Raw genomic sequence first — 60948 nt, 5'->3', positions numbered from 1 at the left:
GGTTACCCTTCTTCCCTCCCCACCAGCTGGTACCAGTGAAGAGCTACCTGGTGCCTCGCTGGGCAGCCAGTCTAATCTTCCTCACTCTGCTGGTGCCGGTGAGATGAGAAAAGGATCTTCAGGCACAGAACAAAGAACAGGCCTAGGACTCCCGTTTCCCAGGCTTGCACTGCACAAGTGCAGGGCCCAGTGGCCCTCCCACTGACAGTGTGCACAGCCTGTGTCCACATGCGGGGCTCTGCCAGACTGCTGGCCGGGCTGCTGCCCCATCTGTCAGAGGTGGAGTGGATCTGCTTCTACACAGCAGACCTGGGGACCTTCCTGGCCTAGGTGATCCCACACCCTACGTGAGGCACAAACAGGAAACTAGACTCCTTAGGGTCAGGTTCAGAAAACTCACAGCTGGCACTGGGAGGCAGCTGGAATGAGAGACAGGCCCTCCCTAAGTGCATTGTACTTTGCAGCTTTTCTTATAAATCATGTGAGATTGGGTTATTATCCTGATTTTCCACATGGGAAAACTGAGGCCCAGAGAGGTTAAAACGTTTCTCTAAAGTCACAGTGATAGAACCTGGATTCAAGCCCAGGGCTGTGGGGTTCCGGAGACCAGGTTCTTTCCACTGTCTCTTGAGCTCCACTCTGCTCCTAAGGCTACCATCAACCTCTTCCCAGGCAAAGACCACAGACTTCCCTGGCCAGTGTGATGTGAGCAGTGGCTTCAGAACTCAGTTCTCATCCATGTTCCGTCACTTTCTTACCCGTATGGGACATGTAACTGTAGGCCAGTCATGTCCTCTTTCTCAATCTCATTTTTCCAATTCTGTAAAATGGGCATAATACTGTTTTCCAGGCGTCCCCAAACTATGGCCTGCGGGTGGCATGTGGCCCCGAGGCCATTTATCCGGCCCCCGCCACACTTCCGGAAGGGGCACCTCTTTCATTGGTGGTCAGTGAGAGGAGCACTGTATGTGGCGGCCCTCCAATGGTCTGAGGGACAGTGAACTGGCCCCCTGTGTAAAAAGTTTGGGGACCCCTGGAGGGTGCTTTAGGGATTAGCTATGCTAATGAATGCAGCCTGCCTGAGACAATAGGTAGGCCTTTTGGCTTGTCAAAATGAATGAAACTGACAGCTGATATCCTGTAACTTTAATTTAATACAAATTCATAACTCACAAAATGGGCAACAATTAAAATAAAAATACCGCTGGGAGTGGCCCAGATCCTGGTAGATGAAGGGTGGGGTGAGACTGAGGATTCCTCCTGCCCAGGGAGGCCCCTGTGGGCAGCAGTTGTGAGGTGAGAGCCCCCCAAGTCTGGCTCCTTTGGGATAGGTGTGGTCAGAGGCTCCGAGTTCAGAATCTGGGCCCCAGGACTAGAAGGAAAAGCCAAGACTGGAGAGATCTGTCAGCCCTCAGGCCCACCCTCTGGGCTCCTGCCCCTGGGCAGGTACAGAGCCACGGAGCAGGAAACCTAGAGGCTCTGCTGCTTCCAAGCCAAGGTCTGGGGGTAGACTCCACTGACAAAAACCAAGGATGGGCTTGTTCAACATCCATTTTAACTTCCTTCCAGTGGGCCTTTTTGTGTGGCTGGGGCTGGAAAGAAAACTACATTTCCCAGACTCCCTTGCAGCCAGGGTTCTAGATATGATTCACAGTTCCCAAACAGAATCCCTCATAGAAACCTGGGTTTGGGAACTGAATTGAGTGAGAGAGGCCTCAGGACACCTATTTGCTGGCACAAAGAGTAGCAGAGGGGGCACAATTCTGCAGTCGGCAGCTCCCTGAAGCAGTGGCTTCCTGCACAGGGGAGCAGTATTCCCGGTCAGGGGAGACGTGATGAATCTGGCAGCTGGGAGCTGTTCCTGGAAATTCAGCAAAGAGTCTGCTCCTCCGGCCTTCCAATGATTCTGCAAAGCCATCAGGGACCCAGTAATAAATCCTGTCTAATTAGACTAGCTAAAGCAGCTCTTGTTTCCCACAACGGGATCTTCACGGAGATGGATGCCAAGCCTGATGAGAGGTCCCAGCCAACAGCCCATTCCGGTACTCAGGTCTTGATGAAAACAACTGCTCCCCGCAGCCTCCCCCACAGTCTAGCCTCTCACAGAGGTCTGGCCAGATCCTCATCACTCATTGTTCTGCATCAGCCTCGGGGTGCCATCGTCTTGCCTTTAGACATGCAGGCAGGAAGGTGGTGGCACAGTGGCTTTAACATAAGCCCAGGAATGGGCTCAATCACTGGGTGCCTCCCACAGGCCACAGCACTGTGTCTACCTGCAGAGAAGTGGAAAAAGCAGGAGCCATAAGGCTCTTGGTCTGGAGGTGGAAGGGGAGGTGGTTCTCCAGCCACACTATGTCCAGCTACTGCCTGTGTCCACTATGGGCTGGGGCCCAGGGTAAAACTATCTGTCACAGGCTTGGTCAGGGATAGTCGTAGGCCTGGGAGCCTAAGAGGATTCTGGGTATCTTTCGAGCTGCCAACTGCTGGCAGCAACACTCTGACATATCCTGAGGTTAGGGCACATGGGCAGGAGGGCGACGCAGGAAGACAGTCCCCTGCCCCTGAGAGGATGGGGTGAGGGCTGGACAGGGGCTGCCCTGAGGAGAAGCCGTGTCACATTCTTGGACCAAAGATGCATCCCCATCAAGGTCAGAGCTACAGAACATCAATGCTGGAAGAGGGTTTAGGAATCATGGAGCACAACCTCCATTTACAGACAAGGAAAGGAGGCCAAAGGGTAAACAACTGGCCCGAGAGCAGGCTGGCCGAGCTAGGCCAGGCCTAACCCCCGGCTCCTGGGCAGGCTCTTGCTGAAGGCCACAGCCCCGGTGCCTGTGGTTTTCTACTGCTGCATTAGATACGGACGGTGTTAATCCGCAAGGGCTGCACATTCTTGCCATTGGCATGGCTCTGCCCGGGGCTGAAGTAGGAGCAGAGCTTGCCAGGAAACTTCTCGCGGAAGGTGTAGAGCCAGGACATGTCGTCAGCGTTATAGAAGATGAGCAGGCCTTGGTCGTAGTCCAGGAAGACGCCCACCTTGTCAAGCTTGTCTCGGACGTTGAGCCGCGTCCAGGGCTCTGTGCAGGCGCTGTACTGGTTGCCATCGTGCATGACGATGCAATAGAAGCCACGGCTGGGCTGGATCTGGATGCTGCCCTTGCGGCTCGCGGCCTCGTGTGCCAGCCCGATCACCCACTGGGTCTTCTCCGCCACCACCACTTCCCAGTAGTGGACGCCACTGCTGAAGGCCTCGGAGCCCAGCACCGACACCTCCACGTCGAAGCGCTTCGGCGAGTCCTGCAGCGGCTGTGGGTGCAGGTTACCATAGGCCACGATGGTGCAGTCGTCGGACAGAATCAGGCGCTGGTGGGCAGTGCCCGGGTCTAGGGTCAGGGCAGCTGGCACTGCAGGGGATAGAGGAGGGAGACATGAGAGAAGACTGTGGACCCACTCTGTGGGTCCACCTGAGGGTCGGGTTCTGGGTGGTCCCCAGGAGGCTGTGTGATACTGAATACAAGCTTTTCTGGGCCTCAGCTTCCTTTTCTGTAAAATGGAAGGGTGAAGGCTAGGTCCTTTCACATTTCTACTTGGCTCGGGGAGCAGGAGCTATGGCTGCTTGCGTACTGCTGACCCCTGGGGCAGGGCATATGGTGGGCACTCCACAAAACTGGCTGAATAAACCAGAAGGAGGCCCAGGATTAGAGAAGTTCAGAGCTGGGAGGGAGCTTCCAGTTTATCCAAAGGCTGGATAATTCCCCTAATGGATAATTTGGAAATTTGTGGGGCGTGTTTGGATTGTTTCAGCGATGGGATATAGGGATGTTAAATGTCCTGAACGAGACTCATGGCTAATTCAGGCAGTTAGAAGAATAGTATAAGGATGCTAATTCTGCTTCTCAGGCCACATCCTGCAAAAGGGGCCCCAAGCAAATTGGTGATTTGGCTCCTCTGATTTTGCCAATTGGATTAAAAAAAAAATAGGTCAGGAACGCCCTGAAATGGAACTAACAATACATGAGCATAAATTTAAAGGACTTTTAGATACTGGAGCTGATGTATCTGTTATTGCTAAGCTACATTGGCCTCCTTCCTGGCCCACTCATGCAGCAGCCACAGAATTATAAGGTATAGGGCAGAGTAAATCCCCTCAACAAAGTTCTAGTTTTCTACATTGGGAAGATTAAGAAGGTTATTCTGGATTTTTTAAGTCTTATGTTCTCCCTGGATGGCCAGTTAATTTGTGGAGTAGAGATGTTTTGAAAAATATGGGAGCATTGCTTGTCAGTCCTAATGGTTTAGTCAGTATTCAGATGCTTGATCAGGGATTTTTGCCCACCAAGGGACTAGGAAAAGAACAGTGAGGAATTCTCACCCCCATAGAAGTGGCACCCAATACCAAAAGGTGTGGATAAGGATATCAAAATTTAGCATAGGGGCCTTGGTAGCTCCTGGTACCTCAATAATGCATTGTGCAGACCCAAGTACTTGGAAATCAGATAATCCTGTATGGGTAGACCAATAGCCCCTTTCTCAAGAGAAACTTAGGGCAGCTGCTCAATGGTACAAGAGCAGCTACAGCTTGGGCACATTGAACCATCTAATAGCCCATGAAATACACTTCCATATTTTGATCTGTTGCCTCCTGGATTATCAAGGGGCATAGGTGACCCTTACAGCTTATACGTTTTGAGCCTCAAAATTATTGTTGTTCCTTTTTTCAAAGGATCAACAACAATGGCTCTGGGAAACTTCCACTAAATGGTAAATCGCTCTTGCAAATCAATGGACAACTTTATACTGAAACTGTCAACTTAAAATCAGCTCAAAGTCTAGAATTATACGCCATTATCATGGCTTTTCAGCATTTGCCATATTCCCCCTTTAATCTATATACAGACAGCAAATATTTACTTATGGTGTTTCCACTATAAAGACTGCTGTCTTAAGGACAAATGCAGATGAACTATTTCAGCAGTTCCTCCTTCTTCAAAGACTTGTATGTCAACATAGAGCTCCATGTTTTGTTTTGTTTTTTAAGTTTTTATTTATTCATTTTTAGAGAGGAGAGAGAGAGGTAGAGAGAAGAGGGGAGTAGCTGGAAGCATCAACTCCCATATGTGCCTTGACCAGGCAAGCCCAGGGTTTCGAACCGGCGACCTCAGCATTTCCAGGTCGATGCTTTATCCACTGCGCCACCACAGGTCAGGCCAAGCTCCATGTTTTATAGGACATACTCGAACTCACTCCATGCTCCCTGGAGTTTTGGCACAAGGGAATGCCCCTTTTTTCTTTCTCTCTTTTTTTTTTTTTGTATTTTTCTGAAGTTGGAAATGGGGAGGCAGTCAGACAGACTCCCGCATATGCCCGACTGGGATCCACCAGGCTTGCCTACCAGAGTGGGATGCTCTGCCCATCTGGGGTGTTGCTCTGTTGCAACCAGAGCCATTCTAGTGCCTGAGGCAGAGGCCACAGAGCCATCCTCAGCGCCTGGGCCAACTTTGCTCCAATGGAGCCTTGGCTGCGGGAGGGGAAGAGAGAGACAGAGAGGAAGGAGAAGGGGAGGGGTGGAGAAGCAGATGGGCGCTTCTCCTGTGTGCCCTGGCTGGGAATCGAACCCGGGACTCCTGCACGCCAGGCCAACGCTCTACCACTGAGCCAACTGGCCAGGGCCTAGGAATGCCCTTGTTGATCAAGCTGCCCAAAAGAAAATTATTTGGAGCAACCATGACAGATCGAGCAATTCAGTCTCATACTATTCATCACCAGAACGCTGCAGCCCTGTGTAAACAGTTTCAACTTTCTCGAGAAGCAGCATGGCAGATTGGGAAATCCTGTCCAAGGGGTCCTATACTACAATCTGCCCCTTCATTTGGAGTTAACCCTCAAGGACTCCTACCAGGACAACTTTGGCAAATGGATGTTACTCATATACCTTTATTTGGCAAACAGTCCTATGTCCACGTTACAGTGGATACATATTCTGGATTTATAGTAACCTCTGTCAGAACAGGAGAGGCTGCTAAGCATGTTATAGCTCACTGTTTGTATGCATTGTTCTATTATTGGATTTCCTAAACTGGTTAAACTGACAATGCTCTTGCATATGGAGCAAAAGCATTTACTGTATTTTGTCAAACCTTTCAAATTATGTGTATTTCTTACAATCTTTAAAGTCAAGGTATTATTAAAGTATACTCAGCAAATATTTTAAGGTCAATTAAAAAAATTTAAAAGGGGGGAGTCATATTCTGGAACTTCTACGGGTCTACCATATCATGCTTTTTACTTAAAAAAAATTTAAATTTCTTTTGAATGCTGATGAACAAATCTTTTTCTCCTGCAAACTACTACCTTCTTTATTTGATCCAGCTAATAACACTGTTTTGTCTTTTTCCAAATAGCTCCAGATGAATGGAAAAGATTTATATAGGCAGATGGGGATCCCCAAACCCCTCAGCAAGATCTTCTGAGCATAGCTTTTAAGATACCAAGAGGCAGAAAAAGCCCAATAGAGATCAGGGGAACTACCAGCTTTTAGGATATGCCCTTAAAGGCTCCAATGCCCCAAAGGGGTCTCATAGGATGCCATCTGGGTCCTGCTTCAATAGTAGAAAGGAAGGTCATTGAGCTAAAGCCTGCCAGACTTACATGCCTCTGCTGTGAGGAAACAGGGACACTGGAAGGTAGGCTTCCCCCTCACTCCTCTAAGGGAGGGTTCAGTCTCTTCCAGCCCTGCTCCAGCCACCTATGACCTAACCTTACCCAGAATGCTGGGGTTTGCCACTGAAGGCTGAAGGTGCCCAGGGCCGTCGGCCCCATCTACAACACTATAGATGAGCCTAGGGTATTTCTTCCAAGAAGCAGGTAAACTGATCTCATTTGCACAAGGGCCACTTAACTATGTCTTGCCTGAATAGTCAGGTTTTTTATTCTTCCCTCCAAGATCTCTGTTGTGGGTGTTGATAGTCCTATTTTCTGCTGCTTTGTTTAATATATAGTGTTTCCTTTATTCCTCCTACCTCAATGTCCCACTTATATTTCAGGCTGGGACCTACTCCTAATTTAGAGCTCTCTTTCCCCCTTTTGCCAACTTCTATTATGAATCTACCTTTGCCACCCAGGTTAGTGTATCCCAAGGTTCTCTTTACCTAGCCATAGTCGCAGAGCTCCAGGGAAAAGCAACCTGGTCTCATCTCTCCAGGCAGAGGAGAACAGAAGCTCCATCTCCACATATACTGCAGATGGCTTTTCCAGTCTACCTGAATCATTACCAGCTAGAAGCAGCGGTCATTGGGACTTGTCCGTGAGCTGCAAAGTATAGAATTGTGACAACAATTCCAGTGCCATGCGAACTTTTCCTGGATGTGGACTTTTCCTGGACTCCTGCTCCTTGGGACAGCTCCTAACAGACTGAACTGGGGTTGGGTTGCATTTATCAGGGACTTGGATGGTGTTGGGGCCAACTTGGACTTGGTGAACTTGTTAAGGACACTACTCTTTTATGGATTCTTGCTGTATTGGCCAAGAGTTTGCTTAAAGGCTGTAATCACTGTAAAAAAAAAAAAAGAAAACTGGATAAAGAAGATGTGGCACATATACACCATGGTATACTATTCAGCCATAAGAAATGATGACATCGGATCACTTACAACAAAATGGTGGGATCTTGATAACATTATACGGAGTGAAATAAGTAAATCAGAAAAAAACAAGAACTGCAGGGTTCCACACATTGGTGGGACATAAAAACAGGGGGCAGGGACAGGGAAGGAGGGGGAGGGAGAGGGAGAGGGGGAGGGGGAGGGGCACAAAGAAAACTAGATAGAAGGTGACAGAGGACAATCTGACTTTGGGTGATGGGTATTCAACATAACTGAATGACAAGATAACCTGGACATGTTTTCTTTGAATATATGTACCCTGATTTATTAATGTCACCCCATTAAAATTAATAAAATTTTATTTATTAAAAAAAGAATAAAATGGCAATAACTACATATCAATAATAAAAAATAAAAAAAATGTCCTGAATCAGAGGCACAGGGCAGTCCCAGGCCATCCCACTAATAATTTTCAAATGTACCACCAGATAACACCTTGTATACTGTTTTAACAAACATTGGGTATTTTGAAATGCAACTTTCATGTAAACTGAGGAAAGACTAAATTTGCTTTGTTTGGAACTTCACTGAGCATTGTTCCCATTTTTGGAAACTTCACCTCTTAGAACAATGCCGCTGACTGACATAAGCTCGCTGCTCCGGGCTCCTCTGAGGCAGAACGGTGTTCTACCCCCCACCACCTCAGTTTGTTTCCCGTGTGGGTGTGACTGAGCGTCTACGCAGTGACACACACAGTATTTTATTATAAATAATTTCCTTCTGCTTTTCCTTTATCTTATAGTCAGAATATATATCTATGTGTATACATATATATTATATAAATATTTGACATTAAAAGGTCATTCTATTTTTGAGACATTACAAATTATTTGTTATGATAAGTGGATGAGTCTGAAAAAGCTGAAAACCACTGATTCTAGGCTATTGCTCCCATTTGGCAGACGGGGAAACTGAAATCCAGAGAGGAGCCATGACTCATCCCAGGCGACTTGGCAAACACTGGCGGAGCCGGGGCGAATCGGGCCACGAGCACTCCAGCCCCAGCCCTCTCTTCCATCTCCCCCTCAGTTCCTGTTCCCCGCCCCACTCAGGCCCCAGGCCTGCGCTCAGACTGTTCCCTCTGCCACCTCCCCTCTGCTTGTTGTAGTCATCCCCAGAGGCTCAGTTCCAAGGCTGAGCCCATGGGACGCCTTCCTGGTTACCCAGCATGTATGCTCACTCTCTCCTCTGAGATTCTTTACCTTTGTTCGTGCCCTCTCCTGATAGAGGGTACCACCTTCTGTGCCCACATCTCCCCAGGAGGGCAAGGACTGTGTACTGCCTGCTAGCCTCTCCTTTGTGTGCCCAGTGCATGCGGGGAGAGTTCTGGAGAGGCTCGCCGAGTGACACTGACCGGCTTGTTTTACTCGCGGGCAGGCAGCACAGGCCGGGTCGCCTGGCTCTGGGCCGGCCACGCTGGCTTAGCAGGCCAGGCTCTCGAAGTCTCATGAACTCTTGTCTGTTTACTTTCTCCCCTGAGGAGGCTGATGCCCCATTGAAAGAAGAGGGGTCCTGGAAGCAACCTTCCGTAGCGTGGTTGACCATTCCCAGGACAGAGCAAGACAAAGGGGAGGAAAGGTGGGAAGCAGGAATCCTGTCACCACTTCCTTGGAGCAAAGGAAGGACTTCATTTGGTTTTCTGGCACTTTCCTTATCAGTGAAGCAGGGACATGGTTACACTTGGCGGGAGGACTACCCCTAGATCACCTCTGTTGGCTGTGTACACACACAGAAGTAAAAAGTCTCCATGATGGGGACTGTCCCTGACAGGGAGCAACAGACAGCCCCTGAACTGTGCTTCTGCCCACACATCCACTGACCTCTGGACACATCAGGCTCCTTCCATGAGCTGTCAGGAGGAAAGTTAGTTTTTGCATTTTATGCTTTTCTTTCCCAGTCTTAGCACTCAGAGGGCTGCCGGAAGCAATTAGCCCTGTGGCTTGGGGGGGGGGGGGCGGTTGATGGGAACAATTCTCTGTCCGGGGACAGTGATGGGGGGAAGCCACGAGAAGGAAGACACTAAAGCAGAGTCCAAACATGCTACCCTGTCATCTGACTAGTCACAGTGCAGCTGGTCAGAACCAGAGGCTCCTGCCACATGAAAGGTAGGAATGCCCAGTGGGGTCAGCAGGTAAGAAGAGGTGGAGAGGGGTGTGTGGGGCGGGCAGGGAGAGAAGAATCACACCAAACACAGATGGGGCCACTCCTACAGGCTGTGAATATGGCCATACTCAGGTGTGTCTACAGCATACGGTCAGAGCAGGCACAATGCCGAGGTGTGGGCAGGGTGGTTCTGAGTGCCCCTCAGGACACTGGGCATTAAATCTGAGGTGCCCGGGATGATTTGAGGAGACCAGCAACAGGCAGAAATTGTGGCTCGGGGTAGAAGGACCAGTGAAGAGACTAGGACACAGGCAGGAGGGCTCAGTCCTAGAATGAGGAGGCTGCTCAAGGAGGCAGCCAAATGGGCTGTCACTGGCTCTGAGATTGGTCCAACAGAGGTGAGCCTACGGGAAGGAGAAAATCCTGCACTGGGTGCCAGGTCCAGGGCATAGAAAGCCCATGGATTGGATGAGGGCAGGGCCCACCACCCACCACTCATAGGCAGTGGAGGTGGGACTAGGGGTGGGGCAGGACCCACCATCTCAGGGGCGGGGCTAAGACAGGTTCTTCTTAGATAGAGGGTTGGCTTGACTCTTAACAGACTTTTATATCCCAAACGGTAGGCTGAGGGCCACCTCTAGGGCCTCCCACCTCATCATAAGCAGAGAGTCCTGTCTTCTGGGTCTCCTTCTCACCATCCCTGAGAATAGGGGTGGCAGGAGTTAACAGCCTTTAGATTAGAGAGACATAGCTCTGGCCTGTTGGCTCAGTGGTAGAGTGCTGGCCCAGTGTGTGGATGTCCTGGGTTTGATTCCTGGCCAGGGCACACAGGAGAAGTGCCCATCTGCTTCTCCACCCCTCCCGCCTCCTCTCTGTCTCTTCCCCTGCTACAGCATTGGTTTGGTTGGAGTGAGTTGGCCCCAGGTGCTGAGGATGGCTCCATGGCCTCCACCTCAGGCAAGAAGAGCTCGGATGCTGAACAACGGAGCAAGGGCCCCAGATGGGCAGAGCATCGCCCCCCAGTGGGCTTTCTGGTGGATCCCGATCGGAGTGCATTGGGAGTCTGTATCTGCTTCCCCTTCTTTCACTGAATAAAAAAAGATTAGAGAGATGCAGAAGAGGATATGGCAATACCTTTTCTCCCTTTTGTAAGTCAGGCAATTCGTTCACCCATCCTCTATGCTCAGAAGAGGTGGCAGACCCAGGAAAACAAATCCGGTCCCCGGTGCCTGACCTGTGGTGGCACAGTAGGTAAGTGTTGACCTGGAATGCTGAGGTACCGGTTTGAAACCCCGGGCTTGCCTGTTCAAGGCACATATGAGAAGCAACTATCCCATGAATTGATGCTTCCCGCTCTTCCCCTTCTTTCTCACGCTCTCCTTTCTCTAAAAAAGTCCAGTCCCTGGGGTCAAAGCTCCTTCCTAGGTCCCAAAACACTGTTTTATAAAAACAAAAAGCAGGCAACTCGCCTGGCCTCCAGGTGGGTTCTTGGTCCATTTAAGCTTCTCCGAGACCTTGAGGTCAAAAGGCATTCGGGAAGGAGCATGGACTGTGGAGGCCCAGGAAACTCCTCTGGGCTGGCATTAACCCCACACTCCAGCAGTCCGAGCAGCAGAGAGACCCTGAAGTCCAGGACCATCGCTCGGTGGTGAGTGGCTGGGGCCTCCGGTGCTCAAGGCCAGTGTGCTTGAGCCTGCGCAGGCCTGACAGGGCAGGAGGCACTGTCCGCTCCTTCCCATGGCCAGGCCTTTAAAGAATCCGGTCCCTCAGGCCGCCCACCGCTCAGGCACTCAGCTGCACAGGGCTGCCATTCGAAACCAGTTTCACATTCACTAGCTGATGGGAATTCCACAGCATCCCCAGGAACATAAATTCTGTACCCGTTTTTCAAAAGAGGAGCCTGAAGCTCCAAGGAGACGTCTCTATGCTCAGTGACTTGCTCAGGTTGGCCCCGGGGTGGAAGCAGCACTGGAACATGGGTCACGGTTCTTGCCCTTATGACCCTGGAAAGCTTGCGCAGCAAGAACGAGGAACCAGTGGATAGTCATGGAAATAATGGTAAGCAGATATCAAGTGCTTACTAAATTCCAGGTTATTAATCACAAAGAAATGATTTTTTTTTTTTTTTTTTTTTTTGTATTTCTCTGAAGCTGGAAACGGGGAGAGACAGTCAGACAGACTCCTGCATGCGCCTGACTGGGATCCACCCGGCATGCCCACCAGGGGCGATGCTCTGCCCACCAGGGGGCGATGCTCTGCCCCTCCGGGGCGTAGCTCTGGCCGCTGGGAGGGGAAGAGAGAGACAGAGAGGAAGGGAGGGGGGTGGAGAAGCAAATGGGCGCTTCTCCTGTGTGCCCTGGCCGGGAATTGAATCCGGGTCCCCCGCACGCCAGGCCGACACTCTACCGCTGAGCCAACCGGCCAGGGCCAGAAATGATTTTAGTTAACTCTCACACCCACCCTGGGTGATAAGTCACACTTTCCCGATGTCTGATTTACAGATGAAACAGGCTGGGATGGCGCCCAGCTAGGGACACAGTGACCATGCTGGACTCCAAAATGGCTGGATTCAGAGAAGCAGGCAGAGCAGAGCACAGGCCAGGAGAGGGAGGGGTAGGAAAAAGGGGAGTGGTGTCTGGTGTCCTTGGGACAATGGCTGGGGAAGAAGTTGATGCCTGGGAGCTGGGACAGTCAGGCCAGGCTGTGGGAGGAGGGTTTCTAATGTCCGCTGAGGGGTGGCACACGGCGGTGTGTGGTAGTAGAGTGGAGGTTCCAGAGCAGGGGGTAAGGGGTGGTGGGGGGAGTGACAGGTGCTAGATGGAGTTCTCAGGTGAGCCAATAGGAAACCTGAGCTGTACGGGGGGGGGGGGGGGGGGGCAAGCAGAAACCTGGTAGAATCTACGGGCCAGGTCCCTAGGGGCGCCTGCCCCTCCCATCTGGATATAAAGGGCCTTGGTGCTGGCAGGGCATCCAGAATGACTTCACAGGTCCTACAGACAAAGGAAGGGTCTGGCTAACCAGGTCACTGTTCTCTGACTCCCCAGGGGCCTCTGTCCTTGGCAGGATGCGCGGGCACACATTACTCTGCTCCCTCAGCCCCCCTTCCTCGGGCAGCTGTCCCTGGGGCGGTGGTTCTCAACTGGGGCGATTTGTCTCGCAGGGGACCTTGGGCAGTCTGGAGACATTTGTGGTTGCCACAACTGGGGCAGGGGATGGTATGGCATCTACATAGTTGGATATAGACCAGAAATGCTGCTGAACACCCTACCATGCACAGGAAAGCCCCTTGAAACAAGGAACTATCCTGCCCAAAATGTCAATAGTGCTGAGGTTGAGAAATCCTGTTCAGGGTGCAAGCAGCGAGATCCCGTATGTATGTGCTCTCTCGTGAGGAAGGCGAGAGGGAAGACTAGCATCCCTATTTCACAGAGGAGGAAGCAGGCTCAAAGGAAGTAGCTTGGACAAGAATGTGTGGCAAGTTCCTTTAGTCAACAAATATTTATGCTAGGTTCTACTCTAATTGCAGAACTAAGACTAGGATTCATTTTTTTTTAAATTCATTCATCAACTGTGCTTGCTGCTGGAAATATGTAGTGATGAATTAGATCCTGACCCCTTCGAGCTCACAGTCTAGTGAAAGGGACAGCCACACAGACGTTGATGAAATAGTGAGACCAGGAAAGCCCAGGGCTACCTGAAAAAATTCAGGAAGGCCTCACAGAGGAGGTGCTTATAAACTAAGATGTGAAGGAGGGAGGAGCTGGCCATCAAAGGCAGATGTGTGTAGAGCAGGGGTCCCCAAACTATGGCCCATGGGCCACATGTGGCCCCCTGAGGCCATTTATCCGGCCCGCCGCACTTCTGGAAGGGGCACTTCTTTCATTGGTGGTCAGTGAGAGGAGCACAGGATGCATCCTGGAGTACTGTATGTGGCAGTGCCGCAAAGCATGGCATCGCTCACATACAGTACTACTTACGGTGAAGTCACGACTCCAGAGCGCGTCATATCACTTGTTACAGCTAGCAGTGACAAATATGGAACCAGACATTGACCATCTCATTAGCCAAAAGCAGGCCTATAGTTCCCATTGAAATACTGGTCAGCTTGTTGATTTTAATTTACTTGTTCTTTATTTTAAATATTGTATTTGTTCCCGTTTTGTTTTTTTACTTTAAAATATGATATGTGCAGTGTGCATAGAAATTTGTTCAGTTTTTTTTTTAGAGTCTGGCCCTCCAACGGTCTGAGGAACAGTGAACTGGCCCCCTGTGTAAAAAGTTTGGGGACCCCTGGTGTAGAGGGTTCCATACAAAAGGAACGGTATGTGTAAAAGTATCGAGGAGGGAGAATATGGCTCATAGAGCCTTGCTGGTCAGGCTGAGATGCCCAGATTGCATCTGTGAGCCGTGACAGGGATGCAACAGGTGGCAGCTGAGACAAATAAAGCTCTGAGGCCATCCGCCTGAGGGGCTTCCCCGGGGCAGTGGCTGGGGAGGGAACAGGACCCTGGGACGTGTTTCTTCTCTCCTTGCGTTATGCTGCTTCACCCACGAGTGGCCCTCTCTCTGCTGGGTCCCACTGTGGAGGGCCCTCCGAGGGTAGGAGCACACAGAGACCCCAGCTCCAGGCAGACGACCCAGAATCCCCCCAATACTGACCCCTTTGTGAACGAGGGCACAGAGCACCAGGAGGTGTCCCCTCACTTCTGTGAAATCAGTAATGATGTATCCAGTGAGACCTTCATCACCTACAGGGAGCCCCATCTCTGTCTGGAGTTTGTGTGCTCAGTGATTGGTCTCAGTCCCTCTCCATCCCTAACCGGAAGGTGCAATTGTGAACATCCTGGGATCATTCGTGCCTTGCACTTCCCTTGCATTCACCTATGCAGTCCACCTTCGCTTACACAATCCACCTTCACCTACGCGTCCACCTTCACCTACGCGATCCACCTTTGCCTACGCCAGGGGTCCCCAAACTTTTTACACAGGGGGCCAGTTCACTGTCCCTCAGACCATTGGAGGGCCGCCACATACAGTGCTCCTCTCACTGACCACCAATGAAAGAGGTGCCCCTTCTGGAAGTGCGGCAGGGGGCCGGATAAATGGCCTCAGGGGGCTACATGTGGCCCGTGGGCCGTAGTTTGGGGATGCCTGGCGGTCCACCTTCGCCTACGCAGTTCGACACCAGGGGTTGTCTGGAGACACCTCCAGGCCCCACCCTTCCCTTAGTGGGAAAGCCCTCAGCGTTCAGTGATCATTATCTGTTTAGTGACATTCAACATCCCCTGGCTGCTCCCCTGCTCCATCCAGACCATCCTGTTGCCGCCTCTGGGCTCCCGCAGCACTGTGTAAGTTCCTTGTCATACACAGTCCTTGTCTTGCTGGACTATTAGTCTATTTGCCCATTTGTCTCCCCTGACTCTTGAAAGTGCCTCAAGGGACTTTCAGTGTTTATAGATCAAAAGAATAAATCTAGACTGGTGGACAGAGCTCTGACTGCTGTGTGACCCTAGGAAATCAGTGAACCTCTCTGAGCCTCAGTCTCCCCAGCAGCCTTCCGTGGTTGTTATGAGGCCAGAGAATGGCTGATTAGCTTGGTGGGTAAGAACATAGGCTCTGGGGTTTGACAGATCTGGATTTAAATTCTGACCGTACCATTTATAGGTCGTGACCACGGACAAGAACTTAACAGCTCTGTGCCTCATTTGAAAAATGAGGATAGTAATGCCTTCCTCTTGGGGAGAATTCCCCTCTAAATCCATGCCTTGCCTCTAAAGGATATCCTGCCTGACTCAAAAACACACAAGATTCCATGCTGTCAAAAGGCTGGAACCTGCTGCCCTTGTGGTTGTGTGATTTTGGGAAGGCATTGATTTCCCAGCCCCAGGATCTACTAACTCTGCTAGAAAACTTTTCAGACCTTTTCCTCTCTTGGCAAACCTCTCATTACCTCCTCTTTCCCATCCTCATCTCCGATGATGACCTTGCTTTCTACCCTGCTCGGAAGGTGAAGTCATCGGCAGAGAATTCCCACGAGCCCCCACTGCGCGTCTGCTTGGTGCCCGCTATTCTACCTTCCCCGGGCTCCTAGCAGATCCGCTCCTTGGCTGTCACTCTCTCTCAGCAACTCTCTCTCTCCTTCATCTTCAATTCTGCCTTCTCCTGGGTCCTGCCCGCCATCCCACATATATGCTGTTATTTCTTCTGTCTTAAACAGCTGCTGCCACACTCTCTCTCCTCCCCTTAAATAAAACTCCTTGAAAGCACTGTCTTTACGCACTGTCTGTACGTCCTCTACCCCTATGTTCTCTTGGACGATCTCCAATCAGGACTTTGCCCCTCCTGCTCCACCAAAATAGCTCTTGTTAAAGTCACCAAGGACCTCCATGTTATTAGACTTGGAGAACAGTCAGTTTAGGGTTCTCCCAGACGTGGCGTCGCAGCCTTTGCCACCACTGGCCACTCCTGGAATAACTTTCTCTGCTTGGCCTCCAGGGCACACCATGGTTCCTTCCCACCTCTCTGGTGGCTCCTTCTTGGTCTCCTTAGCTGAGTCCCCTACCTGTCCCTGAGTGCCCCAGAGCTCCAAATGTGACAGAGTGGCCTCTCTCTCTCTTCCATCTACTCTCGCTTCCTAGGTGATCTCCTCCAGGTTCATTCAATACTGTCCACATGCTGATGATACCAGCCCTAGACCTTTCCCCTGTACCACAGACTTGTCATTCCAACTGCCTTCTCCACATCAGTGCTGACGCATTGAACTGGCATCACAAACCTCATGCTCACAACTCCAGCCTTTCAGTCACCTCTGCCAACATCGTCGCAGGCTTCTTTGTCTTCTTTCTCTCACATGTGGGATCCAATCCATTAGCAAATCCGGTTGGCTCTCCCTTCAAAGTGTATCCTAAATCTGATCACTCCTCACTATCACCACTGTCACCACCCTGTCCAAGCTGCCAACAGCTCTCATCTGGTCCACTGTAGCAGTCTCCAAACCACCTTCCATTCTCCACCCCTTACCTCCTTCAGTCTATGCTCCACCTTGCAGACAGAGGGATCCTTTAAAAACTAGCCAGGCCATATCACTTCCCCACCCTAAACCCTCCAATGGCTCCCACTGCCTTGCAGGCCCTCATGGCCAAGCTACTGGCCACTGATCCATCCCTGACCTCCTCACATCAACTTCCTCTTTCATGTATTCCATTTCAGCTACACTAGCCTCTTTACTGTTCTTTGAACACGCCATGCCTGCTTCTGCCTCAGGGCCTTTGCACTTGTTATTCCTATTGCCAGGAACACTCTTTCCTTGGATGAGTACATAGCTCACTTTCCTTCAGGTCTTTACTCCCTAAGTGTGGTCTTCTAACTGGGTCCCCTATCTTGCCAAACACCTCCTGTTCTCCAGAGCCCGTGCTAGGCACCTACACAACCACTTAGCTCAGTGAATCCTCGCATAACCCCAGGAGGTAGGTTCTGTTAGTGTACCCATTCTCCAGATAAAGAGACTGAGGCCCTGGGCCGTGCACTCATTCATTCTGTGAGTATAGTATATATACACCCTTTTCATCCCTCTGCCCTGCCCCCTTGCTGTGTTTAACGAAGGGGGTGGGGCTGGGATGTGCCCTATCTAGTGTCAGCCCATGACAATCCTTGCTTCTTCCCAGGCTCCCTTATTGAGAGGCAGGCAGGGCCTTACCTGGGTGGATGTCCTGGAACAGGGACTTCCAGATGGTGTACTGCAGAGGGCCTGTGTATTTGGAGGTCGGAAAGTCTTCATATGTCAGATTGGTCTCATGGATTTTCCCTTTGAGCCTGGAAGAAGAGCATGAGAATAGGTTGCATTGGGGGTTGGATTCCTGTCCCAACACTGGGGCCCTTCAGCCACCTTCAGGGTAACTGACATAGGGTGAAATCATGTGTGTGAAGTCTCTGCACCCAGATTCAGGTGCCTGCTTGTACCACTTTTGACCTCTCTAGCCATCAGCCTCAGTTTACTCATCTTTAAAATGGGTACTATAATACCTCCACTTTCAAGGTTGTAAGGATTATATGGCATAACATATATAAAATGCTTAGAGCAGTGCTTGGCTCATGGCCAACACCAAATACGTGATGTTAGCTATCAGTATTGATCATCAACAAACCAATAATTATGTGTTACTATTAGTAAAAGTAGCTATGGGATCAGAGAGACCTAGGGTTGAATCGGGCTCCCCATATATGATGAGGAGCCCTAGCCCACTGATCTAGCTCCTCTGTGCCTCAGTTTCTACATGTGTGAAATGGGGATGACAGTGGTAACTACCTTCAAAGGGGCTACTTGTTATATATAATATCCATATTATTATAAATAATATATAAATCTGTAATATAACATACATATTATAACACAAGTAATATATACTATATTATGTACATATAAATACATAAAGCCTTTGGCACAGGCGCTGGCACACAACAAATATCCTATACATTTGATAGAATGAATGAATAAAGATGCAAATGAATGAATTCTCTCCTAACCACCCAGTCTGCCTCTATTCCCACTATTCTGCATGGGCTAGAGAGAAGGGTTGCCCATCTGGGGAAGGTCCCTGACAGGGGGACCTTTACTCACCAGGTCCCCTGGCACTCACCTCTCTGACAGTGAGGCCACCCCAGCCAGGAAGGTGTGGCGGTCGGTTTCGGCCAGCCGCTCCTGCAGGATCTGGGCCCCCTCCTGCACCTTGCGCAGCTGCTGGCTGTAGCGCTGGACCTTCTGCTCGATGTCGGTCAGTGTGCGCGCCGTGTCAGCCTCCAGTTCCTCCAGCATGGCCTTCTGCCGCTCGCGCAGCAGCCGGTGCAGCCGCTCAAAGGCCTCGCCGATGGTGGTGCGTAGGCTTTTGGTGGAAGACTGTGGGGACAGTTACGTTAGGGAGAGCAGATGGGGCATCTCTGGGTGATAGGAGGAAACTGGGAGCCTTGGCATGGAGAGAGGACAGGACGCAAAAGGGCATGCTTGGTGGGGGGTGTGGCAAATGCAAAAGCATGGTGGTATGAAATCACTGGCATGGCCAGCACAGCAAATGGTTCTGTGTGCCCTGTCAGGAAACTGATGAGACGGGCCAGGTGAGACAATGAGGCATGAACTAAAGGATCAGCAAAGGGACATGGCTTGAAAGACATTTAGGGTATCAGAGACATCTTCGGCCTTGGTGATTGGCTCGCTGGCTGCAGGTGAGAAAGGTGTGAGGATGATGGCCTGGCTTAGGGGTCAGGGGGATAGGAAGCTGAGGGACAGGGCAGGAAGGAAGCTGGGGGTAGGGTAGGGGGCAGGGAGATGTTGAGTTCAATCTGGATACAATGAAGTCTTTGTTTTTGGAAAAAGCACTCATGGGCTCAAGCTAAAGGACAAGGAGATGGCAGATATCAGAAACTTGGTAAACTATGTGCTGGGCAAACCTTGGTGGTCACTCACCCTGTCCTGCCATCCCTGAGACCCTGTGGCCAAGGAACGAGAGCTGGAGCTTAAGGCCATTACCAGGAGGCAAATACGGACTTTTCTGGTCCTCTCTGCCCCTACGGGCATGCCAGGCCCAGGAGGCGGCTGAGTGGTGAAGGGCACAGGCTTTTGTGCCTGGCAATCTGAGTAAGGATCCTGGCTTTCAGTGTTTAGTATGGCAACCTCAGTTACCTAGTATCTGTGACTCTTAGTTGTCTTATCTGTGAAAAAGGTAACAACTGCACTGCAGGGTTATGGTAGAAGATTAAATGAGGGGATGTTCACAAAATGCATGGCATTGTTCAAGGTGCAGACAAAGGGCCCGGTTATTAAAAAGGCATCGGTTCTAACAGACATATCTTAGAAGTCTTCACTGAGAGACGGCGTCTGAGCTGTAGCCTGAAAGATGAGCAGAAGGTCAGTTGTGGGTGAGGGGGACAGGAAGAGGGAACAGCACGAGTCAGGATGACACACACAGGGCACAGAGTGCGGCCAGGCTGCAGCAGTGTGTGGGGCCTGCCTCTGCAATTTTACTTCGTGGGATTCTGGCTGGGAGTTCACAGAGTCAGGGACCCTGCTGTGTGCAGTGCCCACGGCTCTGTGGGAGGCTCGACAAAGGCTCAATTAGGGCCAGTCGTCCCCCCCCCCCCAACCCTGTCTCAGCTGCGGCCGCCGGCAGGAAGAACTGCTGGCAGAGGGCCAGCCTCCCTGCGCATGCCCACCCAGAGCGCCAGGCAGACAAAGGGGTAGAGGGGAGTATGGGGACGAACAGCCAGGCTGCCTGTGGCCTCCCTCACCCAGGGAGGGCAGAGGCTTCTGCAGTGGCAGGCCGCAGATGGAGAAGATGGGGCCTGCCCTTCTTGCACCATCTGCCGCTGTCCTCCAAAGGTCCCCAAATCTCATGGCCACCTGTTCTAGTTCCTCCTCGACCATTCTTCCGCAGTGTTTGGCCCACTGGCCACCCCTTATTAATTGAAAGTTCTGATTTGCCTCCCACCTCTGTGGCTTCTCCATCTCTGCCTCTCATGTTCCTCAGGGCTTGGCACGCCAGTTCCTCCCATTCTCATCCTACACGTCCTCCCTCGTCTCGGGCTCTCCGCGCTTTGAAGATGGCTCCCACATCCTTGTCAGTGGCCTTGCAGATCTCCTGATACCACGATTCATCTTTCCACCTGCCTCCTCCACACACACCCCTGGGACCCATATGCCCTCCTACTCATCGGTCCAAAGTCAATTCTGTGTCTTGGCCAACAAACTCACTGCCAGAGTGTACCCTTCTAATGCGTACACTGGGTCACAGCCAATCCTGCATTTAGGAACCTTTCTCGGCTCCTTGATGACTAGTGAAATGCTAAATCCCTTAGCTTGGCATTCAGAGTCCTCAATTCGTCCCAGCTTACTTACCTCTCTAGTGCCATCACATTGCGATTCTACCTGCCTAGAACAGACACGCCAACAAATCATTTATACGACTGACAAACTCCGGCTTATCCTACAATACTCAGTCAAACGCTATCTCCTTTGTGACACCTTCCCTAACATTTTCAGGCTGTTAGTTAAATGTTCACAGAACATTTTGTAAATACTTTTTAATAACCTGCCCCACATTTTATGCGGCTCCCACCTAGTAAATCAACCCTTCCATCCATGGGAATGATGTCTGCTTTAGCTGTGCCCCCACAAGCCGAGGCCTGGCATAAGGCTGGTGGCAGTCAAGACTGGCCTGAGAGGTAAAGGAGGGAAGGGTCTTGCTCAAGACTACTCTGCAAAGGAGGGTGCAGATGCCACGTTATTTTTAGGATGGGAACCCAGTGTCCCCAGGACGAGAGGATAAGGAGGAAAAGTGGGAGAGGCGAGAAGAGGGCCACTCAGAAGTGGAACATTTGAGTGCCAGCCACCCCAGGTAACCCAAGTGTGTTTCCTGGGCTACCTGGCTTGCTGACCACAAAGCCAGAGACCTTGCTGAGGACATCCCAGCATGAGGCTGGAATATGCACTAAGCTTACACAGAATTGATCATTAAGCTCCCAGTTGTCCACTTACTACTACCTCTGGGGCTTTAGGTCAGTGGTCAACCTCTCTGTGTCTCATTTTCCTTGCTGATAAAATTAAGATAACAACAGTTCCTACTTCAAAAGGTGTCCTCCCCTCCCCACTCCTTTGTTCTACAACTATTTACTGTATGGGAGGCCCTGTGCTAGGTCAGGGGAGTCCTGCTGTCACAGAGGTGACTGACATTCTGTGGGGCTCAGCAAGGCAATGAATGGGAACCAATTTCTAGCAGAGAAAGGTTTAGCTTAATGGGTATGTCCCGGTTACTTTTAGTTCTTTTTACAGCAAAGCCACCCCTGCCTCACCCCGTCCCTTTGGCGCTGTGGCTGGGAAGCAGCCCCCACCCCAGCCCGCCACATCCCTGGGAACACACTGGGAACTGGGGCCACTTCAGAGAAAGACCCTGCCAAGAATGCATCACTCGGTCAGGGCCAACCAAGGAAAACACTGGGCCTGGGGAGAGAGGTCAGACAGGCCCTCAGGCTGGGCCATTGGAGGAGCAGGCGCCACAGGAAAGCCTAGTCAGGCACCAGGTGAAATATGACCTCTAAAGCATCCATAGGCATTTCTTGTATAAACACCCCAGTCCAGACAGGAAGCAGGGCTGGGGAACTGGAGGGGAAGGTGGCCCCACAGGACCCCCCAGAGGTAGACAGATGGACAGGAAATCAAGGGGAGGAAGAGGTCAGTGGAGAAAAACAATGGGGGAGGGGAGTGGAGAAAAGAAGAGAATGCTGGGGAGAAGAAACACACCAGAATGCCCCCCCCCCCAGGCTTCATTTGCTTCTCATTATCTGAGAGATAATGAGATTCAAGATAATGGTGATTCCTGTTGAATCACCAGGCAGATGGGGAAACTGAGGCTGTGAGAAGCAAACAAGCTGGAGTCCTGTAACTGTTTCTCAACTGTTGCCGTAGAGGTTCCTACCCAGAGGCCCTCTGGAATGTTCTCTGAAGAAATGTTTGAGACCCCACAGCAGGTTGTCAAACTGGGGCACACATCTCCATCTCCTATGGCCTCTCTGGGCCTCCAGTGTGACCTCCCGAGGCCCAGAGCAATTCCTAAGGCTCTGCTCCAGCTGCTGGGGCAGCGGCAACCCTGCTAACAGAGTCAAGCCAGACTGATCTCACCCGACAGCTTAGCAGCTGGGTCCCCAGTTCTTGGACCCAGAAAGACTAGGCAGAAATCAAAGCAAGCCTTGCCCAGTTAATGAGCCATCTGTGAGGGGAAGTTAGAGGGAGCTCCTTAGAGGTGTGCTAGGATCCAGAACTTCAGGGCTGGAAGGAGCCTGATAGTCCCCACAGCACAATAGCAACTCTGGGACCCAAAAAGATACAGTGAGTTGGTGGCTCCCTCAGAATTCATAGCCCTCCTCTCAGGTCAGAAAAAAAGGCGTTTCTCTTTAAACCACTGTAGCCTGAGACTGCAGGGTTTGACTCTATTTTTCAGAGTCCATAATCCCAATGGCTTAACTTAAGAGGGGAGATGATCCCAGGGGTGGTCCACAAATCAACAAGAGAGTTTCCAGGGCAGATGCTCAAGGCAGGCTCCTTAGGCAAGGGACGTGTGTAATGCCAAAGGAAAAGAGACCGTGCAGGGAGCCAGGGTTTTCCCCGAGGGTCCCTGGTCCCACCTCAACTTCCACCCACAGCAGGAAGGGAAGAAGAGAATGGCACCCATCCGTAACGTAGGCACTAACCAAAGCCTTGAGTGAGTCCCATCCGATATACCTTAGCGGAAGCCTCATCCTCGGCTCCACCGCCATAGCCCCGCCCCTCCACGTGGAGTGTGGTCCCTCGAAGCCCCGCCCCCAAGGCAGGTTCGAATATCTGTCCTGATCCTTCCCTGATGGCCCCGCCCACTCGTGCTCAGGCCAGGCTCACCTTGGTCTCCGCCAGCTGTCGCTTGAGCAGCTGCAGCGCCTCTGTGTGCTCCCTCTCGCTGTCCTGAAGGGTCTGAAGTTGCTCTTTCAGCTCCCTCTGGAAAAAAAAAAAATACCCCAATTTACAGAGCTTGCCCATTTCTGTGATGTAAACCCTTCCACCAAAGTCGGTTTCAAGCTATCAATGTAAGGTCACAGGACACAGAGCTGTGAAGAGGTTTACACAGTCAGCTAGCTCTCAGCACCCGGAGCAAGCTAACTCGGGCACACCACTACTCGGGTCCTTTCCTATAGGTTTGTTTTTCACATGGAAGAGAAATACACCTTCCTCTAATTTCAGCTCCTTTAGTCAGGTCTGTGTTACTAACAGATGAGGGTCATTCCTAATGGATTCCTGTGCATCGGAGTCGTTGAAGCAGATGGACCTCGTTCACCTGAGTGCAGAATAACTGCTCCTCAGGCCTTCCCTAACCACCCTGGGCCTGTCCGGCGGGGGACTCAGTCTGGCAGAGACACAGATGTCTGAGGAGGTGGGCTGGGCACTACAATCCTCCCCCATGGTGGTCCTCATGGGTCCACAAATAACCCAACCACCCAGACTGCTCTTCACTCTCTGAGAAAACTGCCCTGGAGGCTGCGTTCCCAACGTTACTCGGGATGCCAAAGGACTTGGACAAATTCCTTCCTGCTTTCAGTGTTGGGAACAAGGACAGCAGGCCTGTCCCTTCCTGGGAGCAATGGAACGCTCATTTGTCTATTCCACAAACACATGCTGAGAGACCTTCTTGGGCCCACATGGTGCTGCGTCAGCAATAGGGAGAGGGATGAGAGACAAGCTTCAACCCATGATGCCAAGGGAGGGGCGCAGGTGAGTTGAGGGGAAGACAGGAACACCGACATTAACATCGCAGTGAATGCTGGAAGTATTAGGGGACCCCCAACCTGCTCCTCCTCCCATGTACCCATCTCAGTGAAGGGCACCCCACCCTTTACAGCCAGTGAAGCCAGAAATCTGGGCGTCATCCTTGATACTGTTCACCCACCAATCCAGTCAAGTTTGCCTTGGAATTTGTTCTCTCCTCTCTATACCTGCTGCCATCACCCCCTCGCCCAGCCCCCCACCATTCGTTTTTTCACTTCTTTTCTGTAGCCCTAGGCTCCTCCCTGCCCCCTCCAAGTGCCCCACAGAGCAGCTGGAGTGATTGTTGCAAAGGATGGATGTGTCCAGGTTTCTCCCCCCACATCCTCTGCAATATTCCAGCGTTGTCTGGGAAGAATGGCACAAAATATCTGAACAAAGCATTCAAGGTCCATCAGTAACAGCCCAAAATGTCTTCTTCAGCCTTCTTTCTTGGTCTAGATGTGCACTGTGCAATATGGAAGTCACTAGCCACATGTGGCTATTTAAATTAAAATTAAAAAAATGAAATAAAATGGAAAATTCTGTTACCCAATAGCACTGGGGTACACATTTCAAGTGCTTAATAGCCACATGTGACTAGTGGCTATTGTATCAGACAGCACAGATGCACAAAACTTCCATTATTCTAGAAAGTGTTATTGCACCGTGCTGCTCTAGCTGCACTAAACACCTTGCATGCTGTCCTGCCGGCCTTTGCACCTGCTATTTCCTCTGCCTGGAATGCCCATCCACATTTTTCTCCACTTGTTAAACTCATACTCAGTGGAGATTAAATGCCACCTCCACTGAGAATCCGTCTCAACTGTCCTTACTGCTTTCAGACACTCCTGTATGAGCAGTGCCCTTCTGGTGCACATTATGGCACACACAGCATATTAACTGCAAAATTACCTGTCCATCTCCTCCCTAAGGCTGTGGGCTCTTGAGGGTAGGGGCTGTGTCTGATAGATTTTCACACTCTCAGTACCTAGGACAGGGCCAGGCACAGAGTGACTTGGTATAAATCTGCTCAGGGAAGGCGCTGGGCAGGTCCAAGCTCCCCTCTGAAAGAATGTAGTGGGGGGAGAGGGCCCCAAGCAGGCAGCATCCCCACAGGCCTACAGAGCCTGAGGAAACAGCTAACTTAGAAAAACCAAACACTGGCACTCACAGGGCAGGCCTAGGAGGCAGCCTGAGCTCTGCCCTCATCCCCTACCTTCCCACATCTCCTTCCAGGCTTTGGATTGACTTGGTTAGGAGGCTGGGCTGGCTCTGCCACACACTAGCTGTGTGACCTTGGGAATGTACCCTAACTTCTCTGTGACCCAGTTCTTCATCTGCGAAATGGGGATAATCATACCTTCTAGGGTTGGGAAGGTGAAATGAGATAATAGTAAGAAGCCTCATAGGGCAGAGCTTGGCATATACTGAGTGCTCAGGAGATGGAGTTGTCACCATGTCCCACATGAGGCTTCTGAGTCACTTCACATCCTCACCCCTTGCTGTTGTCCAGGTCCCCCCCTGCCTCCGCAGGCAGCCAGAGCAGGAAAGGGACCCAGAGACCATTTGGTCCAACCCCCTGGATTTTAAGAACAGGACATCAAGGTCCAAGAGAAGGAACTGAGGGGCCCACAGCCACACGGATTGACATAGGAGAACCAACCAGATAGTTTACTCCTGGCAGAGGTCAGACAGGAAACATGAAGCTATTGATAAAATCCTAAGTGACAGAGCTAACTGGGAGGAAGGGCATTGGCAATGCCAGAGCTCCGGGCCAGAAAGGCGGGAGGTGGCGTGATTTGGGCTTGAATTTCACAGGCATCATGTCACCTAATTCTCACAACAAGCTCACGAGGCTAGTGCCTTATCGCCTCCATCTCACAGGGGGAAATGGAGGCTCAGAGAGGTCAGGCAGCTGGCCTAAGGTTACACAGCTAGTAAGGGGCTCCAAGTGACTTCAAATCCATGCTGGAAACCCTCGGCTGTTCTGTCTCCCAATCAGTTCAATACAGCTATCTCATGTCTGGTCAGCCACAGTCAGGCCTTGGGCCAGCCACTCTGGGGGCTATGGACACAGTCCTTGCCCTTGATGAGTCTGCATTTAGTTGGGAAGGCAGAAACGTGAATATGAAGACTACAGGGGAGCTTTGCGCAGTAGCAGTATCATAGCCAATGAGGTTTATCCAAGGTGCAATTATTGCTAATTGAAGACTACAGGGGAGAAGAGAACATGGAGGGACTGCCTAGGAACCGATCCAGCCGGCTCTCACCACCCGACTGTGTTTGTGACACCCTTCCTCCACCTCAGTTTCCCAATCTGTAAAGTGCAGCTAATAACAGCGCAGGCTCCGTGGTATTGTGAGGATTAGATGACTTAATTCATGAGCTGACATGATGCCCAAGATATGCTCTGTCACTCTTAGCTGCTGTCATTATCGTCATAATAATCACAATTATATCTGAAATAGGAACTCAGACCTGGGGAGCTTCCAGGAGAGAGTTTATTTCTGACAGAAGGATCAGGAAGACAGATGGGCAGGGTTCCTTCAAGTCTCCAGGGCAGGTCCGAGCATTTCCAGCAGTAAGAACTAGTCAGGCAGGGGCACACCTGATGTGTGCAGGAAGTGGGGGCAGTAGGGGATGGTGGGAGTCAAGCATGTGGTAGGGGGAGGAGCTACAAGCTTGGGTGAGGGTGGGAGGTGGAGAAGGCCCTGAAGGTCAGCCTGGGGAACTGAACTCTGCAGGGGCCCACCAAGAGCTGGGGCAGGGTAGGAGGGGACAGGAGGATGACTCCCAGCAGGCAGAGCCTCTGGAGAAGGGGCAGAGTCAGAGCTGGTACAGACTGGAGCACTCGATTATGCAGATACGTAGCTGAGGGGCTCTGGAGCTCCCACAGGTTTGGAGAGGCCAGGACTGGGCCAGCAGCTGTGGGGAGGACTCAGAGCCAGGGCACACATGTCCTCAAGGTCGACCACCCCTCTCCCAGACCAGAGGACAAAGCTGTCACAGGAAGCCATTTTAACTGCAGGGGCCCTTCTCAGCCCCTTGCTGATCAGTGCAGCCCAGTGGAGATAACATAAACTCTGGTGTCCGAAAAGTCTGGGTTCAAATCTCAGCTGCACTTCTTCCCTTCCCCAGGGCCCATTTCTGTCAAAGAGGCATAAGAGTCACTCAAGGGGTTGTGATAAGGATTGAATGAGATGGTACCCATGAAAGGGACCAGTGTGGTGCTGGCACATGGTAGGTGCTCAAGGCTCTCTCTCTCAACCCTGGCGATCAATGGGGGTGACAGATGTCGCAGCCAGATAGCCCTCACATCCAAGGCTCTCTCTCTCTTTCTCTGTGCCCTGGTACTGCTCTCTTCCCTCCTCTGACCCAAGGGTGCTGGAGATCTTAATAAGGCAAACTGAACTTGCTTCTTTTTCCTTTCCTCCCAATCCCTCATTGATGCCCAAAATTCCTGGTGCTCCTGCTCCTCCCGACAGACCTGAACTCTTGTACATCTTCTCTGGCTTTGAGCGCACGCCTCCCTGTCCGCTCAGCTTCACTGCCTCTTGCCGCACGTCCTGGCTGCTCCCCCAGCCTCCAGGCTCTCTCACCAGTCCCTCCTGAGCAGATCGGACCAGGCCACACTCACCTCTCACACCCATCCCTGGCTCCCCAGCATCTCCAGGATCAAGTCCAAGCTCCTTGGGCTGGGGGATGGTGTATTCAAGATCCTTCTTGAGCTGGTCAAGCCTCACTTTGCCATTCTTGCCTCCCCCCATGTACCCTCCCCTCCAACCACGACAAACCACCTGGACATATGCTCATCTCCATGCCCGTTCCTGCTCAGACTCAACAACCTGAGTCCAGGTTCCAGTTTCAGTGACACTCAGTGGTTGTGCTTAGGCACAGTTTCAGAGCCTCAGTATCCTCCTTCAAAAAATGGAGTGATGAGGCCCAATTCGTGGGGTTGCTGTGAAGATTCATTGAGAGAGAGGACAGAGAACCAGGGCAGGGCCAGGGCTTATTCATTCTCTCCTGGGCCCCACACAGGCCTTGGCCTCAGTATCTACAGCAGGAGTGTTAACTGAAGAAATTACTGAACGAATCTCTGAATCTAACATGGAACCCACCTCTAAATCCTCCATACCCACCCACAGTCACAGTGTCCACGCAGGGTCCCAAAGGTAAATGAGGCTATGAAACCACCACTGGATGAGAGTCCAGAGAGCCAAAGTTTGCTCTAAGCTCAGGTCCATTTCCCCATCTGAGAAGTGGGGAGAGGGTGGAGCTGGATGGCTTCTGAGCTCTTTCCCCATTTGGATGTTCCCCGAGGGAGTTAGAACATTGTGGGGAGGCTGAATTCTGAGCCAGACAGACCCTAGTCTGAATCCCAGCTCTGCCTCCCACTTGCAGGCTGATCTTGGGCAAGTTATGGACCTCTCATCTTCAGTGTCTTCATCTGTGCAACAGTGCTGATCCTAGTCCCATTCCGGGAGCAGGGAAAGGCAAAAGGGCTATTGTGAGAATTCAATGCCCATAACAGCATCTGGCACACAGCAAGTGCTCAATAAATGTTGGCCAGTAATTTTTTTAGAGTTGTTATTTCTGTTGGTGTTACTCCCTACCAGATCTTTTTCTCTCTATAAAATAAGCTTCAGCTCTAAGTTTCTATACTGTAGCCGGTGCTTAGCCAAGGTGTCCTAGATGAACAGGACCTTCCTGTCTGCCTAAAGACACCTGTGAAGAAGGAAGTGGAGATGCCAAGAGCTAGCCCTGGCATTGCCTCACTGCCAGCCTCGCCCGCCCCCACGGAGGCTGCTGTTTGCACATAAATCCTGCCTGGGAAAGGTAGCAGCAGGGGCTGCCTCCCCATCCTTTGTATCTGTTATTTCTTTGGAAAGGCAGCAACTGTCTCTCCCTCTTTCACATGAAGTGTAAGTCTTGTTCCCACTTCCATTTCCCAGGTTGGGAAAGAGTGCAGAACCTTCCATTCAGGTGGAGGCAGGATTCGAACCCAGTCCCCTCACCCTGCTCGTTCCCTGTGTGGCAGCCTTGTATGTCTGGGTCACCACACCCAGTTTTTCAAGGCTCCCATCCAAGGCTCATACACTGTCTCTCAGTGCATGAGGGACGCCTTGGGAAAGGCTCCCATGGTCACATGAGGCCTGGAGGGGGTGGAGGGGACTGAATCCGATCTGAGATCTGGAGGTTAGGAAGCTGAGATGGTTGGAGAGCCGGATACCATGCCTGACCAAGATGACATCCAGACACCTGCCCTCGCTGCATCAGCTGGGACAGGCAGTGTCCTTAGCCTGACCCTGTGCTGAATACTTGAAATACAAAGACAGGCAGAATGGGGGTGGGGAGGTGTCAGAGGCAGCTTGGAGGCTGTGAGTGGCCCAGTCAGACTGGCTTCAAATCCTGCTCCCGCCTTTTTTTACTAGCTGGGTAATGGAACAAGTCACTGCATTCCTGAGCCTCTATTTCCTTCCTTATCTGTGAAATGAGCAAATTACAGGACCCACTGAACAGGGTGTTATGAAGATTAAATGAGATAATACCAGAAAAAGCACTTAGTACAGCCCCAGGCATTAGGCTAGGGCTCAATGAGTATTAGCAGGGAACTCCTGAACCCTGCTGAGACCGAGCTCCCTCCCTCCCCTTTGCTCTGTGGTCTAGTGCTCAGCGGTGAAAAAAAGGGAAGGCGTGTGCATGCGCATGTGCAAGCATACACACTCACATGCTATTTTACATAACAAAAATTCTGTAGGACTAGAAAGCACTTCTAACCAGGTTTTTCTACAGGACAGAACTCTTGCAAGACTTTAACTTTGACATTATACAGCTGTTAATTATGCTAATTCTAGAATCAGAAAAAAAATCAGATATTTGAAAATTGTCACGCGCTGCTCTGTGCCGGGCACAGCGTCAGGCACTGCTGGCGCGGCCTCCCTCACCTTTGCACCATCGCTCACCCATGTTATAGATCAGCAGGTGGGAGCCTAGAGAAGGGACGTGTCCTGACCAAGGACACACAGCTTCTCAGTGAGGATGCCAGGATCTGACCCCAGTGCTGGAATCTGACGACTACAAAACAATTCTCCTCAGCAGGTCAGGGAAAGTCCATGGAGTAGGTGACATCTGAGCTGAGCCTGGAAAGCTGAGCTGGACCTCTTCAGGCCTGGGTTTTCAACTAGGGGTGATTTTGAGCCCAGGGGGCATGTGATAAAGTCTGGAGCCAGTTTTGGTTGTCATAGCTTGTGTGTGTGTGTGTATGTGTGTGTGCGCGCATGCACTACTGGCATCTAGAGGGTAGAGAGAGGCCGGGGATGTTGCTAAGCATTCAATGGATGGAGTGCCTTCCCCAACAAAGATTGATCTGGTCCGAAATGTCAATAGTGCAGAGTATGATGTAATATCCTGGAGCTGTTACTATTTATTGAGTGCTTATTATGTGCCAAGGGCAGTACTAAGTTCTTGCAAATGTCATCTAATTTAATTCAACCCCATTACTCCATGCTGTCAATGAGGAATGTGAGGCTCAGAGATGATAAGTAACTTTCCTATGGTCACACAGCCAGAAAAAGGTACCGCCAGGGTTGGAGCTGCCTGAAAACAAAGCCGGAACTCTTAACCTTTCTGCTCTGCTGCCTTCAGGATTTATAATAAATGTAAAAGCCCCATACCAACTGCGAGGAGGGGTATAGGGGGGTCTTCTGCTGAGCCCAGGCCCAGCCTCCGCAGGCCCTCAGGCCTTGAGCAAGGTCCCCCTCCCTTCCGCCATTCACCTGTCAAGTGAAGGTTGCACCAGACAATCTCCAAGGCCCTGCCAGCTCTGAGGCTGTTCTCTTCAGGAGAGGGGCCCAATCTCAGGCTCCCGGAGCCCGCAGCTGAGAGAGAAGGGGGTGTGAGGGACAGGCTCAGCCTCAATTTCCAGTGCATAAGTAGCTAATGAGCTTTGCTTCCCCACCAGGAAAGAGATACAGGTAGGCTTTGGGAGTGGCCTGAACCTCACCCTGGATCTTCCCTCTCCAGTGGGGAGGCATGTTTCTCTGCCACCTTCTTGCCAAGCCCAAGGAGGCGCCACAGCCAGTCCTCCTCAGGCAAGAGAGGCAAGTCTGGGCATTTCCCCAGCTGGGCATACAAGTTCTCACAGGTCGATGGAGAAAGAATATGGGAGTGCGTGCTGACCTAGCCCCTACCATATGCCAGGCATCTCTAATAGCAGGTTCATCTCCGGTCAGCCTCATAAAAACCCTGGTAGGAAAGAATCATTCTGACCCCAGTTTACAGATGGGAGCATCAGGGCTTACATGAGGTCACTTGGGTGAGTGACCCAGATAGTGCTGAAGAAAGGTTTGGAACACAAGTGTGTCTGACCCCCAAAATGAAAAGTGTTTCAGTAATGTTTGGAGAAAATATACGTTCAATTTCTCCTGTATTCCCCAGGGCACAGAATGGACTACAAAAAACTGAAACACAGTAGCTCTGATTTTCTGATTTACTGAAAGGGAAAGCAAGATCTGGAGGGCAGAGGCCTCTTCAGCTAGCAGGCCAGACAGGGAGAGGAGGGCATGAGTGGTGGGGGGATCGGGCCCAGTCAGGCTGTGCTTTCTAGCCCATTGCTCATTGTCTGGTCAGTGTGGCTTTGAGTAAGTCACATCACCTGTCTGGCCCTCAGCCTCCACATGTATATAATGAAAAGGTTGGACAGATGATTTTAGACAGAGTCCCTTCAAACTCTTACAAACTTTGCCCAATCCTGTCAAAGTTATTTTCCTCTTCCCAGTTTACGTGACTTCCCAGATGGGGAGATGGGGACACCAGTGCCTGGGACAAAGGACTCTGGAGGTGGAGGGCCAATACTAGCCTTGTACAAGCATCCAGGGCCCACAGCCCTTGCTCTCCATTCTCAAAGAACCAGACTGAAAGGGAGTCAGCCATAGGAGGGGATAATGGTGAACATGGGGCTGTTTCTCCTGGGGCCAACACTCATTTCCATGTGCATCTGCTAGGAGCAGGCTGACTCGCAGGGACTCACGTATCAGGGGGAGGAACCCCCTACACCATGGGACAGAGGAGTTATTTATCTCCTGCATAAGCATCTTGAGGGCTAATGGAGCTTACTGTCTCCCAAGTTAGTCCAAACATTTGAGTCAAAAACCTTCTGCTTCCGAAGGCTCCGGAGTCTGGGCTAGCTCTGGCCAAGGTTGGTCATTCGTTCATTCAGGTTTTACTGACATGCACTGTTGGCCAGGTTTTGTGCCAGGCTTTGCGATTATACATATGATGAATAAGAGACTGTCCATCCCTGCCCACGGGGAACTGTGTGCTAGAGTGGTATGCCAAGGGCAGAGACGTGGGGCTGCTGGATTTAAATGCTTTAGCTTGAGGAAAGGATTCCAGGCTCCAATAAGCTAGGGTATCATTTTATTAAATACAATAAAATGAGTTTCTTTGCTATAAGATTTCTCCGAGCCTTTAATATGCAAATATACACTGAGAATCGTCCAAGAGCTGTGCATAGAGAATATACTATATTTCCCAGGTATCTGATCTGGGACAGATCAGTATATTAAAAAATATACTTATTAACAGTGAACAGGGGAAATACAGCTCTAATGCTATTTTTTTTTCTTTTTGGCCAGTGGGGCTTGGGTAAGGCTTACACAGAGAAGGTTAGAGCAGGGCTTTGAGAATTCAGTAGGAGTTGATTAGTGAAGATGGGAAGGCTTAAGGGAGACCATTTACAGTCCTAGGCTGACTATGCTCAAGTTACCATGCACGTACTGTTTCATTTATGTAGTACTCAAAGGTTCTAATGTGGGTGACAGAGCCAAGGAGGTCATCAAAAGCCCCTGGAGACTTCTACAGGTCCACACCCTGCCTTCTAAAATCACCTCACTTCAGGGCTTCAGTCTCCAACTCTTGAGTCCTCAAGTCCAGCCCTCCCCCCCAACCAAGGTTCTACTGTGGTTTAAACCCCAAATGGTTTTTATAGTATCTGGACTGGATCTCAGCCGTAACCCCTAACAAACTTCGGCCTAGACCTTGGCACCTAAACCCACCCTCTCAGCAATTTGCTGGCCCTAACTTAGACTCTCTGTCAGATTTAACCCTGACCTGCCCAGTACGGGTACTGCCCCGTTGGTTGTGATGCACACCTGCCTGAGCCCTGCCCCATCGGGTCCCCACATCTGCTGCTCAGCTACTCCATATAGTCCTGACCCATTCTGGGAGGCGGTTCTCTAGCCCGGACTATCTTCCCATCCCAATCTGTGTTGTTCGCCAATTCCGTCCTGAACCATTATTACGTGGGCAGGGTCTCCAGGTCCAGCCCCTATGACATTTGACAATGGCTTTACCCTTGCCCAGCTCTTATTCAGCCCATCCCCAACCCTGTGCCAGCATGCACCTGGTCCAGTTCTGATCTAATTTGTCTTCCCTCTCCGCCCCCACTTCGTTAGTGACCTCTTCCCCAACCATAAACCTAGCCCAACTTCAAGTCTATCTCAGATCCTGCCCAAGCCCCCGCCCCAACACCCCGCCCCTCAGCGCAGCCCTGCCCAGGCCCCGCCCCGTACTAATTCTGATAGGGCCATGACCCTGCCAGCGATCCCGCCCCGTGACAATTCTGCCTGAGCCCCGCCCGCGGTCCAGCCCTGACCCCGCCCCCTGCGGCCCCGCCCCCCAACCCAGGTCCGCGGGGTTGCTCACCTGCAACTCCTCGAAGGCATCGTCGATGCCGGTAACTTGGTGCTGCTCGTGCAGCGCGGGCTCGTCGCAGAAGAAGCAGAGCAGTGCGCGGTCGGTGAGGCAGAAGAGCTTGACCTTGTCGTGCGCCTGGCAGGGTCGCGCGGCACGGCGAGCATTGAGGATGGCGTCCAGCGGGAAGGCGCTGTAGCGCTCCACGATGTTGGCCAGCTTGAGACTGGGTGCGAACGCGGGCTCGGCGAACGTTCTCCGGCACTCGGGGCAGTCGCGGGCGCCCTGCGCTTCCTGCCGCACCCAGTGCTCGGTGATGCAGCGGCGGCAGAAGTAGTGCTCGCAGCCCAGGCTCACCGGGTCCTGGTAGATGCTCAGACAGATGGAGCAGAGCAGCTCGTCCTTGAGGCTGCACGCCATGGCGCTGGGGGCGGCGGAGACGGGGGCCTGAGATGCGGGGGGGGGGGGGTGGCTGAGAGAGCGCGGAGATGTCGGGGGCAGCACAGAGGGGGTGGGTGCGGGGAGCAGGCCGGGAGAGGAAGGAGAAGGCGCTACAGGAGAAGGAAAAAGGGCTGTCTGGGAGGCGGGTAACGCGAGGAAGCGGTGCGGAGTGGAGACTATCCAAGATGCGAGCTTAGGAAGGTGGTCCCCAGGCAATGCGTGACCTGGAGCGATGGGTGCTGGAGGGAGGGGGCCGTGGGTGTCCGAGGGAAGGGACTGCTGACAAAAAGGTCTTAGGGGAAAGGACAGTCCGAAGGAAAGGGTGCTGGAAGAAGGGACCCAGGAGGGGAACGGAAGCCTGGGGGTGGGGGGCGTTGCAATCCTGGGATGGGTGCGATGGGGGGAGGGGAAGAAACTGGGGATAGGGAATTCTGGGGGAGGGAGAAGCCAAGCGGAGCTGCACCGCGGCTGTGTCTGGCAGAGGAAAGGAGGGGGCGAGCACACTTAGCTGCCGGATCCCGGCGCCAAGACCCGGTCGGCGCGTATCCTTACCCCCGCGGGTTCAGCGGCCACTGCTTTGGTCCCAGCGCAGCTTCTCAACCCGGAACCAGCCGACCGGAGCAGCCGGCAGCTTAGGCTCCCTCCCCGCCTCCGCGGGCGGGATCCAAGAGACTCCGCCCTCGCGGCGGGCGGTGGAGAGAAGGGGCGGGGCCCAGCTTCCAGCCGGAGGACCCCCTCCGCGCCCCCACCATTCTCCAGCTCCCAGGGGAGCGAAACCCAGCTGTTCCTTCTAGGTTTGCACTTGGAACAACGTCCAGTTCTTGCTTAGGGACCCTGCGCCGGGAGGCAGTTAATTTGAGAGCCTAACGAGTAAAGGAGGAGTATCTTCTTGGATCATCAATTTGAAGATTTGGGGAAAATAAAATTTTGTATTAAAACAAAAAAGGATATGTGTGTAATCTGCAAAGAATACAACTTTTGCATTACATATAAGGATAAAACTGGAGAAATACCCTGCTTGCTTAGAGCAAGTTCAAGACCCTCACATTCCTAAGCCCTGAGGTCCCATTTCCTTTTTCCTTTCTTAAGAAGTGCTTGGGGGAGAGGTTTGGAAAGCCCAGGTCCTGGCTAATATGTGACCCAAGGAGTTGCCTCCATTCAGCAAACATTTCTGGAGTGCCATATTTGTATAAGTGTGTCAGGGGTGGGGGTGGAGCAGGGGAGCGGGAGAAAGTAATAGGAGACCTTGTCTTGTGTGCCAGATGGAGAGAGGATTCTAGGCAGAAGGGATAGCACGTGCAAAAGCGTAGAGGCGTGAAAGGGGAGAGCACATTTGGGGAAGTGCAAGTAGTTCTGTACTATTGGGCGTGGGGTGGGCAAGTGGCTTGGGTGAGGTGGAGGGTGTTGAGGGTCATGGTAAAGGATTTCCTGATAACATGTAGCTTTCATGCAGGGGAATGACCTGATCTTATGTGGGTTTCAGGAAGTTAAGGAGATGCTCATTATACTATCAGCGAGGTGAAGGCAGAGACCTTGTCTGGTGTGTCTGCTTGTATGCAGTGCTCCATACACAGTAAAGATGTGTAGCTGAATAACAGCAGCAAAGACTTCAACGGCAGGAAGACAGCCTAGGCACCAGTTAAGTCACTGTCGTCATTGTGCCTGCAGGACATGAGACCTGAAGTGGGGCCATAGCAGTGGGTGAGGAAGGAAAGCTAGGGTACTGAAAATATAGACACTGTGAAATTTGTAATAGATTGGATATGGGGGTGAGAGAGAAGGAGGCATTGAGGGTGGTTCCCCAGCTTCTGACTCCTCCAGCGATGTCTTCGCTGGAATTAAACATTATTGTAATACAGTTTAAGAAACAGCCTGAAGTTGACTCCTCTGCTCTTTGTGTGGCCTCCATCACACCATCACCTGGCCCCTTGTCTCCATCATTGCCGGAAACAAGTGGTGGCCGATGCAGCAGCAATTCTTCAACTTTTCCTTGAGGCCAGAGGTCTGACTTTGTTCAGGTGGTTCCCTTCCCCTGTGACCAAGAGAAGGCTGACCCCAGCCCATTCTGGGAGTGAGTCCCATTTGGTCCAAGTCCACTGTGGTGCTTATGTGCTTCCTGCTGGTGATGATTTGGGCTTGGACACATGGGAAGGTCTGGGCTGAAAAACCAGAGGGGAAGCCTATGGTGAGGAGGGAGCTTCTGAAAAGGGTCTCTTCGTTTTAAAAAATTAGTCTATTCCCTTCACTGGGTATGGATGTAGTTGAAGGTGAGGCTTGGAATTGCAGCAGCCATCTTGTTCCCAGTCTGAGGATGCAGCCAACACGTGACTGAATCCAAGAGAGTCCTTGGGAAGAGGAGCTGGTGATCTGATGCAGAGCCTAGACTTTTGGGTAAAGTGAGATGACCCATCTCATTGGTTCAGCAAGTGAAATAGCTGTGTGCTGTCACTTGGCAACCAACAGAATCCCAAGTGATACACTGATATGTAACCCCAGTTTTTATAAGGAGTGCAGGGCCTAAATTATTTAATTACTTGAAGTGAAATAGAAAAGGCTTTATTTATTCAATGTGTACACCATCCTCCTCTTCTATAGCAACACAGTAGCTGGAAAAATGGCTGGTCAGCTAGAGACCCCACTTTTCAGCTGCTGTTGCAGGTGAGTGTGGTTTCCTAAGTCCTTTACAATGTGAATAAATAGTCCTTAAGGCATTGGGCTTTTGCTCTTCCATGTTCAATTTCCTCTTCTCTTAAGTTGAAACACAGATATGCCAAGGGCCCAGTTTCAATAATGCTTCATGGGGGCTGACAGAGCAAAGATATGGAAGAAACCTGGGTTCCTGAATGACTATATGGAGTGGAGCCACCCACCAATGTGGATTTGAGTGAGAGAAATAAACTTCCATTTTCTATAAACCATTGTATTTGGGGTCTTGGTTGCAGCAGTTTAGCAATCCCTGTGCTAGTCTATATCTGTTTTGAGAAGAGACTCTGGTACTATTTAATGCTGTTGTCTAAAGTCTTTCAGTAGCTAAATTCCTCTTAATATCTAGCTTCAATCTCTTCCAAGGTGTATGAATATGGTTTCCTCTGGCTGAAAGTCATAGCCTCTTTGACTTCTTACAATACCTTTCCAGCATTTAGCCTTTTCACCCTTTGAGCTGTTCTTCTGCTGACCTTATACCATCTCAATTGTTAAAGAAACACACACACAGGCCCAAAGTGTCGTCACTCGTGCTAAAATCCCATACCAAACACCTGATTTAACACCTGATCTAACTGTAGTTTCAACCTCTCCCAGAAACAGTCTTAATCAGTCTGGAATTTTCTGGTCAAGCACCAGTAAGGTAATCTGTCACATCGCCCTCTGCACCCTCCATAGGAAGAAGAGGCAATTGATATAATAACAATTGATATAATAAAAACTGTTTCTCTTCTCTTCCCTCAAAGAAACAATATCCAGACCCCAAATAATTTTTTTTCTTTCACTAATAGAAAGAAATCCCCATTTTCCGTTCCTTCTACCTATAAAATTCTTCCATTTTGTATAATTCCTCGAAGTCCCTTTCTAATTGCTAGATAGAATGCTGCCCAATTTATGAATCATTTAATAAAACCAATTAGATGTTCAAATGAACTTAGTTGTATTTTGTTTTCAACATAGTTAAGATGCATAGCACAACCCTCAAACTGTTGGTTATATTTAAGTTTGTCAAGTCATTGCTCTGTCTGGATCTCCGTTTCCCCAACCTGGTGCCGTTGAGGGATCTAAAACTTAGAGATCCTGACTGTAGTAGATGCCACCTACTTACTTCCATTCACACTAGGAACAAAATAACATCAGGAATTTTTTTGAAAAACAATCCAAGCCTGACCTGTGGTGGCCTAGCGGATAAAGTGTCAACCTGGAATGCTGAAGTCACTGGTTCGAAACCCTGGGCTTGCCCAGTCAAAGCACATATGCGAATTGATGCTTCCTCTTCCTTCCCCTTTCTCTCTCTCTCTCTCTCTTTCCCTTATCTAAAAAAATGAATTAAAAATATCCAAGAGATACTGTTGAGTGAAAAAAATAAGACCTAAACACACACAAACACACAGACATGAATACACAGTCATATACATGTGTACTATGTATGTAGCAAAAATCTGTAGAACTCTAGCAATTTTATTTAATTAATTAATTTATTTATTATTATTATTATTTTTTTTTTTTTTGTATCTTTCTGAAGTTGGAAATGGGAAGGCAGTCAGACAGACTCTCACATGCGCCCGACCGGGATCCACCCGGCATGCCCACCAGGAGGCGATGTTCTACCCATCTGGGGCATCACTCTGTTGCGACCAGAGCCATTCTAGCGCCTGAGGCAGAGGCCACGGAGCCATCCTCAGCACCTGGGCCAACTTTGCTTCAATGGAGCCTCGGCTGCGGGAGGGGAAGAGAGAGACAGAGAGGAAGAAGAGGGGGAGGGGTGGAGAAGCAGATGGGAGCTTCTCCTGTGTGCCATGGTCAGGAATTGAACCTGGGACTCCTGCATGCCAGGCCAACGCTCTACTACTGAGTCAACCGGCCAGGGCCAACTCTAGCAATTTTAAATGCGTTTATCTATAGGCTAGGATTATGAGGGGGACTTCAATATTTATATTGTATATATGTTTATTATGTCATTTTATAATCAGAAATACACAGTGGATTCTTATTATTCATGGGTTTCATACTTGCAAATTCCCCTACGTTTTTTTTTTTAACTTTTTTGTGTGTGTGTGTGTGGCAGGGACAGAGAGTCAGAGAGAGGGACAGACAGACAAGAAAGGAGAGAGATGAGAAATATCAATTCTTCATTGTGGTTCCCTAGTTGTTCATTGATTGATTTCTCATCAATCAATTGAAAAGGCTAAATGCTTGACCGGGGGGCTATAGCAGACTGAGTGACCCCTTGCATGAGCCAGTGACCTTGGGCTCAAGCTGGTGAGCCTTGCTCAAACCAGATGAGCCTGCGCTCAAGCTGGCAACCTCAGGGTCTCAAACCTGGGTCCTCTACATCCCTGTCCAATGTTCTATCCACTGTAGCACTGCCTGGTCCTGTGCAAATTCCCCTACTTTTAAATTTTACTTGCCCTGGCCAGTTAGCTTAGTTGGTTAGAACAGTGGTCCCCAACCTTTTTGGGGCCACAGACTGGTTTAATGTCAGAAAATATTTTCACGGACCAGCCTTTAGGGTGGGATGGATAAATGTATCATGTGACCGAGACAAGTGTCAAGAATGAGTCTTAGACTGATGTAACAGAAGGAATCTGGTCATTTTTATTTTATTTATTTATTTTTTGTATTTTTCTTAAGTTGGAAACGGGGAGGCAGTCAGACAGACTCCCGCATGCGCCCGACCGGGATCCACCTGGCATGCCCACCAGGGGGCGATGCTCTGCCCATCTGGGGCAGAGCCATTCTAGCGCCTGAGGCAGAGGCCACAGAGCCATCCTCAGCGCCCAGGCAAACTTTGCTCCAATGGAGCCTTGGCTGCGGGAGGGGAAGAGAGAGAGAGAGGAAGGAGAGGGGAAGGGGTGGAGAAGCAGATGGGCGCTTCTCCTGTGTGCCCTGGCTGGGAATCGAACCCAGGACTCCTGCATGCCAGGCCGATGCTCTACCACTGAGCCAACCGGCCAGGGCCAGAATCTGGTCATTTTAAAAAAATAAAACATCGTTCAGACTTAAATATAAATAAAACGGAAATAATATAGTTATTTATTCTTTCTCTGTGGACTGGTACCAAATGGCCCATGGACCGATACTGGTCTGCGGCCCGGGGGTTGGGGACCACTGAGTTAGAGCGTCATACCAAAATGACAAGGTTGTGGGTTTGCTCCCCAACATGGTACACATGGGAGGCAACCAATGAATGCACAACTAAGTGGAACAACAAATGAATGTTTCCCTTCCCACTCCTCTCTCTCTAAAAATTGACCAATAAATAAAACATTATTAGTACTAATACAAAGTACCAATACAAGCCCTAGCTGGATTGCTCAGTTGGTTGGAGTATCGTCTTGAAGTGCAGAGGTTGTGGCACATACAGGAACAGATCAATGTCTCTCTGTCTTTCTCTCTAAAAAGAAAAAATTCCCCAGCCGAGGTCAAACTTGTCTTAGCTCTTAGGCTGTGAACAAGTATCCTTTCTGTGGTCTATTCAGTGTTATGTTTTCTCATTTTTGTGCTTTTTTACTTGGCGATTTTGCTACGAAAAATGGCCCCAACTGTAGTGCTGAAGAGCTGTCTAGTGTTTCTAAGTGCAAGAAGGCTGTGATGTGCTTCAGGGAGAAAATATGTATGTTAGATAAGCTTCATTCAGGCATGAATTATAGCGCTGTTGGCCATGAATTCTACGTTAATGAATCAACAGTATATATTAAACGTTTTTAAACAGAAACACACATAAAACAATGTTGTGTATTGATCGATCGGTAAAAACATGCTAGAGCCTCAAAGGAACCTGACCCAGTGTTTCCTGAAGGGGCAATGATTCAGTATTTGCTATTTCAGTCTTTGGGACAACTTTATAGACCAGAGTTACTGTGAATAATGAGGGTCGACTGCATTTAAAACCGTTGTGTCTAACAGCATTCACCAATACAAGGCATCAACACCTATACCCCTTTCCATCCAGGTGACGCTGGCTGAGGGCAAGAAAATGAATCCTGAGCCACTCCTGTGGGCCAGGCACTGTGCTAGGTGCTTCCTTCCATTCTTTTATTTTATCTTTACAACAACCCTCCAGAGTTGACGTTTTTCTTCCAGTCTGCAGGTGAAGACACTGTAGCTCAGCGAGGGAATGTGACTTGCAAGCCAGAGCAAGCTTCTCCACCCGGAGCTGCTGGAGTAGATTCCACAGTTGTGTGAGGGCCATGCCTGGGCCCCCAGCTCCATCCGATGCTCTTTATCAGCAGTCCAGCTGGGCCCCTCTCTCAGTCCCTTCCCCACCATTGCAGACCTTTGCCTGTGTCCTCACACACCATAGACACACCTTTCTCCTTTCTCAGTGGAGGGAGGACTTTGCCTCCTGCTCCTGGAGAAAGCAGAGCCCCTCTGGGGGGACTTCTCAAGTTCCAGTCCCCTTCAACCTATCAACTTATCCACAGACCCGCCTCAAGTCCTCTGTGGAACGAGGCAGTGTAAAATAAACAAATGGATGAAGTCAACGCATTTATAACTTTATTCATTCATTCTCACCCCGTCTCCTCTCAGCTGAAGATGAAGTGTGCCTTCTGTTCAAAACCCCCACCTGGGCCCTGGTCTAATCCCCTCAGGCCTCCTCCAGACCGACTCCTTCAATTACCTCTCTCTCGGCTCTGTATTTGTGTCCCCGTTCTCAGCACTGCTTACTCTCCCTGGGCCTATAAACATGCTCAGGTTTCTCTGAAGACAGCACTCCCACCAGTTCCCCCACCTTGAGCCACCACCTGATTTCTCGGAGTCTGTCTAGCCTGGCCTCTTGAAAGAGTCCTCCGCACACCCTCCCCTGCCTTTCATCACCCACCGCCTGCTGGCTCTGCTCCCCACCACCCCACTGCACTCGCTAATAATCTCCTAATTGCCAATTAAAGATAGCTGCTAATACACAGTTGCTGCTGAACAAAAACAAAATACAGAGAAACATTAAAAGGAAATTTGAAATATTCATGATTCTACCACCTAGCGAGAACTATTGTTAATACTTGGTTTATATCCTTATCAACCTTTTCTTACATATTATACATGCTCACATGCGCGCGTGCACACACACACACAAAAGAGGAGGAGGGGAAGGAAGAAAAAGGGAGAGAGAGAGAGGAAGGGGGAGAGGAAAAGATTTTCTAAAAATAGAGATGAGTTCATTCTCTAAATCATTGCTTCTCAAAGCATCGTCCTTGAACCACATGTGTCTTAGCGTAGGTTCTTCCAAGGGCTGACCTTGAAAGAAGGACTGGAGTGAAAATAGTTTATTTGGGAAATGTAAGAAACTCTACTAGGGAAGGTGGGAAACAGCACAGGGAAGGGGAGGCAGACCCATAAGCCTGCACTATTAAGCGGGCTAGCATGGAGGGCACCTGAAAATTTCTCCTGCAAGGAACCTCTAGGAAATAGTGCAAAAACACATGCCTGAGAATGATCCTGCCCAAGGGGCAAGGGAGCTGGGCATCCGTACACCATCTCTGCGTGCTGAGGCTGTTCCCCAGCACTGGCGACCCTGTGATGTGTGCAGTCATGTTTCTGCAGTTCTGGGGAAGCTCCCTCAGCCACAATGCAGATGCTGGCAGTTGGAAGTATTGAGATCACACTGACAGGTTTAAAGAATAAGGGCAGGGCAATGACAGTGTCTGTTACAGTCCACCCCTTACAACCGCTCAGATCAACTTGCACACCACCGTTAAGTTCCGTATCTTGCCACTGCTTCCTCAAGGTGGTGGCCAGTCATAGTTTATTTTAAAAGGAAGAGGAAGAAGAGGGGAAGTGGAGCAAGCTTCACATGCCACTGCTGGTCCTGAGACTGATGCTCATCCTCTTTCTTCTCTACCACCCATTCTAAATGCCCCTCACCTGGGCCAATGGCTGTCACTCACCCTTGCCGGTTCAGTAACTCCTTTCCTTGCCTCCTGGTCTACTGGCACAAAGAGCTCAAAATTGCCAGGGGGAAGATATAATTTCAATTTTAGTAAAATTATTAGTGTGTCCTTTGGTAGAAATTTCCCCCCCTACCCTCTGGGAATGAGAATCTCTAGTCCAGCAGAGCCTAAGGCTTTAGGGATAAAGAGCAAATTTACCAGTGAGTCTTTGGGAATAAAAGCGAGAGGAAGCATTTCCCTGGTTCCCAGACCTGTGTATTTTACTGATTATGGGTACAGTACATATGTAATGACTATTTGCTTAAGGTATATAAATATATCTTAAGGACAGCACCCCAACCTTATCTTTAAGCTGATGCCTTAGTTATACCACCAAGTGATTATTACAACATTTTCTCAGCTTTTGGTTGATATGGTGTATAGTGGGACCAATGAATAATATGGTTATGTACCAACTTCCACCATGGTCATGCTATGGGAGAATCCCATGATGATGAATTAGATACTCTGGAAGCCCTCAGAGACCAATGCTAGCTGAGACACTGTAGCTGAGAAGACAATCCTGTATCAATCCCATGAAGTCGTGGAGGAATCATGGGTCCTCTATGATGGTTGAGTTCATTGAAATTGGCCTGTCACCATGTGGCTGGGTGCTCTCCTTGAGGGATGATACCATATCAAGGGTTCAGCATCAGTTCTGCTCTGACAGACTGAACTCTTAGTAGTCATGATACCTGGATTATCTTGGGTGAGAGGGAGCCCTGCTGTTAGGTCAAGCATGTCTTTCATGCGTGCTGCCAAGGCTGCTCATTTCACTGGCCCATTGTGCATGCTCTGAGGTGGCTAAGGTGAGAGGATGGCTCATTTCAAATGAATGAATCATCCCATCTACCTGGTTGTTCAGTGCCTCCTTTCCAATGGGGACCTTTGCAATGGTAGACATTGAGATGAGGCAGAGATGTATACATTTTATATCTTTTCTCATAAGTCGATCTACAAGCTTTTTCTCCAGACTTCCTTAACTCTGATTTTTCAGTCTTGCTCTTAGCAAGTTCCTGATTAACCAGCCCAACCATTCACCACTGTCCAGGCGCCTTTCCTTAGCCACTTCCACTTTTGAACCAAGTTTAGGACTCAATGCACTGCTTAAAGTTCTGCCTCTTGGGAGAATTGCCCCATTCCACTATCATGAAGGACCCTCATATTGTGCCAAACTGTTCACAAATCAGGTTCAAGCCTTTCCTCTTTGGCACCTGTTCATAAGGAATCCCCCATGAGTTCATAGGTGTGAGCTGAGGGAGAGGCACCAGTGCAAATAGGGGTGATAACATGGGGGTACGCCTGCTTGTGTAATTTTCTTGTGACCTCTGGTTCTGCTCAGGTCTGATCTTAAATGTTTTATTTTCATCCCCCGATGGCTTGCGGTTGCACCTGTCTGACTTCATGAGTTGGTGGAACTGATAGTACACAACTTACAATGGGAAGCTCTGGTCACATGGTTAGTTGATTTCCTGCGGTTAATTGCTCAGTCTCTGTTAGAACCCAGTAATTCATTAGGTGTTGGTTTTCAACCACTGAATGCTCTCCTGCTGGAGAAAGCATGCCCTGGCTACAGAATCCTAGAGGTCTGCACCGAAACACTCCTGCTAGGGCTTGCCAAAGGTTCCACGGGTGTCCATAGTTCTATTACCAGGGCATCTGATAACTGCATTGTGTAGTAACTGCACATGAGATGTATGCTGTCTCCAAAATCCAGAGGTCTTTTGAGTGCCTCTTTGTTAGCGTAAGAGACACAAGGCACAAGGCTCATTACTTTGGAGGGGATGTCTCTGTATATCTTAGGTCATGTATTTAACTCTTTTACGGTTGTGTCAAATTCCTGAATCTTTTTATCTCCCACCATCTTGTACATATGTCTTAAAGGGCATCCAGTGTACTTGCCACTTCCTCTTCCCCAGGTCTGGTTGGCATGATCTCATCAAGAGAGCATTCTTCAAAACCAGTTTGGGGTCCTATGGCAGGTACTGTATTGTGACAGAGTAAGAAAGTTAACATAGCCCTGGGGCACGACCATGAACAAATATTATTTGTTCCAGGTGAATGCAAATTGCTTCTGATCTTCTTTCTGAACGTGACTGAGGGTGTGGGGGTATGGGAAATGCATTTGCCAGAACAATTGCTACATACCAAGTTGCACAGGCTCCTCAGTCTGTTTTAGTAAAGACACACATCTGGCACAGAAACTGCAACTGAGACTACTGCTTGGTGAAGTTTATGGTGCTACCTCATCACCTACAGAGATTTTTTTTTTGTTTTGTTTTGCAGTGGCCAGTCTGGTGAATTAAATGAGAATACGATAGGAACTACCATTCCTGCATTCCTTGAGTCTTTAAGGGCAGTGATGACCTCTGCCTTTTGCCACAGAGTACAGTATTACTCTGAGTTCACTATCTTAGGGTATGTGCGTGCACAACTTCAGATGCTTCCATGTGGCCTTCCTACCATTATGATCTTTCTGTATAGAGTAAGAAACCAATGTGAGGTTGCTAAGTATATTTATCCCAATTAAGTACTTAGGGATAGGGAAATGACCACAGGAGGGTCTGAAGACCCAGTGGATCCCCTGTGAGATAGGCTTTGGTCAAGACTCTGCCATCGCCTGACCTGTGGTGGCGCAGTGGATAAAGCGTCACTGGAAATGCTGAGGTTGCCGGTTCAAAACCCTGGGCTTGCCTGGTCAAGGCACATATAGGAGTTGATGCTTCCTGCTCCTCCCCCCTTCTCTCTCTCTCTCTCTCTCTCCCTCTTTCTCTCCCCTCTCTATAATGAATAAATAAAATCTAAAAAAAAAAAAAGTTACAAATCTAAAAAAAAAAAAAAAAGACTCTGCCATCTTGCCTTAATATGTCCCTACTTACACAGGAGGGATCACAGTGGCATTTTGGATCCCTTAATGTTACTGTCAGCCCAGATCCTGAATCCAAAAACCATGGAGACATGTGGATATTCTTCACTCCCTGTGTACAGTTACTTTGGGGAAAGAGTAGGGAAATCTACTGGCTGGCGTTGCACAGTCCTTTCTCAAAGGAACCCAGTTTTTCCTTTAAACAAGGGGCTCTGGGTCTAAGGACTAGCTTAAGCATAAAAATATAGGTAGGGAGAGTGATTTTTCCATTGTGACCGCTTATACCAGCCTTCAGATCACATACTCTTCATTTGTTTTGATTGTATTGGTCAGTAATACCCTTGTTGGTTGCCCATCGATTTTTCCTTTAGGAACTCCCAGGTCTATTAGCTATCTCTCAGGTCCCTGTGGGGTAAGGGCCCCTTGGTTGACTTTCCATCCACCTTCCTCTGATGGTGAAGTGCTGCCACCTGGCCTCTGCTGTTCTGGGAGTCGATTGTCACTATTAACAAACACTAGGGAGTCCGGTCCCATAGTAACCTCCCCAAGCATCTACTTAACTTAGAAAGGACAGCCACTGAACCTACTGAGGCAGTCATTTCCCCATATATATAAGTCAAGTCACTATGCTGTACACCTGAAACATATACAGCGCTGTATGTCGATTATAGCTCAATAAAATTGGGGATAAAACCCAAAAAAGTAAATAAATAATATGGAGGCAAGTATCTCATAACTCACTTAAAGATTTTTTTTTTCTGATTTATGCTTCACTTTGACAATAAAGACTATCCTGTAGGGTCCTCTATAAAGTGTATGCTCAACTATAAGCCTGACTCCTCTAAGCAGGGAGAGTCCTGGTATCATAATAGGAATCTAGGATGAGAATTTATTTATTGCATTCTTGTTATTCATGGTCACTCATAATAGTCACTCGGCATTAGAGTGGTGAGTGCTAGTGTTTGTCTTGGGGCTAAGGAAGAGAGGTGAAGGGTAGGAGTTGGGAATGGCCTGGGACAAGGGAGAAGGAAACCCTAAGATATCCATTACATCTCCATGAAAAGATAAAGGTTTAAGGAATAGTTTCACTAAAATTTATAGTCAGAACAATTAATAAAAGTGGTTTAAAAAAGGGAGCTCCCTTCTAGTTGCTAGACGGAATGCAGCCTGACTCAATGACTAGCTTAATAAAGCCAAATAGATCTTTAAAATGTTATAAATGGTTAAATAAACCCTGTCCCTTAGTTTTTTATCTTGCTATAGGAGAAGAAGAAGAAGAAGAAGAAGAAGAAGAAGAAGAAGAAGAAGAAGAAGAAGAAGAAGAAGAAGAAGAAAGAGGAGGAGAAAGAAGGAGGAAGAAGAAGGAGAAGGAAGAAGAAGGAGGAGTAGAAGGAGGAGGAGGAGGAAGAAGGGAGAAAGAAGAAGGAGAAGGAAGAAGAAGAAGGAGGAGGAGGAGGAGGAGGAGGAGGAGGAGGAGGAGGAGGAGGGGGAGGACAGCTACTACTGAGCTGCTCCATGATGCCAGGGTCCCTCCACAAGCTCATTTCTCATTGCTCAGTGAAGGGAGCATCCTGGGAACATGCACAGCTGAAGGGTTCTCTGGTTTGGGGTAATAATTTCTTCTATGGGGCCCATCTCTCTTCACCTTTTGGTTGCTTCCTGCAGTGCTGGCCATTTTTGTGTTTCTACATGTTCACTGTGGCTGTTCTTTCTATTCATTGTTAGGTTATTGCCACTTAGTGCCAAAGCCACCGATCTGTATCCTGCTGTTTAATGCTAGAACCAGGACTCAGAAAACTCACCTTTTATCATTGCCAGTTGTTCCCTGTTTTGCCCCACCAATAAGAAGTGCAGGAGGGAGCTGATAGGCTGAAGCAGGCAGAAAGGACTTGCTTCTTCCTATTGACTTTCTGTCGGCTTCCTGTTCCGGCGGGCTTCCTGTTCTTGCCGGTATGACGCTAGCAAAGCTTCTTTACCCGTAGCAGCAGCCGAACCTGGTTTGCAGTTTTCCAACACTCCATAGCACCAGTTCCTAACACTTTGGTGCCCTTCCTCAGAAGTCTGAGTCAGTTTCTCAGAATCCCTCCTCTCAGCTTCTTGATTTTGGTCATTCCACATTCTTGCCTTATTTCACCAGCCCCGGACATAGCATCTACTCCTGTAACTGCTACCTGTGTGAAAACTTAGGGCTCTTTTTATACCTTTTCAATGACTTAGTTAATAATGTTATACCAATTAACAATACATTATATCAGATTCTATTTAAATTCATGCTATGGTTTCTGTCTCCTGATTGAACCCTGACAATCAGTTTTTCTTCAAGTTTCAAAGAGCCATCTAAACTCCAATGGCTCTTGCCAGGATGTAAAATCCAGAGGTCTATATCAAGGGCTACCAGCAATGGGATCTTGATGTCATTGACTAGCAAGTGATCCAATCCTAGAATTCTGTCCTAATGGTCTGTTCTTCTGACACCATTTCTGGTACAAGCTTCTTTAGTTTAGGAGACTAGAAGTAGACTCTGAGACAAGGGCTTACGTTGAATTAGCTTATTTGGGAAGTGTCAGCTATATTGGCAGAGAAGTGGAAGGAAGGAAAGAAAGGCAGCCAAGAAGAGCACACTACTAAGCCAACACAGCTTACTCCAGAAGGGAAACTCTAAGAATGGGTACACAACACGTGTCTCAGAAAGAACGCACGTGAAGGGTGAGGAAGCTGGGTGTTTATATAACTGAGACTCACTGGTGAGGGGCGGGGGCTAGCAGTTGGCAGAAGAGGTCCAGGGGACACGGGTGGGGAACTGACAGCATTGGCAACAAACCTCGTCTGTATCGGAGTCACCTGATTTCCTGCTTAAAATGCAGGTTTCTCACTGGGGGAAATTGCAACTTCCTGAGACTCTAGAATTATTTTTAAAGGAAAAGTTCAAAATAATAGAACGACCAAGGAAACCAAATGTATAAAGATGCAGTTGACAAAATATATATATATATATATTTAATGTAGATTCCTGGGTTTTCTTTCAGTAAGTATGGGGCACTATAGTGAGGGCAGGCACACCCTTCCTCCCCTACTCCAAACAAATAGAAATGATGGGAAAAATATAACAGATGTATTTTTTTTTAAAGATCTTATTTACTCATTTTAGAGAGGGGAGAGAGAGAAAGAGAAAGAAGGGAGAGGAGCAGGAAGCATCAACTCCCATATGTGCCTTGACCAGGCAAGCCTAGGGTATCAAACTGGCAACCTGAGCTTTCCAGGTCCATGCTTTATCCACTGCGCCACCACAGGTCAGGCACAAATGTATTTTAAATACATAGCTGAGCTCAGAAGCTGTAGGTAGAAAAGAGTCCTCCAGGAGTAACAGTGATCACAGCCTGCATTGGTGTGGCTGTGAGGATTAAGTTTGCATGAACAGTACAGTGTTAATGGTGTGGTTGGGGGAAACCTTAGCCAAGAGATTGAAATAAAATTTGTCGTGGAACTGATTAAAGTCATAGAGCTTTTTGTGAAACTGCCTGTGGCACTCCTCCACAGTCTAGACTCTAGGGCACATATGACTTCTGTAGAAAATAACTCCCGCTAATAAAAACATTACAAAGTATGGGAAAAGAAAGGCTTCTAAGAGATAGAGTCAGAAACAACTTGGTTACTTCAAATGCTGGGTTAGTTGGATCCTCCAGAAGGTACGTGTGGGGATGGGTAGGAGTACAGGGGGTGACTAAGGGCGATGCCTGGGAAAGATAAAGCAGAGGAAGTGAGATGGTGGGGAGCCTTGGGTGTGATGCAGATGGGACAAAGTCTTGGCTAACCCAGAGGGGAATTACAGCAAATACTGTGCGTTAGAGGAGTCCCATGTTGAGCAGAAATTGCAAGACTCTAGACCCATTCGTGATCTGTCATTGCTTAGGGACTGACTAGGAAGAGCACGGCCTCAATTCAAAGCTGAAGCAGATCCCAAAGGCACTCACAGCCAGTGGTTGGCAGCTAACTGCACTTCTGGTGGCTGAATGGCAACTTATTATTATTATTATTATTATTAATATCATTATCATTATTAAAGGGAGATCTGAATGGCACATACACCAAAAATTAGGATAACAGAACAATATCAAAGATTTTACTGTAACTATTTTAAAGGAGTTAAAATTAGGAATAAAAGGCGTAAGGGGCAAGGAGAAGCACTTAGGAAGAAAGAGCCAAATAGAACAAGTAGAAATAATCTATTACAAACTCAGTAGATGTTTTGAAAAGTAGACTAGACCCAGGCAGGAGAGAGAATTAGTAAAGTCAAATTGATCTAAAGAGACCACCCAGAATGCAATGCACGAAGGAGCACAAAATGATGACATTATGACGGAAGTACAGAATATCACTGGAATGCACAGGCTCTGCAGCCAAACCCCTGGATAAAATTTCATCTTTGCTTCTTGTTAGTTATAGGACCTCAAGCATGTTTTTAAACTTCCTTGTGCCTCAGTTTTCCCATCTATAAAACAGATATACTAGTACCTACCTTGTGATGTTGCTGTTAGGATCAAATGAGTTAATAGTTCTTATCAATGAATTATAGTTTTTACAACATATAGTAAGAGCTGTGTAAATACTAGGCATTATTATACAGGAATGGAAAATATGAAATATAAATTTAAAATTAAGAGAAGAAAATGAGAAGTTCTAACAGTTATCTAATACTGTTCCAGAAGGAGAAAATAGGGAAGAAGTAGCATTTAAAGAAATAATGGTGGAGAATTTTCTATACATGAAGAAAAGTAAGCCCCTAAAATGAAAAAGCACACTGAGTTCTGAGTAGGATAAAAATTTTCCATTCCTACACATGTTGTAGAGAAATTTAAAAACAATAAAGATAAATAAAAAATTTTGAAAAGCTACCAGAGAGGAAACAGATTATCCACAGTGAATGACATTTTGCCTGGAGCCAATTTCTCAGCTGCAACAACAGATGCCCATGGAATAATAGCTTCAGAGTGATGAGGAAAAACAATTAGAATCCTACACTGAGCTAACCAGCATTTAAGGGTAAACATAGGATAAGGCAATCTTATCTCAGATTTTTGCTCAAAGAATTTATGAAGGATGAACTTCAGCAAGGAAAAAACTAAACTTAGAAAGAAAGGCCCAAACAAGATGAAACAATAAGAACAAGATTTATCTTTCCACCTGGAACAACTAAAAATGGGACAAAATATATAAAACAGTGGTTCCTAAGGCACTGGACATCAGGCAACAAAGGGCAGTGAACTCTGAGTGATGGAAAACAAACAAGGTGAACCCCAGCTTACCTCCTAGAGGAAGTTTCCAGGCCACAGGGAAGGCAAGGACAACCCAGGAAGACACTAGAGGTCTTCCTGAGGTAAGGAAACAGATAGGAGTCCAAGAAGCTGGAGTTAGCAGGACAGAATACCAGCAAGGGGAGAGCTACACAGTACTGAGTGCTAATCAATGCATGCACGTGAGGTCATGATCCAAGGCTGGGCAAAGAAAATGCCAAAATGATTAAAGGGAAAAATTCTCAGATAGAGCCAGGAATAGTGCCATTCACACCAGCTACAATAGAAAATATCATACTTCTTGGGGCAGTGAGTATTCAAAAGGGTTGTGTCTCTGTAATAGGGAAAATTATCTTTAGACTAAATTCTATTCTGATCCTGCCAAAAAAGTTTGAAAGCAAGACCTAAAAACATCAAATAATTTTCAAGTAACTTAACTGTATCCACAGCCAAGCTAAAGAATATTTATAGGGATACAAAAATCATCCAGCAACCAACAAGGTAAAGTTCACAATGCCTATCCAATTAAAAATTACCAGGCATGTAAAGAAGCAGGCAAATACTACTTATAAGGAAGAGAAAAATTAAGCAATCAAAACTTATCTGTAAATGATACATAATGGAATTATGAGAAAAAGATATTAAAATACCTATTATAACTAAATTTCATACATTCAAGAAGCTGAAAGAAAGATTAAACATGTTGAGTCATGGAAGACATTTACAAAGACCCAAATCAAACTTCTATAGATGAGCCTGACCAGGTGGTGGCACAGTGGATAGAACATCAGACTGCCATGTGGAAAACCCAGGTTCGAAAGCTGAAGGTTGCCAGCTTGAACGAGGGGTCACTGGCTTGAGTGTGAGATCATAGAATGACCCCATGGTTGCTGGCTTGGTCCAGCCCAGAGGTCACTGGCTTGAGCCCAAATTCACTGGCTTGAGCAAGGGGTCACTCCCTCTGCTGTAGTGCCCCCCCACCCCACCCCCAACCCCCGTCAAGGCACATGTGAGAAAGCAGTCAATGAACAACTAAGGTGCCGCAATGAAGAACTGATGCTTCTTATCTCCCTCCCTGTCTGTCTGTCCCTATTTGTTCCTCTATTTCTGCAAAAAACAAAACAAAACAAAACAAAAAAACCTTCTATAGATGAAAGTTACAATGTTTGAGGTGAAAAATATACTGGATGGGATTAATGGCAGTTTTGACATTTCAGGAGAAAAGGTTGGTGAACTTGAAGACATAGCAATAGAAACCATCCAAAATAAAACAAAGAAAGAAAAGTGAATGAAACAAATAAGAGCATCAGTGAGCCATGGGATAATCTCAAGCAGCCTAATATATGTGTGTTTGGAGTCCCTGAAGGGGAGAGAGAGAGGGACAGAAGAAAATTTGAAAAAAAAAAAGTTTGAAAACATGCATTATCTATATGAGATTATAACATAAATAAAAGCAAAATGTATGACAACAATAGCACAAGGGCCAGAGGACGTGGTGTACTATCACTTGAAGATGGAGGGTAGTAAGTTAAAGATATGGACTATGAATGCTACAGCAACTACTAAAAGAACACAATAAATTGTTATAGAAAGTGGGATAAATATAAACCAAATAGCCAAATTTAAACCCAGTCATATTAATAGTCACAATAAATATAAAAAGGCCTAACTAACTCAATAAAAAAGCAGAGATCTCCACGTTGAATAAAAAAGCGAAGCACAGCTACATGTTACCTATAAGAAACTCACTTTAAATGTTAAGACACATATAGATTGAAAGCAAAAGAATGGAAAAGGATATACAGGCACACCTCATTTTATTGTGCTTCGTAGATATTGCATTTGTTTTGACAAATTGAAGGTTTGTGGCCACCTGCGTTGAGCAAGTCAAGCACTGCCATTTGCTCACTTCGAGTCTCCTGTGTCTACTCTTGGTGAAGATGCTATGAAAATTGATGAAATGACAACAGAGAATTTAGAATATTACATAAACTGAGTTGACAAAGCAGCAGTAGGCTTTGTTGGAGAGGATTTGAGATTTCCAATTTGGAACAAAGTTCTACTGTGGGTAAAATGCTATCAGACAGCATTGCATGCAACAGAGAAATTGTTCACAAAAGAAAGAGTCACGTTCATACAGCCATTTTTATTGTCTTATTTTAAGAAATTGCCATAGCTATCTCGACCTTCAGCAACCACCACCCTGATTGGTCAGCTGCCGTCAACACTGAGGCAAGACCCTCCTCCAGGAAAAAGATTATGACTCACTGAAGGCTCAGATGACGGTTAGTATTTTTTTTAGCAATAAAATATTTTAGATAAAAGTATGTACATTTTAAAATACATAATGGTGTTTCACACTTAATAGACTACCGTAGAGTATAAACATAATTTCACATGAACTGGGGAACTAAAAACTTCACGTGACTCACTTTATTGCAATATTCAGTTTATTGAAGTAGTCTGAGACTGAACCCACAATAGCCCTGAGATATGCCTGTACCATGTTACAGCCAATCAAAAGAAAGTGAATTTCAGAGCAAGGCATATTACTTGGAATAAAGTGAATTATTTCATAATCATAAAGGGGAGCTTGAGACTTGTTTGGAGGTTCTAGCAGGGGAGCGCAGCTACTCGTATACCCTTGACTGAAGAACGGTCCTCTCCTCTAGCGGGGAAGGTCGTCCTCTTCGACCAAGCGCACAGCTTCGGGAGGGACGCACATGGAGCGGTGAGGGAGGAAGGGGACACCCGCCTAGCCAGCCAGATCAGCCGAATCAACCCTGGCAACCAATGGGGTAACAGATGTCGCAGCTAGATCGCCCTCACATCCGTATAATTTCACTTATATGTAGAAGCTAAAAAACAAAATAAAGGAACAGACAAAACAAAACAGAAACAAACTCATGCAGAGAACAAATTGATGGTTGCCAGATGGAAGGGAGTTGGGGGAGGGGTGAAAATGGAGAAAGGAAGTAAAAAATACAAATTGCCTGTTATAAAAATAGTCATGGGAATGTAAAGTACAGCACAGGGAATATAGTCAATAATATTGTATTAACTATGTATGATGCCAGATGGGTACTAGACTAATCGAGTAAGGTACAAATGTCTAATCCTTATGTTGTATACCTGAAATTAATAGAACATTGTATGCCAACTATAATTGAAGAATAAATTTTATAAAAAGACAGGATAGTATTGATTTCAAGATAGAAAAATAGGTCAATGGAGTAGAATAGACACCCACACTTATATAGTCAATTGATTTTTGACAAAAATGTGAAGGCAATTCAGTTGAGACAGCGTAATCTTTACAAGAAATAGTATGGGAACAACTCGATACCTGTAGGGCAAAACAAACAAATATAAGACTCAAAATGAATCACAGGCTTGAATGTACCATCTAAAACTATAAACTTCTAGAAGAAAACATAGAAGAAATTCTTTGTGGGCCTGGGTCAGGCAAAGATTTCTTGGATGCAACAGTGAAATTAAAAAATTGGACACAACACACACACACAAAATCAGTAAACTGAATTTTATCAAAATTAAGAAAAACCTATTATTTGAAAGATACTATTACAAAAATGAAAAGAAAAGCCACAGACTGGGAGAGAATATTTTCAAATTACATATCTGATAAAAGACTTGTATCCAGAATAAAAGGAACTCTGAATGTGATAATAAGATATAACTTTCTCCCAAATGGGCAAAAGATCTATCTGCACGGCCACTTCACTGAAGACTATACGCAAATGGCAACTAAACATACAAAAAAGATGTTCGAGCCTGACCTGTGGTGGCGCAGTGGATAAAGCGTCAACCTGGAAACACTGAGGTTGCCGGTTCGAAACCCTGGGCTTGCCTGGTCAAGGCGCATATGGGAGTTGATGCTTCCTGCTCCTCCCCCTTCTCTCTCTCTCTCTCTCCTCTCTATAATGAATAAATAAAATCTAAAAAAAAAAAAAAAAAAAATTAAAAAAAAAATTTAAAAAAAAAAAAGATGTTCGATATCATTAGTCATCACTAAAATGCAAATTAAAACTACAGTGAGGCCGGCCCTGGCCAGTTGGCTCAGCGGTAGAGCGACGGCCTGGCGTGCGGGGGACCCGGGTTCGATTCCCAGACAGAGCACATAGGAGAAGCGCCTATTTGCTTCTCCACCCCCCACCCCCTCCTTCCTCTCTGTCTCTCTCTTCCCCTCCCGCAGCCAAGGCTCCATTGGAGCAAAGATGGCCCCGGGCGCTGGGGATGGCTCCTTGGCCTCTGCCCCAGGCGCTAGAGTGGCTTTGGTCGCTCGCGGCAGAGCGACGCCCAGGAGGGGCAGAGCATCGCCTCCTGGTGGGCAGAGCGTCGCCCCTGGTGGGCATGCTGGGTGGATCCCGGTCGGGCGCATGCGGGAGTCTGTCTGACTGTCTCTCCCCGTTTCCAGCTTCAGAAAAAGAAAAAAAAAAAAAAACTACAGTGAGGCCCTGGCCAGGTTGTTCAGTGGATAGAGAGTCATCTTAGCGCACCAAGATTGCAGGTTCGATTCCTGGTCAAGGAACATAAAAGAAGCAACCAATGAATGCACAACTAAATGGAACTAAGTGGAATGAGTTGATGCTTCTCTCTCTCTCTCTCTCTCTCTCTCTTCCTTCTCCCCATCATTCCTCCCTCTCTCTCTCTCTCAACTCAATGGGAAAAAAAAAACCCAAAACTACAATAAGATGTGACTATGTGCCTGTCACAGCGTCTAAGACCTTGTCGAGTGCTAATGAGGATGTAGTACAACTAAAGCTTCTTCCATTGCTGGTGGAAATGTCAAATGTATCATGTTGGAAAACAGTTCGGCAGTTTCTTCAAAAGTTAAACCTGCACTTACCACGTAACCTGGCTATTCCACTCCTAGCTACCCAACAGAAATGAAAGCATTTGTCAGACAAAGATTCGTACTCAAATGTTCATTGCTGCTCTATTCACAATAGCCCGAACTGGATATAACCCAAATGCCCCAAATCAACAGGTAAATGGATAAATCTAATGTGCCATATCCAACAATAGATTACCACTTAGCAATAAAAGAATGGATAAATTATTTATATGTGAAACAACATAGCTGAATCTCAAAATAACTTTGCTCAGTGAGTAAATGAAGACAGACTAAAAAAGAGCACATATCACACAATTTCATTCATATAACATTCAAGAAAATGAAAACTAATTTATAGTGACAGCTGATTGATGGTTGCCAGGGGGTGGGGTGGGGTGAGGAGTGGAGGGAGGGAGGGAGGGGGGAAGAAATTACAGAATCAGGAAAACTCCTGGGGGTGAGGTTCATTATCTTGATTGTGGTGATGATTTCATAGGTGTATTCATGTGTCAAAACTTATCAAAATTGTTCACTTTCAATATGTGCAGTTTCTGTATGCCAATTATACCTTAGTAAAGCTCTTAATAAAAACTCCTAGAAGGAGTGAGAAGCAAGAGGTAATGGTGAACAAAGAAACCGGCAAATGTGTTGGTGAATCTAAATAAGTGGTGGTTACTCGCAGTGATAATGATAATAATTACAAGATGGATTGAAAACATCTGATTTTGTACTCATTGGCAGAAAAAAGGTGAGGGTTTTACTCAACTCTAGATTTTAAGTGTGTGTTATATACACTTAACTTTCTCACTAGCTGAAGGAACAAAGGAAAATGATTCTTTTTTTTTTTTTTTTTTTGTATTTTTCTGAAGTGAGAAGCGAGAAGGCAGAGAGACCGACCCCGGCGTGCGCCCAACTGGGATCCACCCGGCATGCCCCTCAGGGGGCGATGCTCTGTCCATCTGGGGCGTTGCTCTGCTGCAATTGGAGCCATTATCTAGCACCTGAGGTGGAGGCCATGCAGCTGTCCTCAGCATCTGGGCCAACTTTACTCTAATGGAGCCTTGGTTGAGGGAAGGGAAGAGAGATAGAGAGGAAGGAGAGGGGGAGGGGTGGAGAAGCAGATGGGCGCTTCTCCTGTGTGCCCTGGCCAGGAATCGAACCCGGGACTTCCACACACTGGGCCGATGCTCTACCGCTGAGCCAACTGGCCAGGGCCAGAAAACAAATTTTTTTTTTTGTATTTTTCTGAAGCTGGAAACGGGGAGGCAGTCAGACAGACTCCCGCATGTGCCTGATGGGGATCCACCCGGCATGCCCACCTGGGGGCGATGCTCTGCCCATCTGGGGCATTGCTCTGTTGCAACCAGAGCCATTCTAGCGCCTGAGGCAGAGGCCATGGAGCCATCTCCAGCGCCCGGGGCATCCCCGCTCCAATGGAGCCTTGGCTGTGGGAGGGGAAGAGAGAGACAGAGAGGAAGGAGAGGGGAAGGGGTGGAGAAGCAGATGGGTGCTTCTCCTGTGTGCCCTGGCTGGGAATCGAACCGGGACTTCCGCACACCAGGCCGACGTTCTACCACTGAGCCAACCGGCCAGGGCAGGCCAGAAAACAATTTTTAAAAAATCAATTAAGAAAAAGATGTGGCCCTGGCCAGCTGACTCAGTGAATAGAGCATTGGCCAAGTGTGTAGACATCCTGGGTTCAATCCCTGGTCAGAGCACACATGAGAAGCGACCATCTGCTTCTCTTCCCCTCCCTCTCCCCCTTTTCTCTATCTTCCCTTCCCATAGTGAGTGACTCAATTGGTCCGAGTGTCCGTCCTGGGTGCCGAGGATAGCTTGGTACTCGAGCATGGGCCCCAGACTGGGGTTGCAGAGTGGATCCTGGTCCGGGCGCATTCGGGAGTCTGTCTCACTATCTCCCTCCTCTCACTTAAAAACAAAACAAAACAACAAAAAAACCCTGATGTGAAATAAGAAAAATAAAGCAAAAGAAAAAAAGCATATAGCAATTGAAGCCATTGTAAAGCAGGTAGAAATAGTTTAATGCATCCCCTTAAAAATTCCTATGGGAGTCAAGGAAGGCTTCCTGGAGGAGGGGGCATTTATTTATTTAAGGTGGCTTTAAAGAATGAGTGCCCATCTAGAGAAGCCAGGAGTAGTATAACAAATAGAAGGGGTTGCATGAGCAAATTGCCCAGGGAGGTAAAAAGACATGGTAGGATCAGCACCTAGGATGTGACCTCAGTGGTGGCAGCAACGGGGTGGGCAGGAAGCTGCAAAATGAAAGTTGGAGCCACATCACTGAAGGCCTTGATGAGGGCAATGGGAAACCACAGAAAGCTTTTCCAAGCAGAGATGGCACAGTTGGAGAGCTGTCTAAAAGCAGCTGGTGAGGGGGGTGTACAGAATGGATTACTGAGGCAGTCCTGGCACAGAGAGAGTGGTGAGGAGGGTTGACGGGAGGCCATCGGGACAGAGAGACGGACACCACCCATTCCTGTACCCCTCAGGTTCCTGGTCAGCATCAGTGACAGGCCAGCCAGTACAAAGATTTCTCAGGGAGCCATGACTACCTGGCTCAGAGATGAGGAAACTGAGTTGGGCAGGATTGTTCTCCGCAGATTGGTGGCGGCACCGTATCTGTGGAAACGCGCTATTTAAAGCGGTCTTCTGACCTTCAGATCCTCCTCCTTATAAAAAGAGAACAGTGAGGAAAGAGCCCTGGCCTTGGGTCTGAAGGCCTTCGTTCCGTGCTGGATTCAAGCACTGGTTCACTGTGTTTCTTGCCCTCTCTGAGCAGCCATCTCATCGGCTTCAAATCCAGGGCATCAGCCGAGCAAGACCTTCCCTCCCTGCCACTTGAGGCCCTGGGAGCAAAAGAAAATATTGGGCCCCCTATACTAGAACAAAGTGTAAAGTTGGGGTTTTGCGGGGCTCTTCAGAGGTCGGGGCCCAGGGCACGCTCAGTGCGCCCTGTTAAATCAGCCTTTGCCTCCCTGACAGCCCGGGACTTGCTTCCTGACAACTTCACAATGGGCTAGTAGACCCAACCCCAGCTGTCTGTGTCCCCACCAATGTCCCAGCCTGCTAGCAGGACCTCCTGGTAGGGTCAGCCACCTCATTCCCATCACTGAACTCCACCACTTGGGGAAACAAGACCTTCTGATTGCTTTCTTTCTTCAAATGAAATTATTTTATAATAAATATAAAAATATTATGAGTTCATTGTTAAAAATTTAAACCATAAGAGAAGTATAAAAAAAAAAAAGTAAGCCTGACCAGGTGGTGGTGCAGTGAATAGAGCGTCAGACTGGGACACAGAGGACCCAGGTTTGAAACCACGAGGTTGCCGGCTTGAGTGTGGGCTCATCCAGCTTGAGTGCGGGGTCGCTGGCTTGAGTGTGGGATCATAGACATGACCCCATGGTTGCTGGCCTGAGCCCAAAGTCTCTGGCTTGAGCAAGGGTTCACTTGCTCTGTTGCAGCCCCCCAGTCAAGGCACATATGAGAACACAATCAATGAACAACTAAGGTGCCACAACAAAGACTTGATGCTTCTCTTCTCTCTCCCTTCCTGTCTGTCCCTATCTGTCCCTCTCTCTGTCTCTTTCTCTGTCTCTGTTGCAGAAAAAAAAAAAAAGTAAAATTTAAGTGAATTCTATTATACAAGGGTAATCACTGTTAAGATTTTGGCAGCAGTCTTCCAGACAACTCCTTGTGTTCTTACACACACACAACTTCAACCCTCCTCACACACAACTTTATGTAAATGAAATTGTACTATTTTAATTGAATTCCATTCTAAATTGTTTACTCAACATTTCACAGATATCTATATAAAAATACTTACCTTGTTATTGAAAACATTTTATTACAAACTCACATACAGCTATGCCATTTACACAAATGTAAATATGGTCAGCGTGAACCTTTAAACATATAACATCTTGCATTTTTAGGATAAATTTCCAGATGCGGAATTGTTGGGTCAAAATGTGAATGTTAAAATGTTTTATAGATACTGCCCAACTATCCTCCAAAAAGTTCATACCAAATCTCACCTCTACCAACAATATGAGTGCCCATTCTCAACACTCTTTTTAAACAGAAAGTATGATCAGTTTCTAATCTAATATGTTAATATGTCATCTAATTGTTTTTATTTTTATTTCTTTGGTTATTAGTAAAGATCGTCTGCTTATTGGTTATTGGGATGTTCTTTTGTGATAGAGCCTCTTTATGTCTTTTGTCTATTTTTATGTTGGGTATGTTTGTTGGTTTCTTATTGCTTTTAAAGAGCTCTTTGTATATTATGGATGTAACCTCAGACAACCTGGTTTCCCAGGGTCTCTGGAGTTGAGCAATGTGGTCCAATGGAATTCAGATTCCCAAGAGACTGGAGCAGTTCTGCCTCTGGTCAGTGGAGGGCAGCAGTGGGAAAAATTCACTTTCAGGTAGGACACAGGCCTGCCAGAAGCTGGATGGACACACACACACACACACACACACACACACACACACACACACACGCACTCTTCCTCCCTCCCTCCCTTCTTCCTTCCCTCCTACAAAGACCCTTCCAGAGAGCCTCTCAAGAAACCACTTGGTTCATTACTTTGAAGGGTTTCTCAATACAGTTTATTTCCTCATAATCTCTAAAAATATCTGTGAACAGTGGAGATAACCAGGCTCTAAAGTCAGACTGGAATTCAAAAACCCATTCTCTTACCTCCCAGGTGCTCCCTTGATCACTTCCTCACCTCTCGGTTTTCTTATCTATAAAGTGGGTTCAGTGAAACCCACCTTCACAGGACGTGATGAAGGAGAAGTGCACCGCGGAAGGTCCTGGCCTGGCATGGGAAGGTGCTCAGTGATTGGAAGCCCCGGACTGGGGTCCGCCCACCCCACTGCCCACTGCCTACTCCCACCCCATTCAGTCATTGGTAAACGGAGAGACCACTGGCTTTCGCAGTTGGCTCTGCCCCTCCCCAGCCCTCACCAGGTTTGGTCAGTTCAGGTCTAAGGAAGATCCCCTTTGGCTGCATGGAGGGAGACGGCCAGAGAGGAGACGGGTGAGTAGGGAGGGAG

At 48.3% G+C, this 60948-nt stretch overlaps 1 protein-coding gene and 1 pseudogene across 2 annotated transcripts; one reads left to right on the top strand and one right to left on the bottom strand.

Moving 5' to 3' along the window:
- Positions 1-1145: 1145 nt before the first annotated feature.
- On the bottom strand, positions 1146-35009 carry TRIM62 (tripartite motif containing 62). Of its 2 annotated transcripts, none has more exons than XM_066269737.1 (6): positions 34768-35009; positions 33787-34198; positions 23182-23277; positions 18401-18657; positions 17461-17576; positions 1146-3404 (listed from the first exon to the last, which is right to left on the bottom strand). In XM_066269737.1, the coding sequence occupies exons 2-6, from the start codon at positions 34192-34194 to the stop codon at positions 2854-2856; spliced, it is 1428 nt and encodes a 475-aa protein (XP_066125834.1). In that variant the 5' UTR covers positions 34195-34198; positions 34768-35009; the 3' UTR covers positions 1146-2853. The 2 variants fall into 2 exon arrangements, with proteins under 2 accessions (XP_066125834.1, XP_066125833.1); XM_066269736.1 differs by having other exon boundaries at positions 33787-34221; positions 34768-35008.
- On the top strand, positions 26225-26298 carry LOC136332612 (U4 spliceosomal RNA; annotated as a pseudogene).
- Positions 35010-60948: the final 25939 nt, after the last annotated feature.

The sequence above is a fragment of the Saccopteryx bilineata genome, chromosome 3 (genome assembly GCF_036850765.1).
Source record: "Saccopteryx bilineata isolate mSacBil1 chromosome 3, mSacBil1_pri_phased_curated, whole genome shotgun sequence".
Taxonomy (NCBI): Eukaryota; Metazoa; Chordata; class Mammalia; order Chiroptera; family Emballonuridae; genus Saccopteryx; species Saccopteryx bilineata.
Note: the sequence above shows the minus strand (reverse complement) of the source record. Positions and strands in the feature narration are given on the sequence as shown.

Bases quoted from the DNA above. Each gene is read 5' to 3' on its own strand.
- TRIM62 (XM_066269737.1), bottom strand. From the start codon at position 34,194: ATGGCGTGCAGCCTCAAGGACGAGCTGCTCTGCTCCATCTGTCTGAGC. The intron at 18,658-23,181 runs GTGAGCCTGGCC...CTGTCCCCACAG, and splicing joins GACAGCTGGCGGAGACCAAG to TCTTCCACCAAAAGCCTACG. The intron at 3,405-17,460 runs GTAAGGCCCTGC...TATCCCCTGCAG, and splicing joins GTTCCAGGACATCCACCCAG to TGCCAGCTGCCCTGACCCTA.